Source organism: Dermacentor silvarum, chromosome 7, assembly GCF_013339745.2.
Source record: "Dermacentor silvarum isolate Dsil-2018 chromosome 7, BIME_Dsil_1.4, whole genome shotgun sequence".
NCBI classification, from domain to species: domain Eukaryota; kingdom Metazoa; phylum Arthropoda; class Arachnida; order Ixodida; family Ixodidae; genus Dermacentor; species Dermacentor silvarum.
Genome location: NC_051160.1, coordinates 2,373,447 through 2,445,535, shown reverse-complemented (window position 1 = coordinate 2,445,535; position 72,089 = coordinate 2,373,447). Strand labels below are relative to the sequence as shown.

At 46.5% G+C, this 72,089-nt stretch overlaps 1 long non-coding RNA gene across 1 annotated transcript; it reads right to left on the bottom strand.

Moving 5' to 3' along the window:
- Positions 1-37,153: 37,153 nt before the first annotated feature.
- Positions 37,154-42,345, bottom strand: LOC125947277 (uncharacterized). Its single transcript, XR_007468145.1, has 2 exons — positions 42,156-42,345; positions 37,154-37,333 (listed from the first exon to the last, which is right to left on the bottom strand). It is a non-coding gene; the product is annotated as an uncharacterized LOC125947277 (long non-coding RNA).
- Between the last annotated feature and the right edge of the window lie 29,744 nt (positions 42,346-72,089).

The following is a 72,089-nucleotide window of genomic DNA, read 5'->3' as shown; positions in this document are numbered from 1 at the left end:
CTAGGGTTTTACATGCCAAAACCTTGATATAATTATGAGGCAGGCCGTTGTAGGCGACTTCAGAAAAATTTGACAACCTGGGGTTCTTTAACGTGCAACCAATGCATGCATGGATTGGTTGCACCATCAACCTTTCTACCATCAACCTTTGGTGTTTCCTTCACTTAGTACCCGCGCCCGAACCCATTTCAGTGGTTTTTCAGTGTTAATCTTTTTTCGCGTAGTCATTGTCATTTTTGCTGAGTCATGGTCATGACTCACTTCTACATCATCCTTTAGTGTTTCCTTCACTTAGTACCCACGTCCGAACCCATTTCAGTGGTTTTTGAGTGTTAATCTTTTTCTCTGCGTCATTGTCATGACCTACATGACACGCATGTTTTGACATTTATGTCATGACCTATCACTTATGTTCGTCATACACTCCTGTCATACTATGCCAATTTCGGTACCTTCCAAGTTAACGAAACGACCATGAGAGCCCCAAGACGTAGGCGGCTGTTTCATGACCTACATGACACGCATGTCATGACATCATTTATGTTCGTCATATACTCTTGTCATAGTATGCCAATTTTGGTACATACCAAGTTAACGAAACAACCATGAGAGCACAAAGACGTAGGCTGCTAGATAGATAGCTAGCTAGCTAGATAGATAGATAGATAGATAGATAGATAGATAGATAGATAGATAGATAGATAGATAGATAGATAGATAGATAGATAGATAGATAGATAGATAGATAGATAGATAGTGTCACAAAAGAGCGCGTAATCCAAGCGTGCGCCGCGTGTCACGTAAGCCAGCGAAAGAACACGCCGGCCCCGCGGCAACTTCAACAGAGGGGGAGAGCGCATACGCCTCAAGCAACAACGCTAACAACGGCGCCGAAACGTCTGGAAGAGACTGGACAAAGCGACGTTAACCGGAGATATATATATATATATATATATATATATATATATATATATATATATATATATAACTACAGCGTGTACGCGCGCGCCAACAGCATGAGTCATCATCACCCCCCCCCCCCCCCCCCCTCGACAACACTCAGACGGCGGTCGAAGGTACGAGAAAAGACTCGAAGTTTCCCAAGCTTTGGCCGTGCTACGGAATCACAACTCCGATCGAGTGTTCGAGAAGGACCGCCGACGGCTATATAAACGCCGTGCGAGCATTGTCAGTTCGGAGTCCAGTGGGGAATTCAGGAATTCAGGGAGTTAGAGAGTTCAGTCCGCACCGGTGAAGTGATGTAACGTGAAGACCGAGCGTCTGCGGAAGAAGGAGATTCCCCGGCAAGCTAGTCAACGAGTTCATCGAGCGTCTGCATTTCCGGAAGAAGTTCCTTCATCGAGATTTGCCCCGAGCCACGCCGAGATCGTCTGACTCCAAGATCAACCAGCACGGTGAATACGATTGGACACTTAGTGTTCCTATTTATTTTGTACTTTACGTGTTGGACTGTTAGTGCTTGTCGTTAATTATTTTCTTGTGTTTGTTAATACCCATCTGATTTGTATTGCGTTGTGTCTAGCCTAAGTGTGCAAGTGTGTATGTAACTGCCTTGTGTGAAGAATATATTTTGTTGTGTTTTGACAACTCTGGGCTCTGACTCGGTCTTTGGACAGCAACCGGCGTTCGCTGGCGCACCAGAGGGCCCACTCTTAATTGTCCTTGCTTTCGTGCGATTATTTTCGGAAGCTGATAAGTCGGCTTTGGAATTTGGTCCGGCGTCTGCGCCTCGTTCACCGGGGTCTGTGACAGATAAGATAGATAGATAGATAGATAGATAGATAGATAGATAGATAGATAGATAGATAGATAGATAGATAGATAGATAGATAGATAGATAGATAGATAGATAGATAGATAGATAGATAGATAGATAGATAGATAGATAGATAGATAGATAGATAGATAGATAGATAGATAGATAGATAGATAGATAGATAGATAGATAGATAGATAGATAGATACTGTTAAAGTAGCAAGTGTTCGCCAAGAAATGCTGAGCATTTAAAATACTTGTTTTAAAGTTTTCACTGACACTAACGGCCTGCCGCGAACCATATGCGCAGCGCACCACGAAAGATGGTAACTACATTGAACGTATTTCCGGCGCTTCGGACGTCGAAGCGTCCTCTTCTCACGATACAATTCGATGCTGCGCTCATGGATAAAATGCGTCCCATGTTGCATTTTACTTGAAAACTGCGCGGAGCGCAAATCAGTCACGTTTACAGCGCGTACGGACGTGCAATAGACGCCGCGCCTCAAACACGCCGGACATGGCAATTAATTAGAAATATGAGGCGCGCGAGATGCCTGAGGTCATAGAGTTTCTCACTATGATACCTAGAGGGAAATTTGGCGCTGCTGCGCTGTTGTATGCTTGGGAATGCCGGTATATTGTGACTTCAGATTGGCACCGTTCTCGGAGAGCCAGAACGCCTTGAAGACGCGCCTATCTAGCACCGTTCCGTCTGTCACAATGATTAATTTCCTCCCAAAACAGCACGTAAAAACATTTTAGCTTTATTATTACACAAAACTATGTTTCGTTTAAATTTGAGGACTTCTTATTGGACGTGCAATATATGAAACGTAAAAAGTATCAGCTGACCGCTATAGTTGGAGGACAGACGACAAGGTTCTCGCTCGCTTTGGAACAACTTGCTGTCTGTTCTTTATTTTGTTCGCTTGATTCGGCATTATAGGTGAGTAATTGAGAGATGTAATATGGGTGAATGAAGGCCTTTTATGTAGATTGTATATTACGACCGCATTATTTGTGCAGCCATACCCACGTTCTAGATGAAGCCTCGTACAACACCAACCAACACAAGCCTCGCAGACACATATCTCGTCATTCCCATGAGGGCACGGCGCCCTTTAAGAAACTCGCATAGACGGTGGCACCAGATTACCCTCTTGGTGTTATAGTGAGAAACTCTATGCATGACGCCCTCTTTCGGTGGGTGCCAGTTCGGTACTCCGAAATTGAACGTACAACGGAGTTGAAAAAAATGGCATCTCTCCTATATCCAAGTAGCTATCGCTTATAATTTGGTTTATATATGAAAACAACCCAGCTGGAGAACATTTCCTGCAAATATCACCTTCGTAATAAAGAAGCACTGACAGCTTGTGCACATAAAGGGGTGTACAACGGGTGGCCCAATGAAACAACCGAGGCTGAAATTTGCCGAAAGTTTTCCCAAATGGGTTTTTTACATATATAAATTAAATTATAATCCAGATATACGTTCTTGTATATTTTTATTTATTTATTATTTCTTTTTTTGTGTGATACGATTTTTCGAACTCCGATATCCATTCAATGAAGTGCCGCCAGCAGATAACTTATCCCGAAAAACGGCGCAAAGCATCCTTCACGTTTCACGTCCCTTCTTCAAGAGGCACGCGTTCCATGCGGTCGGCGTGCTAGACGTGCAGTGAACCAGTACAGCACCGAGCATGCAGATGTATACGCGTTCCTCAAAGTTGCGTTAACGCCATTGCCCTCGTTGCCCCAGAGAGAAGCCGTTTAGTCGAGAATGTGCAAACACACGCGATCCGCGGGGGCAGGCTGTTTTCGTCTCCGCACGTGCTGTTTTTGCGGCGCGCTTCGGCGAGCTGCGGCGCGTACTGGAAGCAGCACGGTGGGGTCGGCGAACGGCGAAGAAAAGGCCGGCGCTTTCATTCGGCACAGCGTCGTGCTTGCCGCTGATTTTGGCTGATGGGCGGGGGCTGCATGATGGGGAGGCGCTGTTATGCCCAAGGCGAGCTTGCGCCTCGCGGTTGCCGTGATCGCGCCGACCGGAGGGTACGCGTCTCGCTTGGTTGGCGCCGCCGTTCAATCAGGTAAATGTGGCGCTGCGAGCCTAAGCGCGCGCAGCCGCCGACTCTTTGGCGACGCGAGTTGGCCTGCCCCCTCCGCGACGTGGGATTGACGTCGGCTGCAGTAAACGATGGTCCAACGCTGGCTCCCGTCGGCGGTACACTAATCTGTTACCGTCGCGGGCAGAAGCCGGCGCCGGGGTTCTAAGAACACGTGGCAAGTACCGTCGGTTACGCGGTGTGCGTGCGTGCGTGCGTGCGTGTGTGTGTGTGTGTGTGCGTGCGTGCGTGCGTGCGTGCGTGCGTGCGTGCGTGCGCCATTGATAAATGGCTGAAGTTGGCGCTCGGCTGAACTTGCGCCCCACCAGTTGTAACTTACTAGACCGAACAAACGGCAAAGAGCAGCGACCAGTAAACTACGCATCCTGTAACCTTGCAAGTACGCGCACCCAATAACCTGCTCGTAGCTACCTGAGTAATAAGAGAGCAAGAGAGAGAAAGGATGCATACAAAGGCAGGGAAGTTAACCAGATGTAGTTCCGGTTGACTACTGTGCACGGCGAGAAAGAGTAGGCGGAGAAAAATAGAAAGAGAGTGGAAGGGGCGAGAGAGAGGGAGAGAGATCAGCACAAATAAACCGCGTACACTATAGAACAAGAGACCATGCCGGTTCATGGAACATGACACATTCATGTGACTGAACAGCATGTTCGAGAACGGTGACGCAACGAATGAGGTGCGCAGCATAATGTTTGCGTTACAGGGTTTGTTGCTAGCCGCCATGATATAAACGATGTTGGGAGTGATGTAACTTGGGTCACCGATGAGTGATCATTAGCGAAGATAGTAGTGCTGGTCACGTGCCAAAAGATACGCGTGCGGAAATCTGTGCCACTCTGAGTTTATAGTCCCATGACCGGGTTACGATTACTAAAATCCGTAAATCGCTTGTCTTTTTTTTCCTTTCTTTCTTTCTTTCCTTCTTTCTTTCTTTCTTTCTTTTTCTCTTTCTTCCATTTCTTTTTGCATCTTTAAAGCAAAGCTTTCTATGTCCCACTGATTGGTCCGTAAGCGCCGAAAACGCACTGCAGGAAAGCCAACTTACACAATGGAACTATATTGGCGCATCTGCGCACACAATAGCACAACGCCTGCGCATCTGCGCGCACAATTGAACAACGGCGCACGACATACGAATCGTAGAACACTACAGTTTACATTCGCAGTTGTACCGATAAGAACAATGGGAACTGCAACGCCACGCTACCCAGACGAACTATATATATCTGCATGCATTGCATTACTCGCGTCACGCAATGCATTCCCAGCCATCTACATGGGTAGGCCACGGGTACAGCGCACGGCTGAAGAGGCTGCCGTACGCGAACGTAAGCGCGAGCGCGATCATGCCCGTAAGGCCGATTCCGTGTATCGGCAACGGCAGAGCCTCTAACCGTCTACCGCAGCGATCACAAGGCAATACAGCGCAAGTGTAGAGTCGTCCGTGAAAGTGTGAGTGTTTGCGCGTAATCAACGGCTACGTGATCTAAAATAAAGGCTATGCAACTTAACTAAATGTGTCTTCAATTCAACTTGAACGTTCAAAAAATGCAATCCTAAACAAGCAATCAAATCAGATATGCATCGAATCAGGTCGCTCAGCATTTGTTGGATTCGTTGCATGGTCACTGGCATTTGACTTTGACTTTGATTCAGTTTGCATGGGTGAAAGCTTCGCGTTCAGCCATCTTTCTTTAAGAAAGTAGCTTTGACTTTTTTTTTAATGTTGTCGTTTCAGTTCTATCAACCCCCAGTGTGGTAATCTGACTTGTATCATCATAATAACGAATCGTTACACGTGGTGAAATTTCCAGTTTGCCTGATATCGATTGTATGTATCTGCTTCAAATATCGTCCGAAAAGACAAAAGCAACAAAAAGGCTATCATTGCATTATTATCGTATAGTAGCATTTCAGTTCCTGACGACGACCGGATTTCGTTGAAGTCATGTGCCCCCTGAATTTCAGATAAATTCACGAACGTATTTTCTGCGCAAATTGAAAAGCGACGAGGAAATAACTTTCAGACCACCTGCTACGCGTAATTACATTGAAGTGCGATGTGTAATCGCTATGTAGCGCTTCGGAATAATTTACACGATCTTCGTATATTTACACATTCGTCTATTTCTAAGTGCAGGCGAAATATTGCATTTCGGTGCTGTCAGAATGCGGCTGCCACCCGCCGTGGTTGCTCAGTGGCTATGGTGTTGGGCTGCTGAGCACGAGGTCGCGGGATCGAATCCCGGCCACGGCGGCCGCATTTCGATGGGGGCGAAATCCGAAAACACCCGTGTACTTAGATTTAGGTGCACGTTAAAGAACCCCAGGTGGTCCAAATTGCCGGAGTCCCCCACTACGGCGTGCCTCATAATCAGAACTGGTTTTGGCACGTAAAACCCCATAATTTAATTTTTAGAATGCGGCTGCCGCGGCTGGGAGTCGAACCCGCGAATCCGTGCCCAGCAGAAGAACGTAATAGTCGCTGAAGGACCGAATGGTGGCACCACCGGTTGCTGGACAAGGAGGTTAAAAGGACGAAATATCCTGACAGATACCCTGTGCTAGGGCACGAAAACGTGTAGGAAAGAGAAGAAAGGAAGAGCACCGTAACAAAGGTGCTTTCCGAACGCACGCATGCATCTCTCTCGGACGCTGTAACTCCACTCTATGCGAATGCAAATCAGCCTCTACTTAGTGTTAGGAGAGAAGAAAAGCGGCTTAGTTTTTTTCTACTCGATCATTAAAGAGCCACTACTTGTCGATAAGTCCCAGTGTACAATGAATCGAACACACGTATCGTACGAAACAAACATCGCCGACACCTTAACGCGGAACGCTTTCACAAAGGTTGCTACAAATACTCATTTTTTATCTCGACAGCACGTGATTGGAATTGTCTCCCTAAAACATTGTAAATGACAGAACACGTGAGCAGTTTTCTGCACTTGTATCGGGGCATTTTCAATTATAGGGTATATATCGTTGCATTGCTCTATCAGATGTTCTGTTCACTGTTTACTGTACATAACTGTATGTTTGTTTCCACTCCTGTCTTGGTCCTGATGTGGACCTACAGTATCTGTAAATTAATTTTTTTAAATAGACCGATTTCACTACGAGTTTCGCTACGCCACCGCTGCTCCCAAAGCATGTTCGGAATAGCAGTGCTTTACGGACTCAATCTGATCAAAACTGATAAACAAGAAGAAAGTGATGGATATTCGAAATTATAACGTGGAAAAGATTGAGGAAGCCGTAAAATATGGACGCAGCATGAAATCAGTGGGAAGAAAACTTGGCATAGGACAAGGCAAGATGTATGGCAACCTTCGGTTTGCAGATGACATTCTCCTATTCAGCAACAATGGAGACAAATTACAACAAATTATTGAGGACCTTAACCAAGAAAGTGTAAGAGTTGGGTTGAAAATTAATATGCAGAAGACAAAGATAATGTTCAATAGCCTGGCAAGCGATCAAGAATTCAGGGTCGCCAGTCAGCCTCTAGAGTCTGTAAAGGAGTACGTTTAGATCTAGGTCAATTACTCACAGAGGACCCTGATCATGAGCAGGAAATTTACAGAAGTATAAAATTAGGTTGGAGTGCGTACGGCAGGCATTGCCAAATCCTGACTGCGAGCTTACCACAGTCGTTGAAAAGAAAAATGTACAATCATTTCATTCTAGTGGTGCTAACATATCGGGCAGAAACTTGGAGGTTAACAAAGAAGCTCGAGAACAAGTTGAGGACCGCACAAAGAGCGATTTAACGAAAATCTTAGGACTAAATGTTAAGAGACAGGAAGAGAGCGGTGTGGATCAGAGAACAAACGGGGATAGCCGATATTCTAGTTGACATTAAGAGGAGAAAATGGCGCTGGGTAGGCTATGTATTGCGTAGGATGAATAACCGGTGGACGATTAGAGTTACAGAATGGATACCAAGAGAAGGGAAGCGCGGTCGAGGACGGCAGAAAACTAGGTGTGGTGATGACGTTAGGAAATTTGCAGGCGCAAGTCGGAATCAGCTAGCGCAATACAAGGTTAATTGGAGATCGCAGGGAGAGGCCGTCGTCCTGCAGTAGACATGAATATATGATGATGATGAAGATTATTATTATTATTATTATTATTATTATTATTATTATTATTATTATTATTATTATTATTATTATTATTATTATGATGATGATGATGATGATGATGATGATGATGATGATGATGATGATGATGATGATGATGATGATGATGATGATGATGATGATGATGGGCTGAACACATATGGTTAGATGAGCGGTAGCCGAACAGGGAATGTCACCGGAGCCAACGTTGTTACAAGGGGACTTGTCTTCCTAAGGGCAGCAACTGTTTTCCTTAGCAGCGTTTCTATGTGTTCGTGCCCCACCTCCCCCATTGTAGGTCGGGAAGAGCCAGCTATGCGTACATAGGAGTGACAGAGAAGCATAACTGCGACATAGTTATGACTGTTTACTATTTTCATATCAAGTCCTTATTTTCTTTCTGCTTCATCTTTAACAACATCTACCACATCGTTTAACGCCATGCCTTCATAGCTATATTTATATTCGTAGTCGCCGCAAACTTGTTCCCAGAAAACATTTCCTTTCAATTTATAATATCTCGATAAACTGTGTGCATGTATTGCGCCGTACATATTAGGTGTGTCAGTACAGTGTGGCATGGGATATTCACGCCTGTCCCATCAAATTACAGCCATCTCTTAGCTATGCGTCGCCGGCAGCCCTTAACAGAGTTTCTTCGTAGTTATATAACTTACGCTTACCATTGCACGCCGTATGAAAGTGGTCGATGAGTAAAAGTAAAAGTTTAAGCTGGCAACAATCTCGCGTTTATTCTGAAAATGGCAACAACGAGTGCAGGATGTTTTCTGAACACAGATTTCTGTGCGAGCTCATAGGACATCGACAGAAAAGAAAAGCTAAGCGCATGTGGCAAGTCCCTAATGGCGCGGTCGTGGTGTCCTAATTTTGACAGACACTGACTGCGCGCTTTTGTTTTGTTTTTTTTTCTTCTACCTTTTACCTGTAAGTTTTTTTTCTTTTGTGTGTGAAGCTCTGCACTATTATGGCTACTAATTAGTACTGCTACTACTGCTGATGCAACTACTACTGCGACTTCCATACGCGTAGCGCCACATTAGGTGTCGCGTCTTTTCGCGCTCTTACGCGAATGTGAACGAATCAGTAGACCAGTTGTAGCACGATTGGTGCATCGAACAGTGGCGCTTAAGCGGAGCAATACCTGATACTGACTGTCCGGCTGCACCCCGCATTTATTCACTGTTTTTCACGCTCACTTAATAATATTATCGTATATGTCTAGATGAAGCATGCCTTCACCGCATCACTTAACGTTGCCAATGTGCACTGTGTGCAACGCTCCTGAGGACTTGCAACATGTACTATGTGACCGCTGCAGTGACTTGTCAGAGATACTGTCTTTGAATATGGCACTACACTGGCAGTCCGACTCGAGCTTGAGCTGCGGCACATTCTCAGCCCGTGGCAAAGCACCACCTGCGTGTTGCGTGCTACGAAAGCGCTTCTGGTGTTTCTAAGGTCCACAGGCCTGGCCGAAGCTTTGTCGATAGCTTTATTCTGTACGGGTGTGTTTATGTGCTGTTTATGTATTTAAGCTTTTATGTAATCACTGTACATACCATAATTATTAGCGAGCACCTAGAGTAGCATGCCAGGCAATCAGCCTGGCCAGCACCTCTGAGCAGTCAATCGTATTGCCTGGTGTGCTTTCTGTTGTAAGCGAAACCGTCGTTCCTGACTTTCATATATTACACCCCCCCCCCTCCTTTCTTCCTCTCTATGCCATATGCCCTTATTGTGCATGACTAAAGAAATAAATCCACAAATGCGTTCGTTCGCCAGCATCTTCCATAACTGTATGTTATGAAACTAGAATACATACAGAATCGCGCCACAATGTTATTTCATTCCTCATACTGGTATGATATAAGCTTGACATCATTAAAAGCAGAACCAGGTTAGATACTCTTTTATTCCATCGCCACCGTAAAGCTAGCTTAGCAATATTCCACAAGTTCTACACCAATTCACTTCCCAACGCGCCTTATGCATTCTCCCAACTTCACACATATCGCTGCGCACAGGCCATCCACTACATGTTGCTCGCTCAAGTGCACGCCGCCTTGTCCGCCTTCTCATCATAATTTTTTCCTCGCACAGCAGCCGACTGGAACCACCCTCCCTCTCACATCGCTGCCATCACCACTTCATCTGCCCTCATGGACGAAATAACGAGCGTTTCGTAAATAATATCATGGACAATCGGTAATTCAATGTCTTGTATTCCCACCCCTTATGCAATACTCCGCAATGGGTTTTTGCATAAAGAGAAGCTGAAATGAGACTGCGCTTTACGGAAGAGGTCTCTGGCATCGCGTAATGAGCTTACCGTGTGACACCTAAAACTTTAATATCTGTAAAATCACTCGGCACGCTTCGCAAGGACGTTCTCGACGTCTTTCTTTCTCCAGAAGCTCGCAAGGACGTCGGGGTCATCGAACGAGGGGGGGGGGGGGGGGGGGTTGTCAGCTCGATGCGGCCGCACACACACACGCGCGTCCTCTCGGCCTGCTTTCGAAGCGAGACCCCGCTGAGCGCGCGTTTGTTCCGGTTTAATTCACTCGCGCGCGGCCATCCACAGGAGGGCATCGATGGCCACGCAGCGATGCTTTAATCGATCTAGCGGCGATGGCCAACACGCGCTATACCGAGCCTCTCGCACGCCATAAAGGCTGCCAAGGAAGGGTGAGGGGCGTAGTGGGCAAGTCTTAGATCCAGGCGCCGTGATTCGATCGGCGCGTAACTCTCTGCGTACAGCCCAACATAGTGACGCGTTTGCCGTCGCCGCTGTCGAGTTGTGGGCGAGGCGGCTACCGTGGCTGACAGGGAAGCAGACTTCACAGAGTGCGTGCGTGCGCGCGCGCGCGGTCGCCCTCTCATCGTTTTCCGATAAGAGCTCAGTGCGTTTCCTCGACGCCCCTGCTTTGCCCTAAAGGAGTGTCTGCTGCTGCAGTGCAAGAGATGGAGGACGCATTGGGGCTGCGTGCAATGGTATACTGTGAATGTTTAATGAACGCGCCCACCCTCTGGCAAGCCGGCCAAGAAAAAATAAAACGAGAGGCATTATAAATCCCGTTGTTCGTCTATATGCAGCACCGATTATGGCGTACGCGCGATGGCAAACGCGCTGCAGTCCATTTCGCGCAGTCGTCAGCGGGCGCGTTCGATACCAACACGGGGAAACAAAGCAAGCGCTAAACGCAGTCGTTGTGCGATCGAGCTGTGTTTAACACAGTGCTCGATCTTTCTTGCTGTGAATGATACAGTGTATAACGTGTAGGTAAGACCGGAGCCCAGGACCCCGTTGTCAGTCGATAGTCTCAGTCGTGGGTGTAGCGTCAGAGGCCCGAAAGGGGCGTGCGGCCTTCCGTTTCAAGGGAAGTACTATTACGAGCGTCAATAACAGCACCGCGGATGTGTAGACTACAAAGAAACGAAGCTCGTACAACGCACGTTCGCTTGCGTCGCGCACGCATGCGCACTCGGCCGTTTTCGGGCAGGCCGGGAAAATAGCGTCCACTTTGAAGATGATTGATGACGCTGTCTTGCATGCCTCCTGGAGGGGGGCAGCGTTGGAGATGGCGCGCACACGCTGAGACGCATTTTTGTTCGGATAAAAGCCACGCGCCTTAGATGTGTAAGGAGCGCGTGGAGAAGCATATCCCGTGTACTCGTTGTCATGACTTTCATTGTTTCGTTGTATGCGCTATGATGTGCTCGTCTGTCTTCCAAAGATGGGCCGAATGTTGCCTGTTTCGTGCGGAACCGTGGCGCTCTCTGCTGGCGTACGAAATATGAGTAAACGTGCATCTTATACGAGTATACATTGCAGTGGGCCCATGCAGATATTTTTTACAGACTACTTCTTTTCCTCTAACTTAGCCATCGGTTATATAAGGAGAACAAGTGAGGTAAAGAGTTAATAATACAGAGTTACATTCTTACATAGTGCTTTTGGTAGGTTTATTCTTCACTCTCACGCTGTATACAACGTGACAATATGTCAGTTGGAGAAAATAGCCTACCCACGGGCAACCAGTTTAGTACTCCAGGTTCAATATATAACGAGGGATGAATTAAGAGAATGATAGAGTCGAAACACACACACACCGCCAAATGACATAACACACGAACTCAAGCTAGTTTAAATGCTCTCACTGAGCACTTTATCCGAGGCAATGTTACAGGAACAGCATTACTATATAGCACGCTACCAATCTCTGATCACTGACTCATAATATGTAGCAACTCACTTGACTGTTAATTGTCAACATTCTGAAACATTGCCTTCCTTCCCGTTTAGTGTAATTAGTGTCCCTTATTTAGTGTCCCTTATGGTTACAATAAATGATGATGATAACTCCGAGCAGAAGCCACATTAACTTTCGTGCTTACAAAATGTGTGCCGTCGCAATGACACGGCCAAGTTCAGGCTGGTGAGCCGTCTGCCTGCTGACCCAGCCAAGAGTTTTTCGTTTCTTTTTGGTCTTTTTCTTCTTTTTTAAATTCAACAAGCTTTTTTTTTTCTTAGGCGGTGAAACAAGCCTGAGCCGCGGACGAGACAGCACACCGCGAACAATTGAAACTGATATTTTCTCATGGATTCTAAAATACCATATTAACATATTTGCCGTAAATGCAACCATTAGAAAATTGGTAATGAATCATTTAAAAAATCACCTCGTTCCACAAAGTGAACCCGTATTTCGCCTGAGCGTACTTTCTCTCATTTATGCCGTCATTGTTTATCTAATTATTTTTATGTTGTTTACCTAGTTGTTCATATTATTGTTTGCCTAATTATTTTTGTTATTTTTAGACAACTTCAAGACAAAAGAATTACGTACATTATTAAATGGCTATTTTATTTCAAATCTCATTCACTAGGATCCGCTGTTGTTGCTGTTTCTTCATCTTCTTCATATTCCGACGCACTTCACAATCTGACCCACTATTCGTACCACCTGGCGACTCGCACACCTCCTCCATGTTTATTTCCGCCAACCCGCTACCACAATTATGTGACTTGCTACCTGTGCTACCGCTACCTGTGCGAGCGGGCACCACGCCAGCTGTGCCGATAACGTCATCCGCAGCGCCGCTCGCCGGTTCTCATCTATGTCATCCATCATCCGCCGTGGCAGCTGCGCCGCTGGCTGACCTCATTCTTGGCGCTGCGCAAACGTTTATCGCCAAGCTTCATACACCCGCATCGCGAATCTTCAAAGTGGGGGCATATACTCTCGCGCGTAAAACTAATTGAGGATGACAACAAAAATACCACGAGATTCTTTAGCTTAAGGCTGGTTTCATCAACATAGAAGGATTCGTTTATTTATTTATCTTGGTGCATGATGGCTGACACACCCTGTATATATAAGTGCGTATACACGTGCGTGTGCACCCGCACGTACATACATCTGTGTTTACCTACGTGATTGCAGTACATAGCCTCAGGGCGTGTTGTGCCTTCGTTGCGACATTGCCGCGTGTCTTTGAAACCACAGACGCATCAATTCGCGCCCGCTGTGCGACAGTGTCGCTGTCCGAAAAGGATAGCACCAGGCACGACCGAGGTGGCGGGCCTGCGCGGTCTGAAAATTGAAAGCAAATATTTGCTCAACTTTCTAGACAACTTTAGTCACGTGTGCTATGATTATATTATCAGATGCAAACCTGAGAATCTCATGCGGTGCCCATGCTCTCCTTTCGCAAGCATGCACATAAACGCGGACGTGAAGCGTCGGCGTTCATCTGAGCGGAAGCTCAATTATGAGCATAAATTTGAAAACACATTTCTTGCTTCGCCTTGGCACACCAGGGGAAAGTAAATTCATTTGTTATTCGCAACTTCTTTTTTTCAGTGTTGCTGCCGTCGTCCTCGTTGTCGTCGTCGTGTTGATGGTGGTGGTGCTGCTGCTGATGGAGGCAGGGTTAGCCTTGCAGGCTTGGCCGGCAAGTGCACCGTTTGTTGTTGTCATTGTCTTTATTGTTGTTGTTGTGTTGTTACAACTCCCCTCGCATTCTTTCTTGCCTGTCACGGCTGATTACAAAGACGGTAGAGTATTGTAACAAAGAAAAAGTTTCGAACGACCGCGTCCCAATGGCAGCAACAAGGTCGGCCTATAAAAAAAAAGGGGGGGGGGGGAATGTCCCACACCATCAAGGAGGATTTAAACACCAATATCCTAAGGGATGAGTGGGTGACTGATGAGAGGGTATAGAACAAAGTCAACGGAATAGTCGCCCCCATAAAGGAATGCCGCGAAGCTGACAGGAGACGACTATGGTGGACATAGCTTTAAAAGGAGATAGCCATCGAAAATCTTTTTGATGTCTTCTTTGGCTGTGCAGGCTCACGCTGGACATTCTCGTGCTTCGCTATGCTGCAGCACGTCCCACTTTTGTTACAAGTATACGAGTACTTACCTAACTCGTACTTTGGTATTGGGCAATTGCAACCAATCAAGGAAGGCAGCGCTTGTGTTGGGACGGCGGCACAGCCACGCAGTCCCGGGCCACATATCAGTGGAAGAAACGGCGCATCGATCCCCCTCCTTGATGGTAACAAGTTGGACGGAAACAATTTGCTGTTCTCGGTGGAAGGGATTGAGATCACGGTAGGGGATAAGACGCCATTAGGGAGCCCACGTATATCTCTGCGTGCTCTCGCTCGTTCGTGTCATTTACGTGCTTTTGCTACGCTATACTCCTGGTGACGCAAAGAGTCGAGTTAAGTTTCCAGAACTCGGGAATCGGCTTCGTTCCCAGATGGATGAAAACAAGCGAGGCATCTGCCAAGCTTAATAGGCGCACCTGAGCCCGCCCTCAGCACCGTGTATAGTTTGCCAATATTCTTTTAAGCAACGAGCGGTGCAACAAACAAAACGGAAGAAAAGAGGAAGGAAACGGACAGTTGCCGGCTCTGTGCCAGACCGTATGAATGATACGAGAAATCAACAAATAATTATAGTCGTTCTAGCTCTTTTTTTTTTGCAAGCGTTGCAGGTCAGCGGTACGTGGTCGTCACAGAAGTCAGAACCTTGACATATATAGCCAATTTGCCGTGAAAGAACCACTCCATCTCCCTCTCGTTTTCCTTCCGTGCTTCACTACAAGATGGGAAACTTCCAAAAGTATAAATGACAATGATGAGCGTGGACGTTCGGCCTCGTTGGTATCACATACGTTGGATTGATCAAGCACAGGGACAATGAGGACAAGAAAATATAAGCACACACAAGAAAGTGAACGCATGCTCACGCACTTATGCCTTCGCTTTCTTCGTCAAGAAAAGAAGTACATTTTTTTTAATGTGATATAGTGACGCACACGGAATCGTTGCTTGTTCATCAGTTTGATATACATGGTTATAAATACATATATGTGCTCCTGTTTCCAATAAAACTTTTGTTGAAGTTAGCGCTTGTGTGCGTGTCTACTTTCTTGTCCGCGCTGTCTGTGGGTCAAACAATTCAATACTATATTGATGGCAAGCCCGTCGTCTTCTTTCTTTTCCCTCGTCATCCACCCATTGTAAGGTGGCACTGAATGTATCATAACAGACAAAGGTTGAGGAAGAAGGAAACAAGCCATCGCTTTGTCTTGTCCCGTCCTTCCTCGTCCTGTGTTTGTCCTGTTCTATTCAGCATGCGTTAATAACATGCTCATTCGTTTGTTATGTTGGGTAGCTCTGGTGGCACTGCCGGCGCGCACAGGCAGACAGGCGGATGCACCGAAATTTCAAGGCGAGAGTCTGACCGCACGCCTTGCACTTATTTTCGTTCGCACATACTGTTGCGACGTTGTACAAACTTTGGAAGCCCCGTGTAATTACAACTGTGGCCCGAAGAGCTCAGAAGCCATGACATCTGTGATTGCTCTGTCCCCCTCTCCACCTCCTTCGCTGCCTCTCTGCAGGAGTTCAGGAAGCACGCGAACGAAGCCACCCTCCCCTCGTCGCGCATACACCGCTAACGCTGGCTCGAGCCTTGCGCAAATCTCAGTCGTCTCGTCACACCTGTCACGGCCGACGCTTCCTAGAAGAGAAGGCACGTGCACGCTCTGCAAAGTGGCCTCGGGTGACAGTCTTTCAAGTTCATCGCCTCGCTCCTTTGGCACAAAGCGTACCTGCTAGGAGGCCCACTGTCGTCAAGCACGCGCAGAATGCTCACTAAGGTTGGGCTCCACGGTGTCACAGGAAATGGTGTCACAGACTGTTACTGCGTGGTGCTGTTATTGCATTCCCCTATCATGTTTCCTCGTTATCGTATTCCTTCTAAGAATTTAATAGATTGCGCATATACAGATCGATAATGTAATATCTATATCTGCAACCACTAAGCCGTCTTTCACAACTGGCCTTTGTTGGGTCCTACACCCATCACAATACGACGTGATGCCAGCCGTCATAGTAAGAGGGTTCCGTCATGTATCTAGGCCGCTCTCTACAGCTCTACGGTCATAGAGTAACACGTAGTAAACGGCATGAGTGGACACCCGAGCAGTTTCCGGCAGGTGGCCCTTGTTAGGACTCGGGTAGCGTTTAGGCCGGTGATCCTTCAGCCAACCAGATGAGTACGTCCGGGAGTAAGGGCAAGAGAAAAAAGGGTTTATTCTACATATTTACAGTGACTCCAAATATGGAAGCCCACTGCATGGGGGAGCACTTTGAAAGTCTCAGCTCACTACATGTCTGAGCACAGATCGGAACACGTCAGGACACACCACTTCACCCAACGTATCTACTTATAAAGCAGTTGTATTCCGTAGTTGACCCTACTAGGGAACCTGATGACCTTGGTGCGACCAATCAGAGGGTCGCATTGTTCACAGAGCTCCGCCTCTGATGTTGCACCCTCGGAAGCAAGGAAGAGGCAATCTGGAAACAGGGGATTCACACTCCTTCCACGAAAGTCGGCGACTTGGTTTCTTGCTCTCTGTGACGGTCAGCTTGTCATGGTCGGTGTCGGGCACTGCCGCCAGGTAGGCGGCCGCTGATGAAGGGCCGGCCTCGATGGAAACAGCCAAAGAATGCGCCCCTGCCGATTCGAGACGCAACACCCTAGACTCTTAAAAAGTTTGCACCCTCTGCGGCGTATCTTGTCCCACCCCCCCAACAACACTCTAAAAAACATTTACACCCTTTGGGTCGTATCTTGTCCCCAAACATCTGTCTTGTCCGCATTTCCTTTCTTTAACGCTGCGAGTTCGGTACTTCCTAGTCACGAAAGGCTTGCACGTTATCAGCGTGACACAGCATTCTCGGCAGGAAAGTAGCGAGCGCTGAGTTTTCAAGAAAGAAAACGCAAGCAAGGCAGATGACGATTATTGTTTGGGGATAAGATAGAATCCAAAGGGTGTAAACTTTTTTTTAGAGTGGATAATCTTCATCTGCACTCGAAAAAAAGTTTACACCCTTGCGGTGTAAACTTTTCGCATTTCTTAGCGAACTATTTCATTTTCCTTTCTTTTCGAACTTCGTCATTGCTTCGAACGTGCGTCGCAGCTTGGACGCTGCCGCGTCGCTGTTATCGCTGGCATCGCCACTCATTACTACGCATGATAAAAAAAAATCGAAATGAAATTATAAGTTACAAATGGGTAGCATCTGTTTATGGCTTCAAGGTCACCATGGCCCCCCTCCGTCACACGTTCATCGGCTAACAGTGTTACAACGAAATACGAAGAAGTCTTTAACAACGCGCAAAAGAACTTCCTGCGGCCTTACCATGCAACGGCGATGGAAGAATTAGTGTAAGACGCTGGCAGAAGATCCCAGCAGCGATCCTCGGGCACATTTTACAGAGTAATGACGCCGCGAGCCCAGCGACGGGGCCACGGGGTCTGACTGGGCTTCGCACGTGCTGGGTCGTGCCGCGCCTGTCGAACTGCTAGCCATGGCCGCAGCCGTAGCCATGATCGCAGCCACCTCATCGGGAAACATGTACGCTATCAAAAAAGGTTGCACCCTTTGGGGCTTATCTTGTCGCACAACGGTAATCGTCATTTATTGTGCCCGCATCCCATTATTTAACGCTGCGAGCCCGGTATACTTCCAGGTCACGAACGGTATGCGCGTTATCAGCGTGACACGGCATTCTCGACAGGAAAGTGGCGAGCGTTGAGTTTTCAAAACAGAAAACGCGCACAAGGCAGATGACGATTATTGTTTGGGGACAATATACACTCTAAGAACCGTTGCACCCTTTGGGGTGCATTTTTGCCACACAACAATAATCGTCCTCTGTCTTGCTTGCGTTTCCTATCTTGAAAACTCTGCACTTGCTACTTTCCTGTCGAGAACGCTGTGTCACGCTTATAACGCTCTTGTCGTTCGGGACCGAGAATTGCCGGGCGCACAGCGTTAAAGAAAGGAAAGCCACGCAAGTCAGATGACGACTATTGTTCTGTGGCAAAAATACACCCCAAAGAGTGCAACTGTGTTTAGAGTGTTAGAGTGTGGCCCCGTCGCTGGGCTCGCGGCGTCGTTACTCTGTAAAATGTGCCCGAGGATCGTTGCTGGGTTCTTCTGCCAGCGTCTTACACTAATTCTTCATCACCGTTGCATGGTAAGGCCGCAGGAAGTTCTTTTGCGCGTTGTTAAAGACTTCTTCGTATTTCATTGTAACACTGTTAGCCGATGAACGTGTGACGGAGGGGGGCCATGGTGACCTTGAAGCCATAAACAGCTGCTACCCATTTGTAACTTATAATTTCATTTCGAATTTTTTTATCATGCGTAGTAATAATTGGTGATGCCAGCGATAACAGCGACGCGGCAGCGTCCAAGCTGCGACGCACGTTCGAAGCAATGACGAAGTTCGAAAAGAAAGGAAAATGAAATGGTTCGTTAAGAAATGCGGCCTATGATCAAATGCCATTCGGTGCCGCAGGCGTTACGTTGATTTATTCAAGAAGGTTGCGCGCAGCGGCTTGTGAAAATGTATGGTGCGCCAGTTTTGCAAAATAAATATGGCTGTTTCTAAAGCCGTGCACGTGCAATATTTGCAGTATGGAAATAATGCGCGCTCTCTCAACCTCTGTACCATGCTGTGTGCGCTCGAGCGCTGTTAGCTGTTTTGCATTGGGTTGAAGATACATGTTTTCATGTTTTAATTGTGTGTGGAGTCCTCACCGTAGAAAGTTTCTTGTTTCTTAGCATATATAAGAGTGCTTCCTTGACAGCCATTCTTTTTGATGACGTACATTTTTACCAGAGACAGCCGCTATGTTAGATCACAAAAATATGCATTACACGAAGGAACTTAGCATCTACATTCAAAAGCTTTGAAGGCTCCAGTATTGCTTACCTTCTGCCTCTGTCATTCCACGTATGGCTGGAATTTCCACTATTCCTTCTTCAAAATACACTCTGCAGCCAAAGGACATTATGTATATTCAAGGGCAAATTTCCATGTATGAGAAGGCGATTTCAAGGCTTCGAATGCAGCAGTTTAAGACCCCCAGCACAGTCCAAGTGCTTAATTGGCTGAGGTGCCATTATCTCGCAGTTGTTTAATGAGGAACTCACTGGATTGCCCATTAGGAAGGATGATGTTGATGCGTGCCCAATTGTTTATGCAGCCATTTTATTTCGGCACGCAACCATTCACATAATTTTGGCACCTTAAGTCACCATACTTCCTAGCAGTACAAGAAACAGCGTCATTCCTTCTAGAACAATCCCATTTTGAGTAAATCAGCTGGGGACTTGTTTGTGTAGTTTCTTTTTTTTTTTCATTATCTGTATACTTTCAACATGTCTTGTGTGTGTTGTTATGCTTGTGTAAAGTTTATTGCCGTCACGCCATTCATTTCCGAGTATCCTTCCTCACTTGCATTTCTCAGTTTCTTACCGTTTTCATGTGTCTGCCACTTCTTTCAGAATGTTGCTGCAATAAATTATCGTCTGCTATTTTCGTGTTCTTAGCTGTCCAGCAAGCTGATTTATCTTCAAGGTACTGGTAATTTATTTACGATACTCCTCTTGGTGTATATTGTTAGAAGTGCAATATCACAAACGATACAGTTCTGCTTCCTCATTAACAGTTGGCGGCCATCGTCTTGGCGCTCTTTGGCCACATCTGGCCCTTGCGCCAATAAACCACAATAATCATCAACAGTTGGCGGGATTGTTGCAATTTAAATAAAACTAAAATAAAGTGAAACACCTTAGTGCGCTCGTCGTCACAACAGCGGCGGAAGCGCCTGCATTAAAATCACTCATGATGCATGCAACAGTCATGCCAAAAGAAAAAGAAGAAAAAAAGAATAAAATTATAGCCTCCGAGATTCGTCGGCGTGCGGTGGTCCTCTTGGAGGCTAGTGCGTTTCGCCGATTCTGCTAGGCGCGCTGAGAGCCACAGTCGGCCGCAGGGAACTACGGGAGTGTCCGCTCTTTACGTCTACTATATTACTCTGATACACCGCTGGCTTCAAAACTTCAGTTATACAACGTAGCGTTTACTTACACATCAAAGCACTTCCGTAACAGATGTGGCCGGACCATTGTGCAGATGTTTGTCACGTGTCAACGCTGCCACGTAGGCCTACAAATTTTAGTCGCACGACATGAATGGGGGTGTCAGAACTCGCTAAGTTGCAACTGGGCTAAGTGAGAGGCACTGTGTCCCGTAGCACGAAACTGCATGAAGTGCTCAGTGTTCTTCCGAAGTAAGGGCTGGGAGAAAGAAAAATATGCTCGGGTCTAAAAATGGATCCGGTCGGATCACCTTTCCAGAACAGCCGCTAAAGAAAAAAAATTATATTACATGCTTTTACGAGAGACCTATTGTAGCCAATACGCTTAAGTTAACGCTCCTCAGACACCGGCGCACGAACGCACACGCAGCCACCAGGCGAACCAATCGGCGCCTGTATGGTGACACCATCACTGCTAGCGCCGACATTGTTCTTTCCTCTAGGGACGCTCTGTGGGGGTGCGCACCTGACTCGCACCGATGTGCGCAGCTGCAACGCGCGCCCTTGGCTGTGCAGTCGGCACACTACGCGTGTGCGTGTTGTGCTTTCTTTTCAGAGCTGCGAGCAGCGGTGCAGCTTGGATCACCGAATCGCACCCGGCACAAATCAGCGGCTCACTCAATCTGCGCCTGGCCTTCCTTTCAGCGGCATTCGAGACCAGCCACCTGGAACCGAGCGATCTTCTCGTGCTGGAAAGAGGGAGAGACGTTTTGTCCGTGCGTTTGTTGGCTCGCGCGCGCGCGCTCAACACAAAGACGAGTCATCGCACCCACCGCCCTAGACACCTGTGTATATACCGAGAAGAGCTTGATTGCCGACCTCTGTCTGTAGCGATGGTGCCGTGTACAAATCGGCTGCGGAGCTTTCGAGGGAGAGAGTACTACTACACCGGAACGTTGCCAAGGCTTGTGCGTAACCAAACAGTTCCGGCGATTTCGGTCGGCGACAGTTCGCGCTCTATGCGGCGCCACCACCGCAGATGGGAGGAATGAAAAGGAGGGGGGGGGGGGGGGGGGACGTGCCGAGTGAGAGTTGGTTGGCGAAGGATCTACGGGCCAGGCTCTTTCTTTCGGGAGGCGTTGAAGTGTGCAGAAGACGAGCTCAGCAGCACGACTGCAGGGCGAAGAAGCGAGGCGAGAACGCAAGAGACGGAGCCTTGACTTCGCACCGCCGCGGAGCCGCTCCCCAGTGAGCCAACGAACGTTCTGCAGTCATTAAATGTTTGACGAGGCCCTTACCGTGACCGTTAGGGTCCGTTGGTTAGCGGCTTTCCTGCTCCACCGTCTCTGCTCCCACCTCCTCATCACCCACCCAGTGCGGCTTTCAAACGCTTCCCTGCTCTCTCTCGCGTGAAGTGGTTCCCCTTCCCTCCTCCTCCTCCTCCTCCTTCTTTGCCGAGGCATTTATCATGGCTTCCCTCCTTCCTCGCCTTACCTCTTGCTCGATTGTCGCCCGGCTATTATGGAAATGATTCACGCGAGCCGGTGATGACGGCTGTGGCGCGGAAGGAGCGCTCGGCCTTCTGTTCTCGTACGGCCGTTCGCGATATATACCTAATGAATGCAGCCGTCCTTTCGCGAGCCAGTTTTACCTGAGCACACTGCGTCTTTTGCTTGGCGCACGAGCCTAGTGCAAGAGTAAAATCAACCCAACACTGCAGCAGTGCGAGTCTTTGTTCGTGTTCTAGGGCTTGCTGCAGCATGGAGTAAAATCCTCAGGGGCTTATGACTGGTCGCCCATGTAGATGCACTAGAGTGCGCGCATAATAGCGATTCAACGATAAGGGCGGTAATTTATATATAGTATTGAATAACTTTAAAAAAAATATTTCAATCATTGGTACTACCAATGGCACCCCGTCGTTTAACAGCCGTGTCAAAGCTAGTATTCTTTGCTATGGCTGCAATTACCCGAATTTGTAGTAATAATCTTTGATAACCAGTAATTAAGTCCCTCCGCTCAGACGTTACGATAATTGGAGCTACACTATTTCGTTTTGTATATGTCAAAGGGTGCGGAGTACCACACAAAGCACAGTGACAATTAATAATTCAAATTAATTATTGGAAAGAGTTGGCTCATGGCCTCGCTTTACCAGCGTTGAAGGAATAGTGAATACAGAAGAGAGTACGGGAAATAGGGGGAGGGGGATTAATTGATGGTGACACGACGGCTCTAGCAACCCATATATCGTTCGACTTTTTGTAAAATCATTCATGAAGTGCAGTAATGCAACTGGAAACTGGAACATTGCACGTGCGCGTCTTTCGCGCTTCTTCTGGAAAAACATTTGCATTTGTTTCATAAAGGCCATATTCCATTTTGACGGAAAACAAGGAACTGCAGATTTTTAAAATAATACAACCAATATGAAAAAGCAGGCCTATTTAGGGCCAGCTATCTCAAAATTTCAACTACAGAACTCAGACAAGGAAAAAAAAAAAGAGAAAACAAGATTAAAGTCGTCATCCTCATCATTTTCGTTGTTGTTGTTGTTGTTGTTGTTGATTATGATGATGATGATGATGACGATAAGCTCGAAATTGACTAAGTCCCGTCGCATTATTTTCCAGCCTGTTGCAGTATTTCCAAAGCTTTTTGTGCACGCGTGATACTAGAGCCCTTTTTGCTCATATAAAAATCAAAGCTGCACCAGATTGATTACAACGACGATAAAAGACGCCTGAGATAGTTACACGACCTTACCGTTTTCGCAATGCACTTCGCCACAAGAGCTCCATCGAAGACATGGTGCAAGGACGACAGGATGGCGTCCAAGAAACTTCCAAGTTTCTTCGCGTCGATGCATTACTTATTTCGGCTGTGCTTCGCATTTCGACGGGACCTTCCCTCCTCGTCCCCCTCCAATTTTTGTCCGTTCTTTTCGCCCTCCTCTTCTCCGAGAAGAAGTGCTCGTCGGCACGAATCTCATTGTTTCGGGAGACAAAGAAACCACGCGCGCGACGGCTTCTTTCACCACGCATGCCGCGCTGTCAAGAACGGCGCGCGGACGCGGAGTCTGAAACTTTGTTGCCACTTCGTTTCGCCACCGGCGATCGCGGGCCGTTCTTTCGAAAAGAAGACTCAGCCTGCTTTCTCATTCCTTCACCCTGTTCGCGAGTATGTCGCAGACGATGAGGCAGCCGGTGACACATCACACCGTCAGCGCTGTTATTGCGAGAGACACATGCATGTGCCTGCTTTTGCCGACCAAGAGCGCGCCTTGTTTTCGCTGCTGCTGCTTGAGGCGGAGCTTTCTTTCACCGCCAGCATGATGTTACGTCTAATAATCGGTCCGATTATCTGTCGGTTGGTATCTCGCATATGTCATGGCCAACACGCTTATACAGCACGCAACTTCCGACATAGTTTGGGCGTGTGAACGGTTTAGTGCGTAAAAAAAGGGGGAAAATATTACGTGACGTTAAAGTGGCGTCATACTTTGTACAAGAAGCATGAACATGGCATAAAATTACGCGTAGTGGGAGCAATTTGCCAAATTGTACGCATCCAATTTAGTATTATTATGCAATGTTCCGCTTCACAAAAACTTCGCTTCATATGTTTTTTTGTTTTTTTTGGCCCCACCAAATTTCTAACATTTGCCTGTGGCAGATAGCACAGTTTTAACCCTTCAACTAAATTACTCTATGAGGTGGCCATTAGTTATACAAAAAATACCTAATTGAATAATAATGCAAAAAAAGTAAGGCGTGCAGACAGGGACACAAGAGAAGGGAAGTGGACAGCACGAACGCTGACTATCAACAAAAGGAAGTACTGAGGCGAAAAAAATAAAGAAGACAACTCATCTGCGCATGCTCTGGCATGGTAGCCCCACGTGTCAATCGGGTACACGTGTCGGTCTACGTGAAAGATAACTGTTGAGGCATTTGATCTCTTCCTTATGTAAGGTAATCGAAGGCTGACTCACGCACACACTTCCACCATTATTGATATGCCAAGCCTCGACCATTAGACGCGTATCATCATTCCTATGCCTGTACAATATCGCGCATTCATTTAACTCCGGCATGCAGTTACAATCTTGGCAGTCTTGTCAATGTAAGGAAAGATTGGAAGGCGATCCACCGGTTAACGACCTTTTATGTTCCATTAGCCTCCGATTGATACACCGCCCTGTTTGCCCTACGTGTAAATGGCCACAGCCAAAGGGAACTTTATATACCACACCCATACGACAGTCAGTAAAATTGTTCTTGATGTGCTTCACTGGACAAATATCTGTTCTTTTTTTGCCTTTCACCTGTTCCTTTTTCCTCTGCACGGCAGCGCATATCTAACCCAGCTTATTGGGAGCAGTAAAAACAACATTAATACCGTATCTACTTGCAAATTTCTCAAGCTTGTGTGATGCTGAACGAATGTAAGGAATAGGCAGGACTCTTTTCTTGCTATTACTGCTTTCTGTAATCACGTCCGTCCCTCGCGAAATCGACTTCTTTAGGCGGTAAGCGACAGTGGCCACTGCCATGCTAGGATAACCTGCTTCTAATAGGCGCCAGACCTGTGCATCAAAACTGGCCCTCATTTTGTGCGTGCACGATCTGCTGAAAGAAGACTTAAGACACGACATGGCAATTCCGTTTTGGCAATGCCCCATGGCAATGCCTCAGAAACACGTAATACGGTTTCTAGACATTTCCTTGGTCTTCGAACAAAATCACGTGTGTTGGCAGTACTCCCCTAGATCGTCGAAGCCATTGTTAAACTTTCAATCCAAGCATTCCAAAGAAGTAAAACACGTAATTACCATGCCGTGCCTTAAGTCTTCTCTCACCAGTTCATGCATGCACAAAATGAGCGCCAGTTTTAATGCACAGATCCGGTGCCTATTAGAAGTAGGTTTTCCTAGCGTGGCAGTGGCCACTGTAGCTGAACGCCTAGAGAAGTCGATTTCGCGGGGGAGAGACGTGATTACAGAAAGCAGTAATAGCAAGAAAAGAGTCCTGCCTATTCCTTACGTTCATTCAGTATCCCACAGGCTTAAGGTTGCAAGTAGATGTGGTGTTAATGTTGTTTTTACTGCTCCCAATGAGCTAGGTAAGATATGCGCTGCCTTGCAGAGAAAAAGGAACAGGTGAAAGGCAAAAAAAAAAAAAAAAACGTGGGCAAGCTTGCACTCGGTCGTGCAAAGCATAGGCACAGCTATAGTGTCAATCCTCAACTCATACTGGCTGCTACTGCTAGATATAACTTGGTTGCTGCTAGGTTTTGGTTTAACTTAACTACGCATGTAGGGTAGGTATTCTCGAGCGATCCCTTTCGCGACATTTCGCACCCGCCGTGGTTGCTCAGTAGCTATGGTGTTGGGCTGCTGAGCACGAGGTCGCGGGATCGAATCCCAGCCACGGTGGCCCCATTTCGATGGGGGCGAAATGCGAAAACGCCCGTGTACTTAGATTTAGGTGCACGTTAAAGAACCCCAGGGGGTCCAAATTTCCGGAGTCACCCACTATGGTGTGCCGCTTAATCAGATCGTGGTTTTGGCACGTAAAACCCCATAGTTTTTTTTTCGCGACATATCGCTTGACTAGCACTGAACGCGTCGGCGCCTATATATACGAGCGACAGCGTTCCTGGCATGCCACAAACTCAGGCAGGCGGGCAGGCAGGCAGGCAGGCAGGGCCCGTGTCTGTGTCAGGTGAAGCGAGTGCGCATCTGCACTGGCGGTTACTAGGCAACGCGAGGTGACGTCATCGCTACTGCTTGGGCGCATGCGCGGCTAGGCAACGCGGGCGGCGTCGGCAGCAGCTCTGCGCGTTGCCTCGTTGGTGCTGCTACAATTTTTTTCTTTTTCTATCTCGCTCTAATTTTCTCTTTCCCTCTCCCGAGCATTGCGCGCACCGCGCGCGTGCTCTCCTTCCCTCTCCTTAACGTCCTTAGTCGAGGCAACATGTGCATGGCACGGAGAGAAGGCGAGGCACACGCCGCTCCGCGAGGTGGTTGCTAGGCGACGCAGTGACGTCATAGCTCGGCGAGATTTTGTTACAGCAGGCGCCACTTTTCATGGTTAGCTAGAACAGCTTCGCTGTTAAAAGTATAGATATTAGTCCAGTGAGGCACATCAAGAACAACAATTTTGCTGACTGTCCTATGGGTGTGGTATATAAAGTTCCCTTTGGCTGTGGCCACTTACACGTAGGGCAAACAGGGCGGTGTATCAATCGGAGGTTAATGGAACATAAAAGGTCGTTAACCGGTGGATCGCCTTCCAATCTTTCCTTACATTGACAAGACTGCCAAGATTGTAACTGCATGCCGGAATTAAATGAATGCGCGATGTTGTACAAGCATAGAAATGAAGATACGCATCTAATGGTCGAGGCTTGGCACATCAATAATGGTGGAAGTGTGCACATGTGCGTGAGTCAGCCTTCGATTACCTTACATAAGGAAGAGATCAAATGTCTCAACAGTTATCTCTCACGTAGACCGACACGTGTACCCGATTGACGCGTGATGCTACCATTCCAGAGCATGCGCAGATTAGTTTTGTGTCTTCTCTCTTTTTTCGCCTCAGTACTTCCTTCAGTTGATAGTCGGCGTTCGTGTTGTCCACTTCTCTTCTCTTGTGTCCGTGTCTGCACGCCTTACCTTTTTTTTTGCGTTATGAATTCTTACCAACTAGCTCAGCTTTCTGTCGTTCTACTTGAATATAAGTAACATAATTACGCTAATTACATTTTCATTAATTTCCTTACGGCAGATATTTAAATATATGAAATGTAGATAGCGAGTATGCAAGGTATATCAACTCAGAACGAATTCTGAGGATGGTAACGGTTTCGAGTATGCGCCGTCAAACTTGCGATTAAAATGCACTGTTTTGCCACTTACCTTTTTAAGGAAACTGTTTTATATTGTTTTATTCGTGGGAGCACAAAAGTAACTGGAACGCCAATGCATTTCGTCGGACACTCTGAAAATTGATATCTCGAAACTGGCGTAGTCTTGAGAATTCGTTCCAAGGCTATATGCCTTGCAAAGTCACTAGCTACGATCCGTACATTGAAATATGCCCGTTATTCATTACAAGGTAATAAATTACTAACAATACAAAAATGATGCCCGCTTCTTCAGATTGCTGCTAACAACGTACAGTTGGCTTCATCCGCATCGATGAGCTTATTTTCTGCTATATAGTAGCTGTGACACCCTGTATAAAATATATACCAGCAAGAGAGACAGAGAGGGAGAGATAGGATCCATAAAAAGGCAAGGAGGTTAGCCAGAAGTAGCTCCAGTTAGCAACCCTGCACGGGAGGAAGGGGTTGGGGGATGAAAACGAGTAAAATAGTGAGAAGGGAGAGACTGACGAGCACTAATAAACTGAGTACCCTACAGGGTGATCATTTTCAGTTTGCAGAATTTTTAAAAATCGCTTATGGCAGATAACATAATTCTTATCATTGAGTCGGATTACTCGAAGAGGCGGACACGAGAAATTGAAAAAATAGTAACCTAATTAAAGAAAATTTATTAAGTGTTTAATTACTTTACGGCGTAAATTGCAATTTACGAAATGTAGCCGGTGAGTTTGCAAGACGTATCCACTTGAAACGGATTTCCAGGATGACACCAGTTGCGAGATATTATTTCCCAAAGTGTGCGATGAAATACGTGGGCGTTCCTTCCAGTTACTTTTGTGCTTCAATGCACAAAAGAGAGTATTGTTTAAAAAAGAAAGTGGAACAACAGTGCATCCTTAAAGCGACTTTGATGGCATATATCTCCAAACTGTTGTCATTAATGAAATTCATTCTAATTGGATACACCTGGCAAACTCACCGGCTAGAATTCGTAAATCGCAATATGTTCCGTAGAATAAATAATTAGTTAATTAGTGAATTTTGTTAATTAGTTGAATGTGCTTTGCTTTCACGTGCAAGTTATGTCCACCTCTCTGAATAATCCAGCTCAAGGACTACAAATATGGTATCTGCAACAGGCGGTTTAAAAAAAAAGTTGCAGTGGCTTAGCTCAGCTATGCCAGGATATACGTAGCGTTAGCAAAGGTTCAGCTGATTATTCTTAGCTTTCCTGGTTGTCTAGATTGTCAAGGATTAGCTTGATTGTCATGCTTACTGCTGCTCCAATGACACACACGCGGTGTACGTATTATGTGGCACATGTATATAGCCTTCTTCTGTTCATTTCTCCTACGCTCAACCGCTAATTGCCAGGCAACTACTTCGGGATCCGATGAGTCAAGCTTCTCCGTTCTTCTGCGCTGTTGAGCAGCATTTGCGCTCTCCTTCTTCATGGCTATACTACACTGGCAAACGCCAGTCAGAAGCGCAGAGGCTCCAGCGCAGTGTCAGACGGCGACTGCACAGCGAGCGCGCGCCGTCGCCAGTGCGTCTACCACAGCTACGACGTCACTCCTCTGGAATGCGCAGACCGGCGCCGGTGAGCCGCGCGCGGCGGCGGCGGAGTGCGCGAGAGGTGCCGGCTCCGGTGGCTCCGGTGCGCAAGCCGTGTGACATCACTGATCCTTGCGCATGCGCAGCACGGCTCTTGATGTGCCGCGCGAAACGGGCTTGGCTAGGCCAGTGTAGCTAACGCTACAAAATTCCGTAACGACTAAATAGAGCGGTAGTGGGTGGGGCTCCTAAAGTTTATCACGAAAGCCCGTAGACCACAAGAACCTGAGTAGCGCGTGTAAAACTTTCTAAGCCGAGTATATTTGGGAGCGCTGGCCTAGAACTTGCCCCGATAGTGGATAATTGTCCAGTCGGTGCAGCACTGTACTACACATCACTTGCCTCTCGGCACAGCGCGGGCAGACACAGATAATGTGTGTGATTGTCTCGTCACAGCTGCATGTGTCGCACGTGGGGCTGTCAGCCATTCCAGTGGGGAAGGCATATCAGTTAGTATATGCGACGCCGAACCGCAAACGGTGCAGCCTGGTCTGTTCGCGTCGTGGTAGCCCAGGCGGTAGACGTAGCTGTATATCCGGGGACAACGAACGCAAACCACACATGGTGAAAACGTTCGAGTCCCACAGTGGCAATGCACATTTCTCCTTGTCCTCCTCCCTTCTTTTCAACCCGCCTTTTCCCCAACCCACGTGCATGCAGGCTAGGAAACCGGAGATCCGCTTCTAGTTAACCTCCCTGTCTTTCCTCTCTTTTTTCTTTCTCTCGTGGGACATCGAGCACAGCCCAGCCGTTCGCGAAAGCGGAATCAAAATGCATCGACCGCTCTCATGTGCATATCGGGCGTCTTCATCGGCGTGGTCATTCCCGCTGATATTGCAGTGTGCGGCAAGCCATTAAAATTAGGTCATGTCCCTAGTCATGGTTGCGATTATAGGTCTGTCGAATCTTCGAGAATAGTTGTTCATTGGGTCCGTGGCGCATAGCGTTTTGTATGCTTTGGACGGTTCTCTATGAGTCGCAGAAAAGCGTACATTGTTGCAGTGGCTCCTGGCTAATGAATTCAAGTGCAGCACAGAATGCCGCAAGCTCTGCACCCGTCGATGTGGCCATGCATGATGTCTACAGACAAGAAACTCAAGGAAGGCATAAGGTAGAGCACAACTGCTTTTAATTAAAGGTAGAAATGATAAGTTAAAGGGAAAGTGAATGAAAAGACAACTTGATACCAGCGGTAATCGAGCCCTTAAGCTCTGCGTGACGAGCTACGGCGGCGGCTGTTCCTTTGTCTACATAGCAAATATATTGAGCCCACAAATAGTTTGTGTGTTCGGCTCCCACGTGTGGAACGTGCCCTTGAATGTTTACCTTTGCGTTATTATTTCTTAATTTTAATTGCAAACAGTTAATTTCGCTGCTGCTTTCCTTGGCTTCATTGCCTGCTGGCTTGATTTCGTTGGCTAACATAGTAATTGAGGATCAAACATACACTCATCGACGAGCAGCATTGATAGGAATCGAGGCCCCGCGGCTGCCCTCCCGGAAATTCGCTCAAAGCGAGTGGATCCATTCTTTGCAACGGCAGATGGCTACGTGCCATTTGTCACTCCAACATGCGTTCCTCTCCCGAAACGCGCACGGAAGTCGACGTGCGCGCCCGTAAATGCCGCGTGCTGAGCGTGCCCAGCTGTCAAGCTACGGGTCAACGCCATGAACTCGTCGACGTGCTATACTCGGTATCATGCGACGCGATCCCTCGCCCAGAGCTGTCACTCGATTCCGAACGCTCACAAGTGGGTCGCCGCCTCTCGAAGCTGAGGTGATTCGAGTTTGTTGGCACTAGCTCTTTTCTACGTGACTCACCTTTACCTTTATCCTTTATAGTTGTTGTTTGAACTTCACGGTGTGCGCTTTTTTTTAAGTGTTCGTCTGTGTTTACATGTAGTGACTGTATTCTTTACCGAAGTCATTGTGCTGAGCTGCTCATGATACGATATACAGTAAGCCGCTTGGCTGTCATGATTCATAGAAGACAGTGTGTGTTGTGTTGAGTCGGCCACACGACTGGCTCTTTACGAAGTAATGACTGCACCTGTTTGCATTCTCTTGTATTTGAGCGGCTTTTAGCGCTGAAACGGAATCGATATATATATATATATATATATATATATATATATATATATATATATATATATATATATATAGTGAGGTTATGCCGGGATCCGGTAGTTGAACAGGAACTTGTAGGTTGAGGACGCACGTACGAAAAAAAAAAAGTTGACGCAGTTTCACCTGAAAGGCGAAGCATCAATTGCGATAGCAAATTTGTAGAGAGCTATACGGAGTAATGATATTAGCTTTATCAGCTGTATAAACTTGGACATGCAGCAGCACCGGCAACACGCAGAACTGTTGTCGACGCCGTCGGCGTTTTGCCCGCGTTCGCTCAAAATGCGTGCGGCGTTGGTGACTGTTGCCGGAGCCTTTGATATAAATAGGCACTTGGTGCCGCAGCTAAACGTCGCCTCCCTTCCCTCCCCCGCGGCCTCTCGCGCGTCGGAAGAAGGCGCGTTTGCTCTACATATATGGTGATTGTAAAGGAGGAAAGAGACGCCTACTTCTGCAGCCCTTAAGGGAGCACGGTGCAGAACGCGTGTTTGTTCTCCGCCGTGCGTTCACTCCCCGTGAAAGCGCGCGCCCCTCGCGCCCTTTCACTCGCACATACAGCGTTCGGCGCTGAGCCGTGCTCCCTCAAGGGCTGCAGAAGATAGCGCCAACCTTTCCCTTTCCCTCAAGAACCACTTACCTACACCGGCGACGATTTCATCTCCATTGACGTCATACGAAACCTCACGGCGACGACGACGGCGACGCCGACGGCAGAAATCTGCTTTTGAGTGTCCATATAATTGCTATCGCAATAAAAAAACGATACTTTATTGCCAACGTTTCGGCCGGGGTTCGGCCTCATTGCCAACGTGCAGGCCGGGGTCCGGCCTCCTTGGCGAAGGCCGGACCCCGGCCGAAATGTTGGCAATAAAGTAGCGTTTTATATATATATATATATATATATATATATATATATATATATATATATATATAATGTTCCTGTTATTGGCATTGGCGACGCCACGTCTATTGTCATTCCTGCCATGTCATTAATAAATCATCTCTACTCACTGAACAAACATAAGAACAACCATAAAGATTTATCTACCAAATAATACACCCATTGAGTTTGTGTTGTCTAACTTTCTTTTGGTGTGTGTGTGTATGTGAGCCTTACGTATAGGGATTGTGGCGCGAGGTTTCCAACTCCCTGAACCGTCTTCCTTCCCGTTCATTAGGATCATGACCTCAGTACCATTGTGACGGTTCGACACTGCTGCTGTACGAAAAACCATTGCCAGCGGGACGTTAAAAGGAAGTCGCAAATGGGTGCTAGTTGGATCGCCGTGTGTTGCAACCGCAATGGCGCGCAACAGTCGCAGTCGTAGGGAATACACTTGTGCCGACTGTAACTCCAACGGGGATCGCCTTCTGACTATAAAATATTCTAATATTTGTATATGCAAAGCACATGTAGCATAGTTATTCATACACACCAACTCCATTCTTCTACCACCTTGCTCCTTGCTGCGTCACGTCTCGAACCATGCTTATCTATAGGCTGATCGGTGTTTGGTTTGGCACGTTCTTTATGACGCTGCCAAAAAAATATGTAGGATTCGGTTTAAACGTGAGCCCCGCATGTGAAGCGACTTGTGAGGAGCAGTTAGGCTCTGCTTATATACGTGCACCAGGAACACTGAAAAAGAATAAACACGCACACACACTCACAAACACACAAACACACGCACACACTTGCACACACAAACACGAACATACACACACACACACGCACGCACACACGCATATACAGAGAGAGTGTGAAAGAGAGCGAAACTACAGCACTAGGAACGGATTTGCTCGGTTGTGTGCGCAGTCAACAGCTCTGCGGAGGCAACAAGAAGAGCCCGCTCATTTGTATACAGCGCCGCATTCAGCTCTCTCTATACGCTTTTCTGCGGTATAAGCAAACGCTCCCGGAAGCTTCGCGGAGTCGTATTTACGTTCAGCTCGCTCAGCTGTTTACAGCTTCACCTCGTTTGCTTGGAGGACAAGCTGGCACGAAGACTAGAAGGGGAAGCGGGCGGCTGCTTGAACGGGGAGCGAGGGCTCGGAAAGAAGAAAAAATGAATTACAGAAGTTTTACGGGCAGGAGCAGAGTGGTTTTGCCTTTTGACGAACCCGCAAACTTTCCGTTTCTCCGCAAAAGACACGTATAACACCGCAAATAACAGCTGCTTGCGTATTCGCGATGCGGTATCTTTTCAGAAAACGTTATCGCTACGCGCAAACGATCACAACTAATTTCTTTTCTCTTTGTCGTTCTACTCCGCACCACTTGAGGTTGTGGCATTATAGAGAAAAAAAGACAAGAAAAAAAAAAGAAGGGTTGTTACGGGTGAGCGTTGTTATATAGGAGGGAAGAGGGGAGGGGCAAGTGACGGCAAACCGAACATTGTATAGAGGCTGCAAAAGGTACAGCACGCGGCGATAAAGTGGAGAGGTGGGAGATTGGGAAGGTGAAAGCATCCACGTGAGAGAGAAAATGCGCAAAACCGTTGCGGGGCCCTTTCGCGATTGCACGCTCAATGCTAATTTAGCGTTCGCCCGACTCAAAACACCTCATTTCCCTTGCAAACACTTACGCACAAATCGTGGCCTCGGCAACGTTCTCTTTCTCTTCCCACCCGATTCTCTTCCCACTCGCGCCTGAAAAGGCTTCAGTGGCACAGTTAGATTACACGTCAAACCCAATGAGACAACGTTGGTGGCGGCAGCATCCCTCGTCCCCTCCCCCGCTCCTTTTTTTTTTCATATCTAACCACAGGAAAATTCGTTGGGCGGCGTGTCGCTCGTACACGGATACGCGAGCAGTCGTCGGCCCGTGTGTCATGCGACGCCGCGATTCAGTTTACGTCACTATACGTTCCGGAACAAACTCGATTGTATGCCCTCCGGCGTGCCGTTGAAGAGTGGGATTGGAGGTATGGGAGGATGTAGAGAAAAATAAAAGATAAACTAAAAATAAATGAAAGAATTGTCCTCAATGCGGAGACAGTCAAAACAGCCAGCGCTGCACTTTGCCACCGCCACAGCCTCCTCTGTCGATGGCTTGTTTATGAAGTTCGCGGAGGCCATCGCACGTTTATTATTCTTAGGTCTTTTGACATGCCGAACGCCGTGCGCAAGTTTTGCGAGAGGATAGAAAGAGGGGCATAAGGAGAGGAAGAGAAACAGAGGGCCTGTTTCAGTTTCGACATCGGGTTACAATGTTTTGAAAACGCATGCGTCAGTACATCTGTATACGGTGTATACTTGCGTGTCTGTAAGTGGTGGCGTCTATACGTGCGTGCGTACTGTATGCATTTGTTTTCTGCGCGCGACGCTGGCCGTAGCGCTGTCCCACCGGCAAAATTGTTCCTTCCGGTTCCGATTTTCAGAGCCGGTGGTGGCGAGGAAGGACCCAGCTATTCATTCGTAAGAGAGCCTCATTGTTGTCGAGTTCGAGGGGTCCCTTCTGCGAGAGAGAAGTTCCCGCCACTGGTTGCCGTCTCGGGTGGTCGATTGTTCTCCTGACGGCTCGGGGAATGAAGAGGCGGTGCACGGGTAAACGCGAATGAATCCCGGGCCTGGTGTGTGTTCGAGTGGTGGATGAAGAGGACCCGTTCCGTCACCCCGTCTCATTGTCTTCGGCACGCTCGTCTATATGCGGCCGTCGGCTCGTTGTCGCTGTCGGCTCGCTCTTCGGAGCGCCATTTACAGACGTCTAATTTCGGCTGCCACAAGCTTCTCTCTCTTTCTCTCTCTCTATCTCTCTCTTTTGTGCATACGTAATCATTCACTCGGGGCAGATGCCGTCGAGGCTTCTTCACTTCCGCAGTGTGCAGTAGTCAATCTCCCGTGCGTACGCCTCCTGACGGCAGCATTTGCATTGAAAAAGCTAACAAAAAGTACGGCGACAACGAGGATATGAGGTCATCCAATCTTACGTAGAATATTTTTACAACAGCAGCTTGAGTAGGGACGTTTCAGCTGCGCTCATAGTGTCCCTGTATATTACTACTGCAGTATTTGGGCCATTGAAGTCATTCTACCTTATCTCCTGGGCAATAATCATATTGTCAAAGAGTCAAAGACTTGTCATAGAAGGACCGAATAAGGGCAGCAAAGTCGATCATCGAATCTGTCTAGCTTCGCTTTCGAAAACTGAAATTTCAATAAACTCGACCACCAGAACAAGTTTTAAGGCGAATCGCTCTTTGCCAGGTGGTTCCCAGATTTGGTGCGGCGGTTGCTGTTGCTTTATCATCATCATCATCAGCAGCAGCAGCAGCAGCAGCAGCAGCATCATCATCATTATCATCATCATCATCATCATCATCATCATTATCATCATAATCTCGGTGGGCATATTTGTAGATATAGATAAGTTTAATAGACTATTAACGAGTGGGAGTAAGATGAGTGGGCACGTGAGCAGTGCTACCGGCATGGCTCCTAATCTGTTCCGCTTCACAATGCAGGCTGTGATCGCTGTACTTTTACAGCGAAGCTGTATACCTCTCGTTGGTCAGAAATTTTCATGGCGTAAACACAAAACGCCAGGTTCACAATGGAAGGCAAACGGCATGTCTTTCTTTGCAATCAGGCATATATATATATATATATATATATATATATATATATATATATATATATATATATATATGACGCGTCACCCCGCTTTCATATATAAAACGGAGACCCGTCTAGCAACTGATTCAGTTCATTCTAAGACTGCCATGGGTAGACCATGGAAATTAACGAAACCAGAACAACAGCGTGAATACAATGCTCGACCATGTGTGGTGTTTGATACAGCTTCGCTGGACATTCATGTTCGCAGGGTGGGATGGGAGGTTTTTTTTTTTTTTTTTTTTTTTTTTTGGTCAGCCGGCCAACGCGCTTTGCTGTGAAAACCAACTATCTTCGACACTACAGTCACCGGTTCAGCTGCTGATTCCGGTTCAACTGCTGATTCGAACAGGACGGGCGCTCGTCCTGCTCTCTCGTTCTTGTCCGTGTCTTCTAGCGCTATGACCCCCTCTGATGCTTGCCTTGCTTGGCCAACCTCGACGAGCACAGAGTAGTCACATCACCAATGGCTGCAGTTCGCACCGACGATTTAAAAAGGCCACATGCGTCATTCAACTTAAGTGGGTTTTATAAAATTAATGGTGTGGCCTTTGTGAAGGATAGATAAGCATAAACATCAAATGCGAGTACAGGTTGCGTAGGATGACAGTAAACACAACTGTAAGCATCGCCGTTAGGTGTATGACATTCAATTCACCGCTTCACTTCATATAGATTCCACCAGGTGCGTTGGATTTGCTTACGTTTCTAATTATATAGAATGTTCCCCTAATTCGGAAGTGACCCTCCTCCACATTGCACTCACGTTGCCTATTTAAATGTTATTTTGTGACAGCAGCAATCATGAAACACGAAAACGTCTCTACAAGTCATTGCGGTTAGATGAAGCATCACAATATGTCACTACCAGCGTCATCTAATCCAGTGATTCTTTGTGTGCGCGCGTGGTCTTAGTGTTATTTCGTATTCCCGTTTTTCTGTGGCGACGTTTCGAAGAAATAAATCCAGTATATTCCTTAGCTATATGATTGCAGTGCCGGTTATGGTTTGAACAGACGCAAATTGAATGGTGTGCAGGCTAGTGTTCCACCGCTGCGCATAATTTCGGCCCTGAATCCACGTTAACATCTTCTATCTCTCAAACCCTACCGCTAATTACACCCGACCGCTAGTTACACGACCGCTAACTTAAAGAGACACTACAGGAAAATTGTCAGGTTGAGCTACATTGAATGATTAGGCGTCTGTAATAACGAATTCATCATTTGTAGCGAGAAGAAGGGTGCGACCTTACAATGGTTCTGAAAGCGAGCCGTTCGCTTGGCCTCACGTGATTGATCAGAATGGCGCCTTCGTCAGCAAAAACACGATTCGGACCAATCACGGGAGGCCAAGCGAACGGTTCGCTTTCTGAACCGCTGTAAGATTGCGCCCCAGGGGCATTGTAAGCGAGAAAATAACGAAAATTGCAAATTTGAAGTGGCACCATCTATTTTAGATTATGGCACTTCTCATTTGACTTCAGCAAGAGCTGATTAACAGAAAGTGCCAGAGAAGGTGATCACGTGGGGATTACGTCAACTTGTCCGTTTTGGCGCGGGTGATCCAAATTGAGGAGCAGCAGCGGGATCTTCGGTGGCAATTTCCTGAACAGCACAGTCACACACACATCATTGGCACACAGAAAACAATGACAGATTTATAGACGAATAATCTACAATAATGAGAAGGGTTTATTAAACGTGATTCTAACGCAGCCTATGAAGATATTTTGAGACAATTACTGACGAGCAAGCTTTAACCTGCGAGGGTGTTTTCTTGTCTGGAATAAATTCTTTGTACATCGAAAGGGTCGGATGGCAAGCTCGTTGGTATGCATCCATGGTGGAAATAACAGCGCTAAATACACGGACAGAAGGAAGAACACAGGACGAACGCTGTCCTGGGCTCGTCCTGTGAACACAGCGATCGTCCTGTGTGCTTCCTTCTCTCCGTGTTTTTAGCGCTGTTTTTTCCACCATCTTTGTACATCGCATACTGCAGGTGACGTCACAGATTATACACAAAAAGGTCCGATGGGCGCTATAATAGGAATAGGAATAGTTGCGTTGCTGAGTGCCTAGCTCTGTCGATAGCCGTGGTTGAAGGACCAGCCAGTTCCCACCGCAACTATATGCCTCCCGACGTGCCCGTACCACATTCGTGGCGCTTCGTTCGTTTCGTCAGTCACGACGCAAGACGCGCTCGTCGCCTGTCGCAGCTATTATACCAACGTGTGACGGGCCGAGCGGAGGCGCTGAGGTCGGCAACCCTACGCAGAGGCTCGACCCACTGCGTTATCGGACGGTTTGGCTGTGTTTACCGCGGCGAACGTCTCGCGTTACCCGGCAAGGGGGCTGAGTGCGCCTGCTACAACTGCCTGCTTCGTCACATGGAGTTTACTTTAGACGAAAGCACATGTATGTTCTCGTACATATTTACCGCGAAGAAGACACACACAAAAAGGAAGACACATTAGGGAGGCTTGGCTACCCAGAGGGACCTCTGTATACGCAAAGCGCCATGCCCGGCTTGCGTTATTTTGCATACTGTTTTGCGTACTTTTGTAAGCCCCCTGGTTTGCGTCCCCTAACTTACGCAAAATCTGCAACTGCCCGTGTCGTCGCCTATGTGTCTTGCTTTCTGTGTGTGTCTTCTTTCCGGCAAATACATCTTTGACCAAGTACCAACTAGGCCAAGAAGCACTTCTCTTGAAGAACATCCACGTGTTCGGTCTGTCCACTGTGCTGTCACACACTTGAAGCTATCTTGTGCTCCCGTACTGTTGTTCACAAGTCTTCAAATCCTCGACGTAGAGCATAGCACACTAGGGCACCGCACTAAGGAAAGGCGCGAGTTTTTAGTTCGCTATTGGTAAGCATGCACCGTGCGGGTAATGCAGAAGATGCGCGTACGGTCCCTACCTGCAGCAACTTATCTTTTCGTGCACTTTAATGTATCCTTTATAGATTTGTTAGAATAAAAATGTGAGGCAATGTATATAGACTGACCTGAGCGGTGGTGGCATAGCCTGGTGACAGCGCCTAGTCCTAGCCTCTCTTTCTTGTGCCGTTTTTCGCGCTGTGTCTCCGTCATCATGCTGCTGTATATCTGTCGCCAAACTTCCGCACGTGTCTCTTGATTTCCGCCCGAAGTAGTTTCTTAATGTTTTCCCACCGATAGGATCGAAATTTCGGCGGTATGTTAGGACTTACTGCCGCTCCCCCTTTGACTGTCCCGGGCCTGCGATGGTCTCACAGATCCTCAAACTGCATGGCAACCTCTCTTCCATACTTCCGGAGCCCCCCCCCCCCCCCCCCCCGGTCTGCCATGTTCCTTCCATTTAACTTTGGTTTTGTATTCTACTTTCCGTAATGTCGTCCCTCTCCCACATTTTTCTAACGAAAAATCTGTATAGCGCAGAGAGAGAGAGAGAGAGAGAGAGAGAGCAGCGATAAGAGAACATGGGAGAACACATATGGGGGCAAGGCGAGAGGAGAAGGGGAGGGGAAAGGTGCAGCCAGCCGACCGGGTAAGCTTCGTGGGAGTTAGCCCGAGGCGCCCTTGTTTACAGCGATGAAACGGAGCGCTTCTCTAATGACCACGCAGCCGAGGGGCCATAAAGGCGTACTCTGCTCTGCCCGCACGTTTCCCTCTATTTCCGCGGGCTCGGGGAAGTAAAAAAAAAAAATACGTCAATGCAAAACAAGAAATGGAAGCCTCTAACGACTATGAGGCGGCGATAACGCGGAGCACTTCGCACGAGCTATATATATATATATATATATATATATATATATATATATATATATATATATACCGTGTGCGTACATATACGAGCGCTGCACGTATCGTGTGAACTCGAGAATCTCCCGAGTTTTGCGCCGCAAATTCGAGGCGTTTAGCTGCGCAGCGCAGCTATTTACGCCGCAACAGCGAAAACAGCGCGGGGGCAATTTGGTGCCCTTACGAACGTTTGGGTTGGTACCATGTGACATTTTTTTCTCACCCTATCTCTCTCTCTCTCCCAATGTTTATCTCTGCTACGCTGTGGCGATTATACAAGAATACATTGTCCCCAGCGCTTATGTACGTTTTTAGGGACAATTATCAGTTTGGAAAGCGCGGAGTGAAACACCAACGCAGGCATTTCGGTTCGTTAAGATACGTGCTAACACAGTGTGGATTAAACAACGACAGTGTTGCAACTTTATTACTAAGGTATTCGTAAACAAGCAGGAAATAGGGGAGCATTCGAGCTCAAACTACTCGAGTAGCTATACGTCCGAATATTTTTAGACAGTCGACTACGAGAAGCTCTGTGGTGGAGGGCTGCAAAATAACTGTAATCACCTGGGATTTTTTAACGTGCACCTAAACATGCGCGGGCATTCTAGCGCCCCGTCGTTATCGGAATGTGACCACCGTCATTGGGATTCAACCAGAGCCAATACACCAAATAACGCGGAACACGATTTCGAAGGTGCTTCACAGAAGTTGTAAAGAAAGTAATCATTGCCACCTACCCAGTTAAGCGTCCCTGTATACTACGCCAACCACACCTATCAAATTTATCTGTGAATTTCCTTAGTCAACTTTGTATGAACGTCCACCATCACGCACAATATTGCCTGCTCAGCCATGCATTCCGCCGTCGGCTGTCTCTCTGTTCTGCGCATCGCGTGTCTAGCCCAAATTCTCTTAACTTCGCCTAATGCCGTTGGAAATGACATCCACTCGCTTCTGTTATTTACTTTATCGAACTCTCTAGCTGAGTTTGGCGTAAGTATAATTGGAGGCGTATCGGATTAACGTACCGGCATGCATTTGCCCTGATGCGTCTGCGTTCACATGAATGCGCATGTTGTTGCTGTCCAGCGAGGCAGCGCATGGCCAGTGCCAGATGTGAAAATTAGCGCTCTCGATTACAGCAAACCGGTTTCCGCAGTCACGTGGTGAAGTACAACGCAAGCACACTCAGCGTGCCAGCTACGTCCTTTAATGCACCTCCACGCTGTTTATCTTCCAGAAAGGACAAAAACGTTTCTTGACTGTACCTCGAATAACTTTGTTTAAGCGCGTCCGTAACTGTTGCCACGTCCACTAGCAGCTGCGCGGTCATCCTGGTTTCTTTTATTGGTATTTGCAAACGTGGATTTTGTTACGTCGACGCCGCGAATCATATATATCTCCAATGTTCCCTCACTTATTATATAACTCTATAGTCGGGTACAACTTTAGACGGCAGCGGCATTTGCCCCCTCAAAGGCGGATGCATACAAGTCTCCAGCAATGGGCGCGCACTCTAGCTGACGTCATGAACCAGACGGCCGGTGTCCCCGCCGATGGAGAACATGCCAGCCCGCGCTTCAAGCTGGGCCGAGTCGCGTCAGCGGGACTATTTCATTAGTCGCGAAGGCAATCGGCTGCTGCGCTTCGGTCATATGGGCGGGGCCTCTCCTGCCTTCTTAAGTTGTACCCGACTATAGTATAACCTAAAGTGCTTGCGTTACCGCTAGCGGATGACGCAGCGATAGCGCTGGCGTGAGTTGTTGAGCACGGCGCCAACTAGTCCTTTAGAATAGTGGAAGTGCGCGAAACGCTGGCTTAAACACTGTCGACACCACCTAGATGTATAAGCTCACGAAGTAAAACTAACCAAATGCACAACACCAACAGAATCCAATGTATAAACGCCAGAATCCAGTGTTTCGTGCGTATTGGGCGCACTGCACCGACCACGGTGGACCGCACTTTCCTTTTGCAAAAATGGTGATGATCATTATGAGATCACGAGATGACAACGATTTCTCGTATTTGCGGTAGCTATTGCCTTCCCCGTGCTATTTTAGCCGTATTTGTTATATCTGTCCTCCGATCTCATATGGACAGCTGTTGGCAGATTACATATTGATAACATACCTACACCCTTCGTTTTCTTCTTTTACGGTGACACCAAAAGTAAACAAATCGATACGTGCAACGCTAATGCCACTGTGTTCAGAAATAGAGAGACACGCGTCACCGAGGCGGCTACCAAGCGCAATGGACATAACACGTTGTGAAAAGATAAAATCATTATCGGATTCTGCGAAAGGGAACAAGAGCTGTGAAAATGGTGATAATTACATATACGCAAGTGAGATCATTCACTAGCGAATGACACACGCACAAAAGAAAATGCAACTCAAGTCATATGCCGAAAAATACCAGCGCCTTGTTGGTTATGTCATTCTATCTGGCGTCAATCTGTGTTTTCCCCAACGTTTCGCCGTTTATTCTGCTGACGATGCCTAGATTTCACTTGCAGTGTTTTTAAAGAACACATATCTTCACAGTTTTAGAAAATCCACTACACGCCTCTCGCAAAGAAAGACAGTTAGCCAATATGGAAGTTGGAAACACCTACGAAATATCGCAATTTCATACCATAGTTGATTCCAATGTGCTGGGGCTGGTGTCATCGAAATTATTGTGATGTCTTGACAAGGAGCAAACATTTGCTGACATTTTGTAGCAGTAAGGCTTGGTATGATGTTCCTCAAAACGGCAAAACAAAAGTATTGCAGGCACTCCTTCTGGCTGGGCTTGCGTGGCAACTGCAGCGATCACAGGAACCGGAACCTAGGAAATGTTTTATGACGTCATGACTCATTCACCTCCTGCGTACCGAAAGCTAACGTGGCTCGCAGAAACGAGTATTGTAGTAACTTGTTCAGTCTGCTCTGATGGCTGCCAGTATTTTTTTTTCTGGAATTTACGTGGTTCGGACCTTTATTTTACGCAAGAAATGAGAAACCGCAAATGTCCTATTAGTACTCCTATAAGCTCCTGTGATAGTCATTGGTGATCTTGAAATAACGCTGATGTTCAATTCAATTTTGAAGAGGTAACGATAACATTGAAATTACGGATAGAAATGCGTTCTGCCCAAATGGAACACACCTGCAAGCTTCTCAGGGTTTGTCTTCTGGTTGTGGCAGTTATGAAATCGTACATCTTTTAATCCCTTCTCAGTCTCTCTCTCTCTCTCTCTCAAAAGCGTGACACTTCACCTGCATCTAAGGTTGTCTAGACTTATGAACAGTGTACTGCTCGACCATTGCCGGCGCCGACAATACTTCCCGCACACTACGCGCATGCGCGGTAAATCATGTGCATTTGCATCGGGACGGGCGATATCGGTTACATTACCGATATCGCTTGCTACAGTACTCGTATGCTTGCTACAGTACTCGTACTAAATGCTACATGCTACAGCTAGTACTCGCGTTTTCGCACTTTCCTACGCTTGCTCGCTCGCACTGCCATTACTCTGTATCCTTTTCATAAACACGTGAAGCAGTCTCCGAGTCGCAACTAACCACCTATATGTCAGAGTGTCCTAGCAATATATAGTCTCCTACGAAGTTGGCGCAAAGTTCCTCTCGTCAGTCACTGTTCAATATTTTCCAAGACCGCGGGAGCGGGGCACTCCCTTCTTTCGAGGACAAACAAGTGTACAACAATGAATTCACAGAGCCGCCTTACTCGCCACCTGTAGACGCGTGAAACCCCGCTATATGTGCCGGTGTTTGCCCAACGTCTCTGAGTACGTAAAGACTCGCAGCTTCTCCCGTCCTCTGCGCTGAATTGGGCCAACGTCGACGAAAGGAGCCCGCGTTTTGGGGCGAAACGTAATTAGCGGGTTGAAGGCGCCCTTCATTTGCACACGCAAATTAGGTCTCGCTCTCCCCATCCCCGTGCGCTCTGTCACCCTCTTCCTGACCAGTCTGCGCGAGCTCCTCCGTCTCTGGTGATCAGTGTGTCTCGGACTTGGCCCACTAAGCTGGCTTGGTTCACGCACTTCCATGCGGCCTTTCTCATTCCGCAAAGAGCATTTGGAAAGCGTCGTGCGAATGGTATGCGCAGCTCCACGTATGCGTTCATTCATGGCCCGCCGGAGTAAATCAACACCGCCGCTCCTCCGTAGGGAAAAAGGATCGGGGGATTGGGCGTTGCCGGTCGCTTTCCGCGCAACGCGAATGGGGCACAGAATGTCGTCGAGAACATCGTTGTCTCACGGAAGCAGCTGTCGATGCATGCATGGAGTCTCCATTGCAGGTGTAACGGTGAGATGGAAGGATTCGGCTTACCGATTTGTGTGAAAGGAGCCGGTTTCCCTCGTGGTACGATTCGCGAGGCTGTTAGTGATAAGTGCAGGCGGGGAAAGAGAGGGAAAGGGGGTGGGGTTGCGCGAAGGGGCTGTACCTTGCGTCTTATGTTCCTTGTCTGCTAGGCAAGGCCATTTTAATGGCCGCGTTCACTTACTCACCGGTAAATCGGAAAGGCTCGTTTTTGACTGGGTTCGTCAAACAGAGCTCTCGAAGTCACCGCCGTAGACTGTTGATGTTCTCTCCTTTTTATTTTTATTTTTTTTTTGTACAGGTGAAAGACTCGTTTGAACGGGCACTTAGTGTACTATAGCTTCGCGCCGATTTAAAGCCGGATCTAAATGCTTTCGGTCTATCCAACGCTTTCCAACATGCAACTCGTCGACGGCATGATTTATGACCCGCGAACAGAGGGGATTACGGGATCCCTTTCTTGATAGCCAGGATTTGCGAACCTTAATACGGTAATTTACTAGCGTAAGACATTACTGCATCTCCAAATAACAGGTTCCTACATAACATCATTAGTCCGTTAAAAAAAATTCGCGGCGGAGGGGGTCGTTTTAAGCGCGTTTAATATTTTCAAGTGTGAGACTTCAAAAGTCTGATTTCTGAGACAGAGGTGGTAAAATGTTTTTTTTTTTTTTTTGAAATATCAAATTCTGTTCTTAAAGCAGTGTGTGTTGTGAGGCACCGAACTCACCGCCTCGCTGTTCATGAAGCCATTCAGGAAGTGCACAAAGCCAAAAATTATTTCGTATTACCAAGACATAGCTATCATAAGCTCTCAAGGCTGATGAAGTGGTCAAGTTGGAAGTTATCCATTGTAAGCAGCTTGCAAACCGTCAAGAACGACCTTGAGAGAACACAGGACAAGCGCTGTCTATCAACTGAGCGTTTATTTAGAAAAAAAGTGTGAATATAAACACCACAACCCCCTGCAACACACAAAGAAAATTTCCGTAAGGTCATATGTACAAGAACATCAGAGTCGCCAATGAAAGATATTTATTCGTTTAAGATTACTATAGAAGCCGGGCTGATGCACATATCGTGATGCTTTACAATGTAAAATACATCAGCTATTTCACGCGAGCACTGATCGCGATGTCTCCTGATAACCAACGTGCTTGTCCTATGCAAACCTACACTACGCAAAACACACTGGTAACAATTAATCGACTAATAAGAACCCAGTCATCCTCATCGCCACCCCATTTTTAGGTCCACTGCAAGAAGAAGGCATCTCCCAGTGATCACCAATTACCCGGTCTTGCGCTAGCTGATTGCAACTTGCGCCTGCAAATTTCCTAATTTCATCACCCCACTTAATTTTGTGCCATCCTCGACTACACTTCCCTTCCTTTGGAACCCATTCTGTAACTCTAACGGTCCACCGGTTATCTGCCCTACCCATTACATGGACTACCCAGCTCAAGTTTTTTTTCTCTTAATGTCGTCTAGAATACCAGATACCCCCGTTTGCTCTCTGATCTATACCGATATACGAGGTGTGCTAAAAAAGATCGAACGTTTGCTATAACACCTCTATTGCTGATTTCACATCATTTTAAGCACTGTCCCCCTCAAGGTAGTCCCCTCTACTGGCAATACACTGTTCTCATCGCTCCTTCCTTTTTTTTTTTTTTTTTTTTTTGGGGGGGGGGGGGGGGGGAAGCCTCCTGGAGCGCACTTTCTGGGATGGCGCGCAGGTCTCTTGTCGCATTGTCCTGAATCTCGTCTATGGTTTGGAAACGACGTCCCTTCAACATGGTTTTAAGCTTGAGAAACAGGAAATAGTCTGCTAGGGCTAGGTACGGAGAATACGGTGAGTGGGGCACAACGGGAGTGTGATGTTTTGCTAAATAGCTGCGGACAAGGAGCGACGTGTGAGCCGGCGCATTGTCAGGATGCTACATAGAAGTCTGGTTTTCCCACAATTCAGGCCTCTTACTGCGCACAGAATTCCTCAAATGTGATTCCCTCGTAGACTTCCTTGCTTACCATCTGACCACGTGGTACAAGTTCCTGATGGACAATGCCTTCGCAGTCAAAAAAAAAAAAAAAAAAACCAACATAACCTTCACCTTCGACCGACTCATGCGTGCTTTTTTTTGGACAAGGAGACTCTTTGCCCACCCACTGCGACGACTACACCTTCGTTTCAATATCGTAGCCATAAACCCATGTCTCATCGTCTGTTATGATGTTCTTAAGGAGAGATAGGGAAAAAAATTAATAAAAGAAAGGGAAACCGCAAGGTCCATTGTCACTTTGGCACTAACCCGGCTAACAGCTTGTGCACGTGTTCACTTCAGCGGCTGTAGCTCGCCAACTAACGGTCACAGCGAAACGGCACAAATGGCATTTTGTTGTCTAAACCTGCCGCTACGTGCGCTTAGTAGCTGCTGTGTGCTCCCTCTGCCGGTTGGCGCGCTAATTCAGAAGTTCAGTTTCTTTCTGAACACCTCGTATTCCTGTCTTTTAAGGTTACGCCTAACATTTCTCGTTTCATTGCTCTTTGCGCGGTCCTTAGCTTGTTCTTCTTTGTTAACTTCGAAGTTTCTGCCCCATATGTTAGTGAATGTAATAACTGTGCACTTTTCTTCGCGGACAGCGGTAAGCTCCCGGTCATGGTTTGGTAGGCAGGTAGGTAAAAACTTTATTTTTTTGTCAGGCAATGTAATAGAGTAAGCTTCAACCTGTCTAGGCGTCTGCCACGAGCCCTTGGCCTTTGGCGGCGTCGTCGGCCCGCTGGACTGCCCAAAGTTGATCTTCTAGGGCTGAGCTGAGCAGCACAGCACACCAACGCGCGCGGAGGCCATATTCGCTCCAACTCATTTTTATTCTCCTGCAAATTCCCTTCTTTTAATCAGGGCCCTCATGTGAGTGATTGACCTAGGTGAACATATTCTTGCACAGATTGTAGAGGCTGACTTCCTGTCATGAATACTTTCTCCCTTGCCAGGCTATTGAACATCTGTCTATTGAATCTCTGTCTTCTGCATATTATTCCTCAGTACTACTCTACACATTTTCTTGATTAAACTCCTCATTCAATTGTTACAATTCATCCCAAGCGTTGCTGAGCAAGGCAATGTTTTCTGCAAACCGAAGATTGTTGAGATATTTGCTGTCTCTCTCATGAGGACCCGGTATACTTATTGAAAGAATTCGCGTGTTTCTGTAACCAAACAATAACGTAGCGTTGGGTCAGTCTAGATCAACCTGACTTGTCAATCAAAACGGTAACAGTTTTGAGTGCCCGTAAGAGAAGCTATATTTTTGAAGCACTGAGATGTACAAACTCCGAAAAAAAAGAAAGAAAGAAAGAAAGAAAGAAAGAAAGAAAGAAAGAAAGAAAGAAAGAAAGAAAGAAAGAAAGAAGAAAGAAAGAAGAAAGAAAGAAAGAAAGAAAGAAAGAAAGAAGAAAGAAAGAAAGAAAGAAAGAAAGAAAGAAAGAAAGAAAGAAAGAAAGAAAGAAAGAAAGAAAGAAAGAAAGAAAGAAAGAAAGAAAGAAAGAAAGAAAGAAAGAAAGAAAGAAGCGCATTTGGCGTCTGACTCTCTCTCAGTGCCGAACCGTATACAATGCGAATTTACACTCTTATCATAAAAAGCTTCAATAAAATCGCACATGTTCTCATGATGACAAGATGAGAACTTCCGTGACACCGTTTTGAACTGGACAATAGTCCACTACCAGAACAGAAAGAGTTCAAAAATAAAAGAGAAATTGATGCTGAGTCTAGAGATATTAGCCTAGTGATAGACTTGGTATGCAATCCAGGTGAAATGGTGAGAGATAAGGAAATTGAGTAATGAAAACAGACACGCAGCTGTGTGTGTGTGTGTGTGTGTGTGTGTGTGTGTGTGTGTGTGTGTGTGTGTGTGTGTGTGTGTGTGTGTGTGTGTGTGTGTGTGTGTGTGTGTGTGTGTGTGTGTGTGTGTGTGTGAAACACGCACACAGGTGGAGAGAGAGAGACAGAAGTTTATCCCATACATTAGAGTCTTACAGAGACCTGTACCCAGCAGGAATTCCAGAAGAGCTTCATTAAGTTATGCGCAATTCAGAACCATGGCAATGACACGGTCCAACAACATCCCGCAGCTCAAGTCGTACGTGTTGCCGCGTGTTTAGTGCGACGTCGAGAGAGCCCTCGAGGTTTTAACGCGTCTGCAAATACAAATTAAGTAGTCTAAGTGCTCATTAACACCACAGGTGGCCAGTGCTTCCAAAGTAACGCCCCGGCTATAACTGCGCTGCTCAATTTCCTAATGTGTCCATGCCTGTATAATAGAATAAGAACACTGCCTGCTGCCGCTGGACTGCGTATACGACGTTCACTTCGTTCGTTCCTTTTTCTCTCTTTCTTTCAACCCCCCCACTAATTCCGCCTCAGCAGGGCAGCCAAACAAAAGTACTTCTGGTTAACGTACCTCCCCATTTATACATCATTTCTCTCTCTCTCTCTGTCTCCGTAGACTTGTGTAGGCTTCAATCTCATAAAAAAAGAAATCACTAGCATTGCGCTCTAACTTCTATCAAGAGATAACCTGATATAAGAATGTGGGAATGCATGTGCTTCAACGTTTCCGCAATAACAGTGTAGGAAAATTACCGCAGGAAAATTACCGATGCTGAAGCAAACGCACACTGCACAGCCCACGGCACGTGCATATGCAAGCGGTGTCTGTTATATCGGGCCATGCGATTCCGCGAAACATTAGCCAGGGAGTCGCTTTCAACGTAAACGCCTTGTGCGCGGCGTCGCGATGAGCTCATTCCGGGGAACGACGCGAACAAGCGAAACTAGAGAAAAAAAAAAAAAAAAACACTATGCATTTGCAACAGCGTCGGTCAGATGATGACTGGCAAATCATGCAGCGCTGACTCAAGCCAAGCGGGTCTCGTAGATAGCAGGTGCGCTGGTAAGTGAGTCAGATTGCCGACACAAGCACAGAGAAGAAATAAAAATAGAGGTTTCGCGACCGAAATGGCGCTTCCTAAAGCACGGTCGCGATACTTTCGACGCTAGGGAGCTTACTTAATCTGGTTTGGCCAGAGAAACGGCCAGTAACATACGTCACTTCAGCACCTTCGATCTCACTTGGAGGGCTATAGTTTTTCACACACCTTCTTTTTTGTATACATCGTGCTTGATAGACGGGACAAACACTTACTATTAGAAGAAAAGGTTTTATTGGTGGTCAGTGCTCCAAACTAACTCCGCGCAGAAGACTATCTTCGCGGCTCAAGTTTCTGAGGCCTACGGGCCCGTACAGTGGGCTTAGAGAACACTGCCTGATACTACTGTATTACGTAGTCCGCTTGATTCGGTTATGCTAATCTCTCTCTTTCTATTGCCTTATATATGAGTACTATGCCTTTACCTAAAAATAATTATGTTACAAAGACAGGCAGGTTAGCCAGACATAGTTATGATTGGCTACCATGCACGGGATTTTCCCCTGCATGGTAACCACTCATAACTACGTCTGACTGATTTTCCTGCCTTTTCATAGATCATTGTCCTTTATATTTGATAATAGTGTTTTAACCTAGTCGTGAATGTATCATGGTTTACGGAAAAGCAGATAGACAGTAGTGTGCAGTAGCGCCTGTGTAGGTTAGATAAGTAATGTATAGATTATATAAATAACTTGCGACTTCTTCTTATTTTTGATGTACGCAAGTTCCTTTCTGCATGACATAATAGTGCATTCTGTGGAATTAGAACTTCGTACAAGGACATACTTTGGCGGTCTCAGACTCCCCATGTCTAAGCAGGCTATATTTATTTAGTTAAAATGATCACCTTTAAGAATCTTTTGTTCGCAGCTGTTTGGCCAAAGGCTTACGGTAACCTTTTTAATCAGAATCAGTTTATTCATGTCAGTAATGGGCTAAGAATTGCAATAGATGTACATACTGAAAGAGGTCGTGGTTTACGGAAAAGCAGATAGACAGTAGTGTGCAGTAGCGCCTGTGTAGGTTAGATAAGTAATATATAGATTATATAAATAACTTGCGACTTCTTCTTATTTTTGATGTACGCAACTTCCTTTCTGCAGGACATAGTAGTGCATTCTGTGGAATTAGAACTTCGTACAAGGACATACTTTGGCGGTCTCAGACTCCCCATGTCTAAGCAGGCTATATTTATTTAGTTAAAATGATAACCTTAAGAATCTTTTGTTCGCAGCTGTTTGGCCAAAGGCTTACGGTAACCTTTTTAATCAGAATCAGTTTATTCATGTCAGTAATGGGCTAAGAATTGTAATAGATGTACATACTGAAAGAGGTCGTGTAGTGAGAAAATGAATTGGGAACTCCTGTGCATGATGACAGAAATTAGTGAAACATAACAGCAGATGACAACATATGAAACTTGCAACTATCAAATCCTCTAAGATGTTATGACGTGCAAATGATCAGAATATACAACGTAACGGCTTATGAATAAATTAAAGTGAAAAACTACGAATGTGCATTCTTCAAAAGCAAGATAATTCGGCGGAAGAAATACAGGAAACAAATTATAAAGGCGCAACGACTTTAGTGATGACACAAAAACAGGTACAACGGTAAAGAAAGCCCCTCTTTTTATCCCTATATACCCTTCCCCAGTGCAGGGTAGTGAACCGGACGTGCATCTGGTTAACCTCCCTGTCTTTCCTCTCTTATGTTTTTTTTTCTCTCTCTCTGAATTAGTCTGAAGTAGCTAAAGTAAAACGTTTTAGTTGTGCTTGAAATCTGTGAGCTCTCTGCGATTCCAGTGAAAATGGTAGTGTGCTCCAGGGGGATGAAGCTAAAAAATACGTATACTGACTGTTTGCCGTAGTTGGTACGAACGTTGAGTAAAATGTACTTTACACTCTCTGCAAAGTCTCGTATGGTTATTATTAAGAAGAGATGTCTTTGGGATCATGGTTACTGGAACGTTAGCGTTTAATACCCTAAAAAATTGAGGATGCTTAAGCTTCGCCTTTAAGAGTGGAACGCGATAGCATTCAAAGATCCCTGGCTGCTTATCAGGCTTCCCGGCAACTGCAGCTTTCTTTTTCTCCAACTTCGCCTCCGCATGCGGTTGCTGTAGGGAGCCTACATGCAACGCTGTCGTAGGCTGCCGTAAATAAGCTGCCGTAGAGGGGCTTTAGGCTGCCGTAGGGGGCCTACATGCAATGCCGTTTTAAAACGGCGTTGCATGTAGGCTCCCTAGGCTGCCGAGGAGGCGAGTGCCATCTGGATGGTATTTTTGCAAGGAGAAAACTACGGCGCGCCGCTGTGCTAGTGGTAGAAATGCTGGAAAGGGGGCTTGTGTTTGAGTTTCCGCGTACTAGAATTATGTTATCTCATCTTTCAAATTCTCATATCTCATATTTCAAATCTCATATATTCAAATTACAATTCGACGCTATCATGTCTGTAGGTTGTGGTTACGTCGTACTTTACGATTTTCCTCACGCATTTTACTTTAAGAAATTCGATTAGTTCAGCAGCGCCTCGGCGCCACACGGATGGCCTGCGTGGTCGGCGTGGTTCGGGATGATTTCTCAGTCGCGGACGCCGCACGCTGACGCCGACACCACATTTTCTGCGACACGGGACTCTTAACTGCTGTCGCGTTAAAAATGGCAAGCTTATATTTCACAAGATTGGTTACGCTCAAAATACTTTTTGCTCGTAATAACTGTTTCGCTCTATTGTCACGTGAGGAAAATTTTATTGTACGAATCACTCACTTCGGGTTTTTATCCACTTTGCGGGGTGTCCGTATGTACCTAACTTCTTTCTCCTAATGACCCTAGTTGTCTACTAGCTTGCCTCACTAGGTATGTGCTGTCTGCTGCCTTGGCGAGCAGACCACATGGCCCACATGGACCAGTGTGACCGAATACACAACTTGCTGCAGTCTGGCCACTGAGTATGCGGCACTGGATCTGTGATATTCGGTGCCAATTCTTGGTCAATCCCCCGGAACAGATGTGTCAAGGTGACACAAGGGTTATGGAGTCTTAAATATATTACAGCGACAGCGTCCCATCTCCAACAGACACCTCCGCGTCGAGCGACACCCCTTTATGGAGAGCCACTGCAACGAAGCTGCAGTGAGTATACTAGGAATATGCACTACGGAGTTTCAACTGAGTGCCGTGATTGCAACAAGATGCCTTGATATCATTTGTCATTGTGGTTGGCAGCGAGATTGTCCCTTCGTGTGTCGGCGGTAGCAATAAGTGTGTCGCTGCATTACTTTATTGCTAATCGTATTAACGTTGATTAATGTGGTTTTTTTTTCAAGCTGTTTCAACATTTTACTATTTGAATATATTTGATTCAGATTATGTTGGTGGGCACCATGTTAATTTTCGGTTATTCTGTGTATTATCATGGCCTGACTGTCCCAACGTGGGAGCGGCCTCAGGACTTTCATTAAAGTTTTACATCCATCCACCCATAAAGGTCAGGTGGCGTTCCAGTGAAATCCCAGTGGAAGTGGTAGTGGAGTTTTATTTTTCTTCGCGTAGTGGCGACCGCGAAGTTGGGGATGACGAGGTGGCCTGACGACTACAAAAATCGTCGCTGTTTGTCGTCGATGACGAGAGGAGGCGCCGCCAGCGTAACTAGAATGAACGGACAGGACAAAGCAAACCCAATTTTGAGCACCTGACTGCTGTCGCAGTAAAACGTTTCTAACGCATTGTGGTTGGAGAAAGCTCCACAAGATGGCACTACCTACACCGCTGCTGAAGGGAATGAAGGATGGAGGAAGGAAGCAAACAGGATACGATAATCCCGCTTTTCAAAAAACATTGCGCATAACAAATATGTGAAATGTGTGGCGTCCTGTAACGCAGTGACTCAATTGCTTCCCACAAATACAAGTTCCAAAATGTAGTTTCGCTATAGCGACCGCGATGTCGCACTTCCATACTGGCGCGTAGTTCCTTCGAAAGTGCTCGGGTGCTCAAACAATACACGAGCCAAAGGAAAAGTAGAAAGGCAAAGAAGAGAAGAAGCGGAGGGAGAGAAAGGAATTGCTCGACTTATAAAAGCAAAATGTCGGCATACACGAAGCGCAAGGACCCGAACGCGCGCAGGAAAGCTCACGCGCGCCAAGACGCGTAATGAGATGAGAGGCGGGTAATCTAGTGGAGACGGACGAAGAAGGCGAATACTCTGAAGTGAGGAAGGGGACAGCCCGTAGGCGGCCATTAGTGGCAAGGAGCATCTGCATTCGAGGAGATGAATATTAATAGCCGAGGCGGCGCGGTGGCCATTACTCGGGGAGCTTGCGTGCCTGCTCTCACCGCCCGACTTCCTCCACCAGGGCACACTGTCGTCGTCTGCTGAAAAACATTTCAACCTTGTCTTCCTCCTCGCCCACAAGCTTGCGCGCGGACTCATTTTTTCTTTCACTCTCTCCCAACTTCAACGCTTTCAGGACCGCGGCGCCACTTCACTCTAACCATCCAGTCCCTGATGTCTATAGAAGGGCCTTCACTCTCTGTTAAGCCCCTCCCCCCCCCCATCAACCCCACCACTCTTTAACACGCGCACACTTTTTACCCAAACGTAAGAATATGCAAAACACAGTCACTCTTCTTTCCTGCCCGTGCCCTACTTCAAGCAACTAATGCGAGCCTCTCATCTAAGCTAAAAGCATTGCTCAGAGTACACTGACTTCGTCTCCACCTATAAGACGCAACCTCGTCCTTTACGGATTCAGCCGTCTCTCTCTCTCTCCCACCTTTCTCCCTTTTCCCTCGCAAGTAATGCGAGCCACCAATCTAAACTGAAAGCATTGTTCCGAGTATGCCGACTTCGTCGTGCCTAGATGCGGCCTGGTATTTTCTTTCTTTTTCTCTTTAATATCTGTACCGCTCGCTCGTTTTACTCGGGTCGTCACCAGCCACTCTTGCGTGCCTGCGCGCTTTGCCGTCTGTTATGCGGGGGAAAGAAAGGTTATAGTAATGACACCGGGCTATGCAGGAAAGGAGCAGCGCGAAATAAATGGGCTACGCGAAGACAACGAACTTGCTATGGAATAGAAAAAATGAGAGGGAACGAGGGTACAAAGAACAATAGCGAGCATGCTAAAAAAAAAAAAAACCGAGACGAGGAGGCGGTTTGAAAATTTTAAAAAGGACACTGATGAAGTGAGAGAAGGAAGGAGACGGAATAATAACAATAAAGAGCACGGCCTTACTCGGGCATCATAAAAAATGAAGAGCGTTACAGGGTAAAACGTTCTGCAAACACTCAGCATCTCAAGCGGATTACTTTGTGATAGCATAAACAACGCGAACGGTTAAAAAGTAAACAAAATAGTTGGCTGAATTTTGTTAGAGTTGCTGGAGAAGGAGTACGTCGGGAAATGAAAAACGAAGAAAGAACAAAAAAAAAACGAAAATGAAAGGGAGAGTGAGATAGAAAGGAAATATTGCGAAACTACTGTTTATGACTAACGAATAAACAGCGAAATACGCAAATGGAAAGGAGGTCGGCTCTCACGTTGGAAAAGCGTGCTCCGGAGAAGAGATTAAAAACAGAGAAATCCGGCGCCACTGCGACAGCTTTTATGAATGGTGGCGGATGAAAGCTTCCATTAGACGCGAGTTCGATGCGGCTGTTTCGAACGAGTGAAGGCACAAGCAGGACGAGCACGGCACGTGCCTACCTAGCCCTATTGGTGCGTCTTTAATATGCACTGCTTTTTTCATCTTTATCTTCCGACGAAACGAAATAGGTAATCAGACTTTGTTGGCGGATTGTATGGGTGCGCCGCACGGGGCGGCTGGTTGTGTACACACTAGGCTTGCGTGAGGGCACCATATAGAGCGCATGTACTCACGAATGTGTTTGTCCTGACGAACCACTGCGAACGCTAGGAAGTCCAATCTATTTCCTTTGGTTTGTTTTTGTTATACTTCATTTGGGCCACATCACAACATTGCAGATTGACGACTGCCTCTCTCTGCGTAGCGCTAACCAAACGAATATCGGAGATGGTTTATAATTGAGGTGCAAGATTGATTTCAGAGTTGTCAATGTCGATGTGGTTTGGCTGAGGTTAGTCTTACTTCGAAGCGGCAAACTTAATGAATGCACATACCGCATGTAGAGATAAGAAAGAATTAGATTCTATACTTGAAACAGACTAAGTACTTGTAAAAGTGTGCGTATGGAGACCATGATTATGCGTGGTCGGGGTGTAGGGGCAAGTGAGGCGACATAATTATGTATACAGTTACAAAGAGTATGCGCATATTGTACGTCCCTATATACCATAGGTTCCCATTAGGCTACTTGCAGCCAAACTGCTATACAGGGCTTACTCCATGTACCCTTACTCCATGTAAACGGAAGGCTTTGTGAAGGTTCTATGACAACAAGGTGTCCCAGCTGATACGTAGCAAGAGTTTTTTTATCTTTTTTTGTTAATAGCGTAGCTTTCAATGCGGATAAAACGAACTGTATAATTGCTATCAACTTACTGAAGAAGCCTGCGGCATTTTTGTGCCATTATTAATTCCATAATTATTACTAATTTTTCAGCAGGCCTCGTAATAATTAGCATTGTGACCACCATTGCAACACAAGGTTTGTAGAGCGAGCATACTTGAAAATATCTCTTTCAGTAATTCGCGACGCACTACCGTTAGATCTTCTTCCGAGCTCAAAAAAAAAAAAAAAAGCCCGGGAAATTGTTATAAAGCCACCGTTGCAGACTTCTTGCGATCCACAGCGAGTTCCCATTAAATTCGCAAAAGGAGCTTTGCAAAACATGGCCTGTCGCAAACAGAGGAAAGGAATGCTTCCACATGTGCTCTGCATACGTTGTATTGACATTTGTGTCCATAAAGCTTACAACTAACAAGGTTTAGTTAAGATTAAGTTAAAAATTAGGATGTTCCAAATCGGTCTTTTTCAAATGTAAATCAAATTCTAATTGATAACTCCGTTTTTTCGATAGATTCGATTTTTTAACTGGTGCGCCCATGCAGCTATGCAACGCCAAGGGGACGTCCACCGAGAGAGGGCGCTTGACTTCTCGCACGCCTGATATCCCGCATTTGTGAGCATGGGCTTCGCTTCATTGAAAGAGAAACTAAAGCGAAACTGTGAATCAGTTTAAACTCATAAAGTATATTTTCAGAACGCCATATTCGTTAATTTTGAGGTATTAGAAAATTAAGGCTAGAATTTTGCTTTTCAATTTCACGCTGAAACCTCAGCATCTTTACGTCGGAGTGACGTCATAGATTTCAAATCAATATTTTTCTTTATCGTAGTTGAGTGGTTGCGGCAAAGTTCACGGCAATTACTAAGTTCAGTATTTGGCTCATTTAGAATCCAGCGTAGCCTCTCTTTAGCAATGAAAAATTTACTATAGGCCCGAACAGATGCGTAAAAATTCATGACGTCATGGCAACCTAGGGCGGGAACTTCAAAATGGCATCGCCACTCGTCTTTTGTTTTTTCGTCTTTTTCTCGTTTACCGAGCCTCCTCTCACGTTAACAGTTAATTTTTCGCTATTGTTGAAGGGTAATGTTCACATGCAGCTGAACGTATATTTACCTTTAGTGTCTCTTTAAAAGCTTGCTGCGCGTCAGCGTGCGGGCGTGGCATGATTGCGCATTTGAAATGTGTGTTGGCTCCAGGACGTGGGCGTGGATCTTTCGTTACTTACAAAGTGCAAATAATTGTAGATTCATGAGGACGAAGTGCTTAGTTAGCATCATATTCCAAATAAAGCGAGAATAAAATTAAATGAGAAGAATATTCAGAGCAAACGCAATGTCGGAACGTAAGTGACCCGAAGCTTGTTTGACTGAGCGGGGTAGCAGCGGTGTAGTGAATTACAAGAGCTCAGCCTAAGGCTTCTTTGTTTCACAGTAACACATAACCTGTGTCTCAACTTGTTTATTCGGGCACCCAGCGGTAGCTACACAGTGGCCCACACTCAGTGTCTCAAGCTGTTATCTATACTTGGCGAGACTGTAGCCAGCAGCCAGCGTCAGCAAAGTAGAGGAAAAAGTCAATAAATGTTTCGCTCTAAATAATAAAGCCAACTTTCTTTGATGGGATGCGAAGCTGCATCCACTTCATGGCGGTGTTCGCATAATTGACGTATGATTACGTGTTCCCCTTGCTTACTGGGCCGCCCCACTTTCATTGATCTGTGTGGATATGCTAAATCTGGCTTTGATAATGTTAGCAAACACCGCTCGTTGTCATGGCAGCGGAAGCGAGAAATTCTGTAACGCCAAGCAGAACGTTGCGTTGAGCAGAGACGGTTGCTAAACCGAGACATAATTTCGTTGAGCCGATTAAGGGAACGTGACTCTCTCTCTTTGCCTGCTGAGTAATCACGATTGTGAATGCGGTTCTATTACAAAATGTGGATTGGGGGTTCACGAATAGCATTCTTAGTTCAACATGCCATTTCGTTCACTAACGTAATATTATAAGTAGCATGTCCTTCAAACACAAATTAGCATAGGTAATTCATCATGATATTTCGTTTAAGAATAAACTACTACATGTGAAGAATAATTTTCATGGTAAAGAAAGCTTCACAAAATAAAATTCATTCTAAATTTAAATAAGTTGTCTCGGCAAGGAAAAAAAAATATCACCCAGGCGTAATATTACGCGAGGTAAGAAAATGTGCTGGCTGAAGCGTACGAGGAAGAAACTGAGCGAAAGCAGGAAAATGATGAGCAAAAGAAGTGCCAGGAGCAGAAGACTTAAAAGATAACACGCGTTTCTCTAATCTTCCTCTTTCAAATATTTGAGTAGGTGCCCTTCGATTGGCACCGACTTCCGCTATCACGGCTACGCGTGTATACGCCGCCGCGCTCCAGGGGCGACGAGTCAATCCGAATAAACGCGCCGGCCGTCGTCGCCTCTTCCTCCTTTCTGCCCTCGCGTCGTCTTAGCGCTCATCACACGTCGCAGTGTCGCCACCCTGCTTTATGACGTTCGATCCGCGAGTGCTGGCTCATAATTTAATAACGACCGGGGAGCGCCCTCGTAGGCAAAGGGGGCAGTGCGCTCCTGGCGTGGACGGCTTCCAATATTGCACTTTCTCGAAAGCATTGTAGCGTGTGCGTGTGTGTGTGTGTGTCCAGTGAGACCTCGAAGTTTTTTCAGAAGAATCGCTCACCACAGGATCTTTTTTTCTAAAATTATGTTTCAGCATAAGATATATTTGCACAGCTTCCTGGCAAAGAACTTTCTTCTACACTTAGCTGCCTTTTTCCTGTTTCCTTGTATCGTGCATCTCGTTTGGCGCATGCTTATCACAAGTTATCGCGTTATCCTAAGAGGGTGCGTCGAACGGGTGTTCCTCGTAATGCAAAACGTTTCTTTTTCTTCTTCTTCTCCTTGAGGGACATTCAGCAACAATTCCCACTAAGGCGTAGTTGTAGAAACGGGTTGTTGCGTGCCACAGCATACCAAGTGTCCTTAGCGTCCGCGAACTGAGACTGTTGTCTCACATTGCAGGGACGCGTCACCCTTCTGGAACACTTACGGAGGACGGTGCACCATACTCGATTCATCTTCTACCATTTACGTACAAGGGCGGCTCTCCATATGATTTGTGTACATCGTTGGGACGACATTGTGTTTGACAAAATCGCACAGGGGATGTGCAGTCGGTAAGTGCGTGCGTGCCTGTGTGTACGTGTGCGTGTGTGCGTGCGTGTGTGTGTGTAGAGAGGCAATTATTATACTCTACTTATTTGCGTTTAAATAGGTGCATCTGGACCTATGTTGCATTCCTGCAATTCGAAACCGAACGTCAAGGAAGTCATACCTGCTTAATAGAAATCTTTTTACAAAACCAATTGAGATATTCGTCCCTAAAATGTACGGCATATACGTTCCAGTTACAGGTTTTCCAAAAGCCCCATTCGCATCTTTTAGAATTTTGTGTGGACAGATATGTCGAAACAGATTCAGTTCTTATGATTTCCTCCAAGTACGTAGGCGTCACTTCAATTTTACCCTGCTCCTTACTCCAACCACAACATGTGTGCTAAAGCGGATAACAAAAAGTTAATATGTGAGACTTTCATAATTACCTACATGAATACTGTGATCCGTTATCTGTAGGAAATGGCAGAACTTGTCAATCAATCAGGTCATTTTACGACAAAGCGCCGCGTTTGCTGCGAAAAATTGAGAAATTTGGTGACATTGTGACTGGAATAAGTGCCAGAGGATTAATTTGTCGGGCTCCGATGACGTACAAGTCACGTGGAGCTGGCGTCATGGCGAAGAGGCTAATGAGAACAAAGCTTTGCGAGTTCGGTCCTCCACCGCCATAGAGGACCGAACTCGTGCCACTGCAGTATTATGAAGCTGGTTGCCATTGAGACAACGGTAACCTCTGAGCTATCTCGCATCTCTCTTTATTTCTTCGATGAAAAGCAAAGGTGCAAGTACTTAGATCGCTATATTAGCATTCAATTATTATCCAGGCAAATACATCCATTGAATAAAGATGCCCACTGCACCTACTTCTCTTGCGTTGTATGCACCTAAACACATACGATACAATATCACGCTAAAGTTACCTTAAGGACAGTGGCCTGCGTGAATGCACAGTCGGCGACAAAATTTCACAGGACACAAACATTTTTAGGCAGCTGAATTCCCGCGAAGGACCGTCAGTCTTTCACCACATTTGCCACAGAGCGGAGGATCGCCACCAGTAAGCAAGTAATTGTACATGCGGCTTGTGTGCCCTATACGCACTCAACAGAACAAGACACCGGTTTGTCGTGATTTTATGGTGGGGGACGAAATGCCTCACTGTGGCTTGATTAGGTGGAGTTTGTTAGAAGTTTCGGCATTCCACCACGTTGCCAATAGCCTCTTAGTCTTTGCAAGTAAAGGACTTCAAATCTATGGCGGCGTCTGCTATGGAAGAACTGCAAGTTCTTGTTGCTGTGCATGTGGCTGTTTCGTCCGCTAGCGTATTGTTTTCTCAGCATATTGTTACATGCTGGTTAGATATGTATGTCGTACACGGGAGTTTATAAAGATAATTTAGTACAGTATTTTTACATTTACCGAGCGACATTAGAGATTTAACCACACTATAGAGAGGTAATAAATATTATGGGTTTTTCCCCAATTTCGTCTTCTTCGTTTTCTTCCAACTTCGTTTCACTGTCGACAATACTGCGTATGCCTCAGCCCCAAATATACTCGTTTCTTTGTGCAGAACGTCTGATGACGAGACATATGGCCTCAGGGCTGTATGAGACACACCGGCATGTAACCCAGATGTGTCACTGTAATACTGCGGGCATGAGTACTTCGCTTGAAGTTCTTGAAAGTTCACTCGGAATGTGTGTCTCAGGGGGCGTGCTTTGTGACTTTGATAAATAATGTATTACATTCATACAGCTGCCACTGCCATGACAGTAGCATCTTCGCTTGAGGTATTAGGCAAAGTTCCAGAAGTGTAACACCCATTTCATCACTCAGCCTCCTCACACGAAGTGAAAGGGGCTCTCTCGCTGATGGTCGGTTGCGAAATAGTGTGACAGATGTCGTATCGTTAATGGTATAATAGCAAGGGCGCTCACAGTTAGAACTGACTTTCAGGAAGAATGTACAACTCGAATATGGCCTTTGTAAATTGAGTGACCACATATTCGATTCTACACATGTCTACTCAATTTTTCTGCACAGTTCCCTTCTTTGTCAATGCACTTGGTCCAGAAGTCCACAAGCTTATGTAATCTTTCCAGGAAGAGGGTTTTTTGGATGGTATCGAAGCCACTTTAGCATTGCTCTTGCTCATCAAACTTTATGGAAAATTGACGACCTTGCAGAGCATCTGAGCGGGCGAAACGGATAAAAGTCTCGTCGTGGATGTCGTCATAGACAGAACCATGACTGGTGTTCAAAGAAGACACTATATCATTGATGGTAATTCGCCTATATTCACCAGAACCATCTCTCGAGCTTGCTGAATCTTGTCGTCCGTGGTAGAGATTGCCAGGCGTCCAGCTCCATATTCGCTAGTCACACTTGTTCGGCTACTTTTAAGCTTCTAGATACCCGAAAAACATTTTTAAAGGTATAAAGCACTGTATTCATATTGTGATAAAGGTCTACGATGAATTTCAACCCTTTTCACACCCTCCGACCAGAGAAAGCGGAGCAAGGCTCGTTGTTCCTCCTTGGTGCACACTTGCAGCAGAGCTGCATGTTCTCTTTGCAACAAATGAAATAAAAATGTAGCAATGCAGGTCGAACTTTTATAGCATAATCTCAACAGTACAGCATTATAATAGGCAAGGGCAGAACGCAGTGCGTACAATATACAGAGTGTTATGGCAAAATTATGGATACCATTTTTACTGTCCCTCGTACATCAATCTAATCTGTCCGATAAAGTAGGAGAGTTTCAGTAATATTGGCTTTTTTTAGCATCTAGGTGGCCCCTCTTGGAGCCTACCATATATTACGTAGACGTAATCCCGCACCCATATCAACTTGTCAAGGGCCCACAAATCCAACTATAAGATATTTTTAGCAGACTCAGCTTAACAACTCAAAAGGCATATGAAATTTTGTTGCATTCAAGTCGTCTTTTGTTTAGGCTGAGCACACAGTCGTGCTGGAGATTACTTGTTCAAAAAGCACCTAGTGCTGTCAACGTGAGTGGACTTAATACGCCCTGTCGACGTGAACGGCGTGATTAAACAGGAGCCAGCGGCGTTCCATACATGTTTCTACAACGAATTACGCGCAGAGAATGTGTACGCAACTCGGAGACCGGTCAAGAATTTCAAACAGTACCGCCAGCCATTTCCGATGTGGTAGTATCGCAATCTCACGCGGCTCTGGACATTTTCCCCGCCATTTCTTGACGAGGTGACATTAGTGACACGAAAACTGATAAGAATCACATTTTCGTGTGACACTGCCCGCATTTTGATTTGACGCTCCCCGCAGCAGCTAGGCTTGACGCCACTTTGAACCATGCTGGTACTTCTCAGCGTTATCCTTGCCGAGGACATTCAGTTGTTCAACACCCTTGAGACCGTCATTTTGCTCGCTTAGTGCACCGAGCACTTCTATCGACTTCGTGCTCGTGCCCTTCCGTAAATGGCAGAGCCTGCTGTGGCAGGCGTTTTCGCTTGCATAGCACCTATAGACAAATTTCAACGTTGCTTCAAGCAGAACGTCGTCCAAATGCACAAAAGCAATTCCACCGTCTTCTCACAAGCCTACCAACTCTAACGTACCACTTGGTTTCGTTGTTATTACAGAAAGCCTCTTCTCTTTAACTTGGCGCACGGATTTAGTAAAGTTTACGTTTGCGTAATGTTCATCATAGCAAGTACTGCACTACCGTTCAGTTGTTCTCTAAAGAAAAATTCGGTGGCGGACGCTACTTTGATCTCGATGGTGCGACGCCTGGTGTGCCACAGGGAAAGCGCATATTGCTAAACATGCAAAGAAGACACGCCGCGAACATGCACAGCTATCACCGCGGCGTCGAAGTACGAACGTAAAGGGCGCGGCGATTCTCTTCTCCACCTCCAGGCGCCTTCCTCCTCCGGCGCTCGCTTCCCTCGCGGCGACAAAGGTGGTGGTGGTAACAACTCTATTTCGTCAACGAAAAGGATTTGGTTGATTTTAGTGGTCTTCCAGGGTGAGCGAGGTGGCCGTCCAATCAGGTCCTCCGGGGCCGCATGCTATGGTCGTCAAGCCCTGTCTTTCCGCGTCTTCCGATGCTCAGCTGACAGCCCGCAGTTGAACGGCCGGGTCCGAGCTGGACACCGCATCCTCTCACTCCTCCTCGTTCGAGAGTTGCCATTCTCTCTTCGGTTTTATATTGTTGCATTGGAATAAACCGTGCTTTGAAACTGCCTTTGTGGCCCATCAGAGCTGACATTCGGGCGTGTAGACCTCTGGGTAGGACTTGGAGTATCTACTGGGTGTTTCCGCGAACACTGACAAAAATTTTTAAAGTTTGCCTATGGCAGATAGCATAATTCTAGTTGATGAGCTAGTCTACGCGAAGAGGCGGACATTACTTGCACAAAAATTGAAATGCATAATCGACTAATTAACAATAATTCACTAATTAAGTTTTTAACTAATTATCTTATGGGGCCCTATTGCAATTTACAAATTCTAGCCATGGAGTTCGCAAGGCGAATTCACTTGGAACGAATTCTCAGGATGGCACCAGTTTCTAGATATTAATTCCCGAACTTTGCAGAGAAATGCATTGGCGTTCCAGTTACTTTTGTGCTTCAATGCATTTATGCGCAATTTTCAAGAATTAATATCTTGAAACTCGTGTCATCCTGGGAATTCGTTCCAAGTGGGATGATCCACTGGATAGATAGCGTGAAACGTGAGCTCAGTCTGAAAAATTGTCAGATTTGTGTTCTGCTAGCCTGCCGGTTTCCCTTGAGCAAAGTGACATTGAACGCGCGTATCGAATAAGCTACTTTGATACCAACGAAAATAAATCTTTGATTGTAAAATTTGTGCATTTCAAGGACAGAGAATGTGTGCTGGCATGCGCAGTGAAGCTTAAAGGATCAAATGTATTCATCTCATCATATTTCTGTCCCAACACTCACGTGGAACGTGAATGCCTTGTACAATTTGACAGCAAAAGCCTTTTAAGCATCACTACAATAAACTGGTTATCAGTAAAGAAACTTAGGTTTTCGACCACGAAATTCAAAAGGTTGTTCAACTATACCCTGTTAGCTATCGCCTATCGGTGCACCTCGCACCGGCACATTAGCTAATACTGCGCACCGCCTGCTCACCCACCTGTCGTTTATCTACCATGTTTTCCAGCTAACGTTAGCCAAGCTGTTAAATTGAATAAAAATAGACAAAAACACGGTGCAAGGTATAATTAGAAAACCCAAGGTGTTTGTTCGTCGCAAGTCTTACGGCCTAACACCGTACGTCTTATAACCGTGTCCTGCACCGTGTTCTTCATTTTAAATGCGTAAGCATTTCTATGCTTACCCAACGGGAAAACCCTCCGTCCGTTTGTCCGTCAATCCGTCCGTCCCGTAAAACGATCGCTTTCAAGATAGCGCCCGCAGCAGCAAGTAACTTCACCTTCGCGCTGCCTGTCGCTTCAACGCGAACGAAGCGATGAGAAACCAGCGCTCACGAAGGTCTGATAACACGCACCCTGCCCCTATCGCAGATCGCTTTCAAGATATGGGCCCGCGCGTCTCCAACGCTAAGCGGCGAAAACAGCGCGCGGAGCTATCAGCAGTCGGTACTCTCTGTTCGCATCGCAGATCGCTTTCAAGATACGGTCCGCGCGACCGTGCCAGAGTAAGTTTGATCGGTCCACGGCGCCGCCCGATAACATTTGATCACGGTTCATAATAGTTCAACATGGATGGACAAGGCGCTAAAGAGCAATAACGGGTTATGATAACCGGAACGTCATCAGCGCACCTGGCACCGCCACCTGCAGCACTTTGCTTGCGTTATCAGTGCACCTTGCTCCGCCGTCCGCCCCAGTTCGTGTCGCCGCAGCGCTGTCGTTTGTACTGGCCGGATCAAGCTTCATAACCCTGATATGAGACCGGGTTGCGTGGAGATGAGCAAGTGGCACAATGCTTACGCATACTTACACAACTCCCAAAGGTGTTTCCGCGTGAATGTTTTCTGATAACATCTTGGCTAACGTTACCTGGGACAACCTATGTACTAACACAAGAAGCATTTTACCGAAACGCGATTTGTTGTCAAAGATTATCGACAACAGAGAGAGAGAAAGAGAATAAACTTTATGCAAAAGAGCACACGAGTGTAGGTAGCTCCTCCGCTCTGCAGTGGGTGGTCCCCTCAGTTCAGGAGTCCAGCGGCCTTAGCTGCCCTTCTAGCTCGGTTGAATGGAAACTGATAAGAGTCACATTCCCGTGCGTCACTGTCCGCATTTTGATTTGACACCCCCCGTAGCAGCTCGGCTTGATGCCACTTTGAACCACGCTGGTACTTCTCAGCGCTATCTTTGCTGATGACATTCAGTTGTTCAAAACCTTTGAGACCGTCATTTTGCTGTTTAGTGCACCGACACCCGAGAATGTAATCTTGTTGGCATCTGTGAAACGAGGATGAAGTGTGTGTGTGCGTGCGTGCGTGCGTGCGTGCGTGCGTGTGTGTGTGTGTGTGCGTGTGTGTGTGTGTGTGTGTGTGTGTGTGTGTGTGTGTGTGTGTGTGTGTGTGTGTGTGTGTGTGTGTGTGTGTGTGTGTGTGTGTGTGTGTGTGTGTGTGTGTGTGTGTGTGAGCTCGAGAACACGTTATCATCCGACTGTGGTCTGTTCATTGAGTGCCGCTCTGTTTTTATGCCACGTGAACGCCTTTGCGAATTACATTAGAAGTATTGCTTTAAACTGGCCGGAATGTGCCACAGAACTTGAAGGTATGTCAGGGGGGAAGTTTCTGGCAGGCTACAACAAGTGGGACTCAATGTTTTAATTACTCGCACGTTTCCCGTGAATAAGTGGAAGAAGAAACCGCGAGAATCTCAGCCGTCAGCGCACGCGAAAAGTGACACGGCTCCTCCGGTCGAGCTAACGGCTCCAGCCAATCGTTACAAGAAAACAAAAAATAAAAGGAAGAAAGAAAAACCGTTCATTCCACCACGCTGCTTCTTTTTGCTTTTTGCTTTTATATCGAAACGCGCACTTTCATACAGCTGCCAGGAGAAGTGGCGCTGTAAATGAGATTTGAGCGGGGAGACAGGATCCGGACAGGCGACGTATCACACTGAGGTGGAGTGCTAAAATTTCGGAGGGGGAAAAAGCAGATAACGAAGGAAAGAAAAATAACATAGGGCAGGTGGGGGAGGTGTGACAGGCCATGCGGCGGCAGTCGAGATAGAGATGGGACGAGCCAGGCTTGTGTCATGTATGGGTACGTTGCGGCGCTGCCGTTGAAAAGTGTCCAGATTAAAACCTCTCGGCAAGGAAGTTGACCGAGGGGAGCGAGGAGGGATAATGAGGAAGAGTGGCGAAGTGGAGAGGGTTTCAGGGTGCGGCTGTTAGAGTGAGAGAGAAGGGTGGCGAGGAGGCGAACGCCATTTCGTCGCCGTTCTCCGATGAGAGCCGAACACCAGTCACAAGGGCGTGTCTTCTGCTTTCTTTTTCAGCCACGTTTTTCCCCCTTTCTCTCAACGATGCGTTTGAGGTGTCCGCACAATGAGTGCTGGGCCTCTTCGTCTTCCATGTATAATCCCTTACTACTACTACTACTACTACTACTACTACTACTACTACTACTACTACTACTACTACTACTACTACTACTACTACTACTACTACTACTTCCACTGATTCACAGGAAACGTGCGAGTAATTAAAATATTGAGTCCCACTTGTTGTAGCCTGCCGGAAACTTCCCCGCTGACATGCCTTCAGGTTCTGTGGCACATCCCGGCCAGTTTGAGGCAATACTTCTAATGTAATTCGCAAAGGCGTTCACGTGGCATAAAAACATAGAGCGGCACTCAATGAACAGACCACAGTCGGATGAGAACTTCTATTTGACTAAACCTGATTGAACCAAATTTTTGTTTAACATAACAGGCTCGATTCTTCGAAGGATATTTATACAGCCTAACTCGCTGTAAACCTCGAAGCAACGAAGAAGACTAAATATGTCACCCGCATTCGCGAAGTTTTGCAGAAAATATAAGTAAATAATCTGGAAAACCGGTTTCAGTTCAAATGAAGGGTGCCTCTGACTTCTTAATCCCACGAAGAAAGACGAGATGCGCTGAATGAGTTCGCTGCCTGTGCAAAGTCAGGTAAGCGCGCACGCAATAAAAAGTTACAAGTTTCTTGACTCATGAATAAATACAGTGTTATTCGCATGTCTGTTCTAACCTGCTTTGATTAGACGAAGATCTAGAATAAAAGAAATAGTTTAAAAGTGTTTACTGGTAACACCGCACTATCGAGGACGCGGACTGTGCTAGTGTAGAGACAAAAGGCCTGCGTGCCCGGTCGCCCATCCACAATGGCCACAGGCAATTGCGACAAGCGGGCACCTGCCTTTTCTCGTAGAAGAAACCTTCGCGTTCGCTTCAGCGTTTTCAACACAACCACCGAATTATCACCTGAGCAGCGCCCAGGGCGTTGCTTCGGTGCTGGCTACGTCTCGAGCGCCTGCTTCACCTTCCTAGTGAACGCAAATTTTGTGTGCGTTATTGTGTGCACACACGTGCGTATAAGCACCACACACAAACGTTGAATTGCATCCATTGTCCAGTGGCGGTTGCAGTGATCACTAGCCATGACAGAAAATTTACGTGACTACTTTGTTCGTAACTACAGGTTGAAACAAGAGCAGCTGCTCCGGCCATTGGGGTGATAATTAAAAATACAATAAAAAAGTGTCATCAACGATGCTTGTCAATGTCACTGAATAGCAGAACGTCTCTAGAAAACTGTTGGATTTGTCTAAGGAAGGATGGGCTTGAAGGCACGTGTTGGTTGCAGTGGGGATATTTAGGTAGCGTTTGTTGCTCCATTGCGCAAATTCGTATACAGTAGAGTTGTTAACCAGCACATCTGCAGCGATACGGTACAAGCGGCTGTGAGTATATAAGTGTGTGGTCTAGAGTGGTGCGAGCGCCGGAATTGGAGGTGACTGCCATCCTCATCTCCCGTAACCGCCATAGGGGAAGAGGGTGGCGGCAGAAGAAGGCTGTCCTTCCCAGGCACTCCACCGCAGCATCTAAACCTTCACACTCCCCAAAGCTCTCGTGCACTCCGCATATGTTGCGCGAGAACACGTGTCCTTTGCAACGGCGCCTTCGTATCAGCGGAAAAAGTGCGGCTACCACGATAACTGGCGAAATAGCAAAACAAAGGTATTCGCATTAAAACAGGAGCATTACATTTAGCCATGTACGTACACTTGCTTCAGTAGTGCAGTCGCGCACTGCGAATGCAAGGTTTTCAATTGAAAAAAAGGACTATGCCTTCTTTTTAAAGCTAAGCTTTATATGTCTAGGCGAAATCGTATATGGCTAAGTGAAATCTCCAGTGTACAGCAAACTATCATCATCAGCATTGGCTCGAGCTTTGTCGTCTTCCGCAGCTGGCTCGTTGGCAGCCCTTCGGGTTGCTCGTGTTCATGCCGGCACACGCTCGTGGCACTGCTCCCGCGTTCGTCGTCGTCGTCTGCTTCCCCAGCTGGCTGCGTTGCCGCTAATCATTCCAGGGTAGAATTTCGCTTCCGTTCTGTCGTCGTAATGGCAAGGCCGCGTTTACGGGGGTATGAGCCATTCATTGTCTTACGTAACGGCCAGATTTAGTTTGAAGCAATTTAATTTCGAAGATTGGCAAGCAGCAATGGCGGGCGAATGCTGCTAACCACGCCGCCGAGCAAACTCGAGACATCGAACGCAAGCGACGACGGCAGACTGCGGGCATACCTACAATGACGTCGTTCTCTCCGACGCAGCCGAACGTGTGAGTAACTTCACAATTAAGAAATAATTTAGTGAACCCTCGTGATTAACCCAGTGATAAGCACCGGGGCCGCACGTTTCAGCTTCGCTGGTTAACCATCTTCACGGAGTGGAAATGCCGACAATTTTTTTCCTAATCTTTGTTTGTCACCCGCAGCGGTGGCTCGGTGACAGCGGTGTCCTGCTGGGCACTAGGTTCCCAGTTCGATCCCAAACCGCGGTGACCACGTTTCTATGTGGGCTGAATGCAAAAACACTATAGTGTACCGTGTTTTCGGTGCACGTTAAAAAACCCAGGTGGTCAAAATTAACGCGGAGCTCTCCACTACGGCGTCCCCTATAACACAATGTGATGTTTCGTTAACCCAAACAATCTAATGTTTTCGTCCTTAAAAGCATGCATGACGCTTACGCCATCAGATTAACTCCTTTAAGTATGCGCGCCCTTTCGAAAACGTTTCTCTTCAGCTGATCGTTCAAATATATACGCCAGCACTTGCTACTACTGTGCACAAGCGTAAGGGACATAAGTGCATTGTTATGTGCACTGCTGAAATTCGCCTCTATTATTGTCACATGAGTCCAATTTTGTATTTATTGATCATGTCTAGAGGACTTCAAAAAGGGATGACGAAGTAGACACACATTTAAAAACTCAAAGCAAAAAAAAAAACGAAAAAAAAAACAGATCACTGGGTTTCACCTACATTACTGCAATGCGTTATCATGGCTTTTTTATAACATTCAATTACAATCCGTCGAAATTCGCATGAACACTGTATTTATCAATCACGGCCACGGCGGCCGCATTTCGATGGGGGCGAAATGCGAAAACACCCGTGTACTTAGATTTAGGTGCACGTTAAAGAACACCAGGTGGTCCAAATTTCCGGAGTCCCCCATCACGGCGTGCCTCATAATTATATCATGGTTTTGGCATGTAAAACCCCCACAATTTAATTTTTTATATTTATCAATGGCTGTTTTTGATCTGAGTAATACGCCTAATACTCAGATCGAAAGCAGCCATTGAGAAATAGAGCTAAGTTGGTTCATAATTTAGGGTTGGAACTAGCGTGGAGACATGGACGAGAAGGATAGGGCAAGCGTTATGTGTTCAGGGCACCGGTTCACTGCCCAGCCGACGAAGCTTCAATAATCAAAGAAAAAAAAGTCACAATTTATCAGGAATGACCTTATCTTTGAGATCTTCGCACTCAAGAAAATCAGTTTGTGCTCAGAGTAGAAATAACCTTGAAAGTGTTTCCATGCAGACTCACCAAACGACAGAGCTGTGTTTAGCTTGGCTTGTTGGCACATTTAGTAACGTTACTCGAGTGACGTCATGGACATAAATTACGAGCATAGAGTTAACATTAGGTTCTGCGTTAGGCCACGGAAAAGCCATAGTGAGACGTGGAGCGTGACTCAGCACTTATATTGGGACTAAGCGTTATCAAGTCGGGTCCTTAAAAGCCACCTGAGGTTTAGGCAGGGTAGAGATCCGATGCACGATGATACCGGAGTGAGCCGCCTGTCAACGTCACGTACAGTCACGTTGAATATGAGCCGCAAGATCTGTTCCCATCGTTGAACGTGGTCCAAGACTGCACGGCGGCTCTGATATACAAAAACATGGTTTGATAAATACCGATTATTGTGTCTGTGTTTAGATCTGCAATTTTTCATATGTGGGTGCCGCCGGGCAGTTTTTGAGTCCCTTCAACCATGGGCACAGGTGCTGCAGCTCATATTGAACGCGACCGTATCTCTGCAAATGTCGAACGCCGTGTTACCGTGCGCATGATATCAGAAGATGGGAAATATAACAGAGAATTGTTGCATTTCCCTATGTGTTTCTCGTTTCCTACCTTATGTCTTCTGTTGTTTATATCCGTTTTATGTGATATTGACGCCATGAAAGGTGATTCCATGAACGCCCAGTATGCTGCGGCGCAAAATATCGAATGTGTTATCTCCGTTCACCATACGTATCTCTTGGCTCTGTACTTATCGGTCTCCTATGCGCCCATCACTTTCGAATGACAGGAACCGCACGTCGTGTTCGATCATCGCTAGAATAACGGCGGAATGCAAGCATCTGGAAAATATCGCGCGGTCACAGGGCAAACATAAGACGTACGCGTGTCATGTAGTACGTACAAGCTCGGTGCATTGCCGACGCGACGAAGAGGTGCGTTTTCATCCTGAGCTCAGCAAAACAGCGAAGACAACAATATAAAATAATAAAAAGAAGCGGCACGTCAGTTTGCTGCTGATCTGTCAATGTCGACCACTGCCAGAAGTATGTGTAAATGCAACACCGGTTTACGAAGCGCTTGGCTTGTTCGGTAGGCGCTTTGATGCCAGCGCAGCTGGGTTCCATGACGCGAAACGTTTTCTTTTTTAAATTTCTTTCTACGAACGTGGATGCATAGTTCACCCGGCGATACGAATATCAATGAGGATGAACGTTGTTTTCTCAAACTCTCACGAGTGTTCGGCGATGGGTAATGTATACGTTGGCGAAATTATTTTTCGCAAGCAAGCGAGAATCCGAAAATGTTTCCCGCTCAGTTACAATATTCTTAGCGATTGCGGCGTCTCTTGGGACAGAACTAACACCGCGACATTTTCCGAAACGGAAGAGAGAAACCAAGGAGGGGAAAGGCGGGGATGGAAACCAGACAAGCGTGCTAACTATATTCTACACTGGGGGCGAAGGAAAGAGAGACTAGAAGGAGGAAGAGAGTGAATACCGGATGCGCGCATAAGGATGCATAGGAGAATTATCAACGGTCTTGGAGGCCGGTGCAATGGCTTCAGATATTGAAGAACGTCTTCAGGAACGCAGTGTTGCTCTGTATAGCATCTATAGGCTGCAAGTTTCTGAATTCTGGGGTATTACATGCCAAAACCACGATTTGATTATGAGACACGCCGTACTGAGGGACGCCGGATTAATTTTCACCACCAGGAGATCTTTAGCGTGCCCCCAATGCATGGGACACTGGCGTTCTTGCATTTTGCCCCCATCGAAATGTGGCAGCTGCGGTTAATCACCGACATCGTGCTTATATAGCAACGCCGCACCATAGCTGCTAAGCCACCACGGTGGGTTTTGCATTTCTGTTTCGTTTCCTCGTAGCGAATAAAAGCATGGACACGCTTCTGGCGCAGGATTTACTGAAACGAAACCTGAGAAGTTTGTACCCACCTCGCGACATGCAGTGTGCTGCATGCACATGTTGACTCGCGTGAGCGAATAGCGTGAATTACCTATGAACGACCAGTCATAGCATATGTTCGTCAACTACGTAACGATGAATGATGCACTCAGCGCTGAAATATTATCACATGTACTCATTTTCAGCTTAGTGACGGCTCGAAAAAACGCAGTATACACAATGACGCACATATAACAACATAGTTCATATTTTCGCATATACAGGAGCCACGCTGGTCTTGCACATGTCACAAGTTTGTCTTCTTCTCTTTTTTTTTTTCAGTGTTAGCCGATGTTTAAATGTGTGCCACACGTGACTCATCACATTGGGGGACGAGTTTGGTGGTCTCTAATTTTTGTCATGTGACACTCTATGCAAATGTTTATTCTTCCCTCATGTTGTCTCGAGAGCAACGCGAGACTCATTAACGCAGAATGTTATGTGTGCTCTATGAAAGGCGTCTAGAGCAG